Source organism: Podarcis melisellensis, assembly GCF_964234715.1.
Source record: "Podarcis melisellensis genome assembly, chromosome: 2".
Taxonomy (NCBI): Eukaryota; Metazoa; Chordata; class Lepidosauria; order Squamata; family Lacertidae; genus Podarcis; species Podarcis melisellensis.
The window spans coordinates 53,594,780-53,666,868 of record NC_138529.1 but is presented as its reverse complement, the minus strand read 5'-3'; the positions used below and the strand labels follow the sequence as shown (position 1 = coordinate 53,666,868).

The 72,089-nt window shown below is 42.4% G+C and overlaps 2 long non-coding RNA genes across 2 annotated transcripts; one reads left to right on the top strand and one right to left on the bottom strand.

Annotated features, from left to right (window-relative positions):
* Window positions 1-34,418: 34,418 nt before the first annotated feature.
* Window positions 34,419-59,084, bottom strand: LOC309364262. Its single transcript, XR_014165791.1, has 3 exons — window positions 58,880-59,084; window positions 35,999-36,154; window positions 34,419-34,990 (listed from the first exon to the last, which is right to left on the bottom strand). It is a non-coding gene; the product is annotated as an uncharacterized lncRNA (long non-coding RNA).
* A 103-nt stretch (window positions 59,085-59,187) lies between these two features.
* On the top strand, window positions 59,188-64,230 carry LOC309363165. The gene is made up of 3 exons (XR_014165290.1): window positions 59,188-59,238; window positions 62,618-62,808; window positions 64,130-64,230. It is a non-coding gene; the product is annotated as an uncharacterized lncRNA (long non-coding RNA).
* Window positions 64,231-72,089: the final 7,859 nt, after the last annotated feature.

Genomic DNA, 72,089 nt, shown 5'->3' with positions numbered 1-72,089 from the left:
GGTATGTCACTGACAGAGCCAGTGTGGTTTAGTGGTAAGAGCATCAGACTAGGAGCTGGGAGAATAGGGTCTGAATCCCCACTCAGCCATGAAGCTCAGCCTAACTTACCCCACAGGTAGATTAGGCTGAATGGGCTATGAACAAATTATTAGGTTAATTATTCAGTTCAAGTCTTCATTGGTCTAGTGCAGGCTTCCTCAACCTCGGCCCTCCAGATGTTTTGAGACTACAATTCACATCATCCTTGACCACTGGGCCTGCTAGCTAGGGATCATGCGAGTTGTAGGCCAAAAACATCTGAGGAAGCCTGATCTAGTGTCGCCAAGATGTGTCCCAGATATATGCAAGTCATGGGTATCTTAACATCCTTCATTCCTTTACTATGCCAAAACATATATGTGATTTACAAGATGTACTGAACTTACAAGTATTCCAGAGTGACCTGCTTCCTTTAATGTGAAGAGCAACCTAAGGTCTGTGGATCCTTCATACATCTGGCCTTCAGTGTAACTGTGAGATTTCCTGAACTTGTTTACACGGCTTTATTGTCCAAGCACATTACATTACCCAGTGGTGATTTATAACCAAAGCTGCAGATCAGAATACAAATTTGAAGGCGATAAAGATCTTGGCAAGGACATGCATCCTCAGTTCAGTGTATTCAAGACAGAGATCCTGCTGTTCGTCTGTTTGGGTATCATATATTGCTGGGCTTCTCTTTGATCTTGCCTCACCTTGACCAACTTACATTACTAGTGCAGATATCAGGAAAAGCCAAGGAATTCCTGTACTAATGACTTCCTGCCTAAGATCCAGCCACTGTAACGCTGCCTCACAAAGATGGAGAATAGAAATACAGGTCTGTGTGATAGCAGACATAGCCAAGACTAACATTGACAGGTTGTAAATAGAGCTGAATACGAAGGCTGAAAATGCTTTTGAAAAAGCGATCATCATGGTGTGTACAGTCATCTCACTTTCACCTCTTGAAAACAGGTTTTTGTACTTCTTTCAAAAGCCTACAAAGGCTATTTGATCAGAGGTGACAAAAGAACAAAAGCAGTCTGAGTGTACACCATGGGAAGCAGTTTCCAGAGGGGAAGTCATTGTATTGTTGCAGCAGAAACGCACAAGCTTTTGTGCACCAGAGTCTACTTCATCAGATGGATGGACTGTATCTCAGCCCGGTGATTCAGTTGGCAGGTATGTACAGGAGTGTAAAAGGAGAGGATATGTGTGAAAAAGTTGGAATTAAATGGCAATGAAATGCAAAAAGTACAATCTTTGACAATGTAATTATGGTTGATGCATGATGTAACTGAAAGTTTACATAAGACATTAAGAAAGGGAGAAAGGCACAGTTTCATTGTCCCTCACCCCAGAGTCAAACATAGTTTCCATTTAATATGCTCAGACTGCTGTTTCAATTTATAAATGGCTCAGTGTGCAGAATTATGGTAAAGGTGGCCTTGAAAGAGTAAAGCGAGGTGATTTAGAAGAGGTTTTTATGGGCTATGAGGGGCCAGTGTTGGGTACCCATGGCACAGCAATTCAGTCTGGAACGGTTTCTAAAAAACCCTCTCTGTTTCCAACATATGCTGTGATCCAGAGGCATATTATACTACATGCTCCAGCACTGCTCCAATGCCTCTTTGCCAAATCAAGGAAGGAGACATCTTCGACAGCCTCGCCTTCCTTCTGAATGCAATGTGCCCCCCACTGCATATATTCTATTGCTGTAACAATGTGGGATGGGGGTGGAAATTGATGCAGCATTTAAAGGTGAACCTACCTCATTTGCACGTTGCAGTTCAGTATGCAAACCAAAACACAGCCATCTTTCAAAAATTCTCCTTTTCTCAAACTTCACAATGCAGTACACAGGGAATGTGCAGAAAAATGCATATAAAGTATGTGTAAACATGCATTTATCTGGGAAAATAACATGCAACATGCATATTCCTAGGATTATTTGTCAAAAATGTTTATATTAGGTAAAAGTATATTCAAAACGTGCCTATTTAAAGAAATTCCTACAAAAATGCGGATGAATTATCATGGTGACTTTTTTTAAAGGCCAAACTGATGTGGTAAATGAACCTAAATGATTACCCGGGCCCTGCCAACTGTGTAGTTGTGTTGGCATTGTGTGTAATGAGAAGACCCTGTGAGAGAGATGTAGGGCATCATTACTCCTCGTGCCAGTACCACCAGCTCCCAGGGAGAGGATAGGTGACACGAGCCTGAGTAGAAGCCATGCCCAAGACCCCTCTAATGTGATTCTGTTGGGGAAATATTGGGGTCCAAGCCCAATATATATGTTGTGAACTCCCCTGAGATCTGCGGACGAAGGGCGGCATACAAATTTTACAACTAAATAAACAAAACACAACAAAACTGAGGAGGCAGAATGAGAAACTGAGAAACCAAAGTTGCCGGCTTTGCCAGTCCATGGTAGTAACACACATGGTAGCAACATATGCTTTGCAGAGTTCTATGGCTGCACTGGGCTAGGGTAGGTTGGCTGTCAAAAAGACCTTTCATAACACCATATGATTCATATGAATTGACATGAAAACATTTTATCAAGGCTCAGTATAGGCCAGTGAATAGGCTACATACAATGATGTATAACTAATCTTGAAGGGATGTTCTGTAGAAGGCAGATTCTTGGAACAATGCACTGAATAATACAGATGAAAATCTCCAGTGATATGCGGATGTCATATCTGTTAGGAAATACTTGTATGTATATAAGACCAATATTACCCTCCCCAATTATCCTTCTCTTCATGCTGAAATTCTCTCAGGAATATCATTCATTGGGCCACTAACAACCTATGATTTATTCTTCTCCTTTCAGAGGCAATTAACTTCTTCATTTTTTATGCAACCAAATTCATTCTAAGGCCGCTCAAACCAATACAATAGGAAAGAGAAGATAATAATTGTATGATGAAGGTTCCAGCACACTTCAGCGGTGAGGGTATTCCACAACCTAGGAGCTACCACAGAGAAGGCCCTCTCCTGGGCTACCTACTCTGCCACTCCACAGTGAGGGCACTCAGGAGCGATCATGTCAACAGCCCTACACATCTCATGAGAGCCTTGACAGAAGTGCTAGCCGTGTCAGCCAGAACATCCACCGAATCATTCGGGAATCTATCGGACTCCATAGTCTCCATCTTAATAGGTCCCCTACCACTGCAGCATGAAGTACAATGTTCAGCTTGAACCACCCTAGGGAATGATCTATCCATGACAATGGGCCAGGAAAGGAATGATTGAACCAGCGAAGCAACCAGAAAAGGGCAGTGTGGTGCAACAGACTGCTCTGTGAGAAGGAAAGGGAGGCAAGATGTGCCAACTAAACTATCCAACCCCATCTTTGGCTCTCACCACTAGCCCTAAGACAATTCCCTGCCTGCCTCCATGAAATATACTTGAAGTCTCATAGTGATTTCATGCTCTTTATTGCAGCTTGTAAAACAGTGAATGAATTTTCCCCAAAACCTCAGGCTTTACATACGTTATTTACACAATGAGTCCCATCTGATTGGCTCATTCTGCTTCCCTCCTGGAGCCTGATTGGGCTGCTCCTGCAGGCCAATCAGGTTGTTGCATTCTAGGATCCTACCTCCCTATTGTTCTAGGATCCAAGCTTAGTACATAACACCCCACTAAACAGCCTTTTAACCTACTTTCTGGTTGAGCTGACTCTTTGTGCTGACTAGGGTGGTAAGGCAATTGGGCGTGGGGCCTCAGATTGTTAAACCAAAACAAACTTAGCTTCCACAGTGTAAATATTTATTGAGAAAATACTATGCAGTGAGGTTACCCTAATTTTAAAACATTTCTAACAGTTTTATCATAGAATCATAAAATTGTAGAGTTGGAAGTGACCTTAAGGGTCATCTAGTATAGCCCCCTGGCATGCAAGAATCTTTTGCCCAATGTAGGGCTTGAACCCAGGACCTTGAGATTAAGAGTCTCATGCTCTACTTACTGAGCTATCCCATCATAAGAGCAAATGAAAATTACACAGGAGAATACACCCAGCTATGGTTTTCCTACCCATGCCAACACTTAACAATTTCTCTCAGTCACAGGATAGCAGCCTTAGTTTAATTCTGTACTATTCTTCAGCTGTGGCAGATGTTTTCTAGTACAGTTTACAGTTTCTAGAGTCAGTGTACTTTTAAAATTTACCATCATACTTCAAAACTGTGAATGAGAGTCAGAAGTAAGTAAGGAGGTCAAGAAATTAAAGCTTCCCACATATGTTGTATTTTTGGATATTTCTACTACCATACTAATGCACTAAAAAAGAAACAGTTCTAAGTAAACACAGTCAGTCTATCCCTGCTTGGGGAAGAACATACAGTACATGGCAACATCAGAATCCTATTTATCATCAGAATTTGTAAAACACACAGCACACAAAACACAGCCCTGGATGTACACCCCAAAAGAGATCATTGACTTAATTGTGTGTGATAACACTGTCTTAAAATAGTTTTCAGTTCTCACTGCCAGTTAAGTACAGAAGCAAACCTCAAACACGTTGTTGCACAGAATGAGTTGTTGTCATAGGCAGTGACATCTTAAAATAATAAAGCAACAGGAAAATGATATTGTTCATGCCCTTTTCTCCAAGTGAAGGGAGATTCCAGGGGTTCCTGAGCTTACCCAGGGTTCTGTGCCTCCTTTTAGCTTCCAGGATCAGCCAAAACTCACACACAAAACTTGCCCCACTAGCCCATTGCTTCCCTTCCTAGAGGAAGATGTGGCGTCCAGCCAAAGGAGGTGGGGAAAGGACCAGCCTCTCTTGCTGGAAGCATCTTCAGCTGTCACTATGGCAACACATCTCACTCTTTCTAATGCTGATGATGGCACTTTGCTGGGCTGCCTGAAGCCATTAGCCTAAAAGAGGAAGTGCTTTGACCAGCTTCTTCTGCTACATTCTAAGCCTTATGGATACAGAACCACAGCCCTGGAAGCAACCCACGGATATCATCCAGACCAGCCTTCCCATCCTATAAAAACAACATGCTTCAAGATCCCCGTGGGAGTGCACTCCACTTGAGTGCTTGGTTCTTCAAAAAACAATGCTCCCCCCCCTCCAGCAACAACCAGTCATTTCCAGAACATTTTCTTACTTTTTAAAGAGCTGTTTTTCATTCAACAGAATGGATATTCCTTTTCCAGTACCCCTTAAGGAATGAAATTGACTCACTAGATAATAAAGTAACTGCAAGTTAGCCTTGAGAGCATCACCTCTTCCATTTAACTTGTATAGGATTTGAGAAGGCAACTGGAATTAGGCAAATGGAGCCCCCATCAGCACCCCCCACAAGCTCAGGGCTAGTGTCTTGGTAATAATGGGTATGCTCTTCTTCCTACTGTACGCCTAAACAATTTATCTGTATGCAGCCTGAACTGCAGAATTGTTTTGGTGGTTCACTAAAGAGAGCGGGGGGAGTCTTTTCCTGGAAAGGAAAATTGTGTGCCATTGTTCATCCTGTTTTGTGTGAAGCAGATAGGTTGATTTGCGTGTAAGGCGAGGTTGCTCAATTGCACTTACAATACACTAAGTTGTAAGGAATGCTAGGGAATGATTTATGAGGCTCACAACAGCAGGGAAAAGGTCTAGATTTGTTATTGCAGAAAATGATTGCAAACAGCTTCTATACGCAAATTGCTGTTTTGACAAAGATCACAGGTGTCCATAGTGGGCCATATACGTTGGGAAGCAGGGGAGGGAGGTGGCACTGGGTTTCGCCACACCACAACACCCTGCCATGGTGGGAGAGTTTTGCTTCTTGACCTGCTACCGGAGCAGCGGCAAATATGAGGGAAGAGAGTCTCAGCAGCTCAGTGGCCTCCTGACTCTCTGATGGTTACCGCAGGTATAAAAGGAACCCAGCAATTGGGCTTCATGAAATGGAGGGTTGGAGGGAAGGTGGGTAGTAAGATGTGCTGGGACAATAACCAGCAGGCAATCTTTCTCTTGAACATGGAGTTTCTGCCTGAGATGTTGGCTGATCAAAATTAAAGGCAACCTGCAGCAGGGCAGTTACCCGAGTGAGGAAGCTATTGATCTGTACGCCACTCACCTGTCTTGCACTCTTGCACAGAGATGCATATGAAACTCTTTCCCCAGGCAGCCTTTAGATAGAGATTGCATGTGGGATCTTGTACAGTCATACCTCAGGATAAATACGCTTCAGGGTAAGTATTTTTGGGTTGTGCTCTGCGGTGACCTGGAAGTAATGGAGCGTGCTACTTCTGGGTTTCTCTGCTCGTGCATGCGCAGACGGTCAAAATGACGTCACGCGCATGCGCAGAAGCAGCGAAACGTGAACCGTGCAGAAGCATCATACGTTCTGTTCAGGCTCTGGTACCACTGTATATGCTAAGCCTGTATCTGCTGAGCCACAGAGATAATTTGACTATATGTCTGGAATCCCTGGGTATGTTGCATGGGGCAGGGAAGTGAGCATGCCACATGCCTCATCCATGTGAGACTACCAAGGCTCCACCATGAGCCTTTCTTCTTTCTCTCGTAGCTGTAGCGTTGCTCCACATAGCATGGAATAACTGTTGTATGCTGGCCTTTTATTGTGACTGAATTCAAGAGGCATCCATCTTGCTCAACCTTTTGCCAGCTTCCCCATCCCAAACTGCTGCTTTGGGGACCCTGAATGATACTTAAATGGTTAGCTTTGCTTGGTGGGCTTCAGAGCTATCTTTCCCATAGGGCTTAGTGGTGTGTTGAGCCAGGGCCCTGGCCTCTCAGCGGCACCCCAGTGAATGGGGGAGCTGCGCGGCTTTGCCAGCGGCAGTGGCGTAGCGTGGGTTGTCAGCACCCGGGGCAAGGCAAGTAATTTGCGCCCCCTAACCCGTGGATTTGCGCCCCCTAACCCTAATCCCCAGATGTTGCGCCCGGTGCGGACGGCCCCCCTGCACCCCCACGCTACACCACTGGCCAGCGGCCTCCCCTTTACCTGTACGCCCGCCAGCTGCGCCCCGTCAACCATATGGCTGGAGTGCGTGCAACTTGCCTCCTAAGCCTCCTTAGGAGGAGAGCGATCCCTGCAGAGGCTTAGGATGGAAGCTATGCCCCACCAACTATATGGCTGGCAGGCGCTCAGCTTCCCTCCCAAGCCTCTGTGGGGAGTGCTCTCCAGCAGTGGCATGGGGGAGAGTTGCACCCACCCCCATGGCTCGTAATGTGCAGCTTTGCCCCTCCTATCCATAGTAATTTGGGGGCGCTGGGCAGATATTTGCACCCTGGCGCTGCATCTGCTAAAGACGGCTCTGGTGGGCTTGATATTTTTCTCTCTCCCGCAGAGGAACCCAGACCAATATTCAGGAGCAAGTGCCACGGCAGGGTGCTGCTGCTGCAAGGTTGTCTTCCCAACACTCTCATTGCAACTGCTTACCAGGAGGGTGTGGTCAGGGCTGCATGGATGCACCAGCGAATCCAATCCAGTGCTCCTGCCGGTGTACCTGATGTCACTGCCATCCTGCCCTATCCCAGTAAGCAGGAGTGATGCCAGTGTGGCAGGGCATCACCCCACCTTGTTGGCTGCTCCTGCTTCTATCTTCTGCTTTCCTTTGTTTGCTCAGAGCCAGCTCACTGTATTCTTTCCTGTTGTAGTTTCCATTCTTCCTTACCCATGTGTCCCAAACATTTGTTCCCCTTCCATAGACACCAACACATACGTCTCGTGTGCAGGGTTCTTAAGCATTTCCTCTATGGAATCCTTTGCACCTGAGTAAGGTTGAAACCCTTCACTGTGGAAACATTTGGGTATTCCATGCATGCCCCAAATGAGAAAGGCACTATATATATATATATATATATATATATATATATATATATATATATGCAGGTTTTGGTGTCCTCGGGTGTCTTCCCGTGTAAAAGTTGGGGTGTCTAGGCGACGTTTCGACGAGGTCTCACTCGTCATCTTCAGGCTGGTGCTTTCGGCTTCTTGTTACTGGAACAGAGCAGGATCTCAGTGTTTGAGTTCCTATAAATACTGTTGAGGGGGTGTGGTGTATAGCCTCCAATGTTCTGGGCAGAGAGGAAGTTCCCAGGCTAGTGTGCCTTTTCTTCTTTTGTTCCTTAATTACTTGAGGGATATCTTGAGTGATTTCTTGAGTGATATCCTGAGTACCACTTAGGTGGGTCATTAGGTGTGGATTAGTTGCTAAAGTCTTTGTGTCTTGACCTCTTGAACTTTGTGAAGAGTTTTTCTGAGAAGATGGCTGTACTGCACTTAGTTGTGCTCTGGCTTGGCTTCGTGTATAGGGGCGAGCTGTGGTTTTGTGGCCTGTGTCAGCCAGATCTGTGTAGGGATTGCAGGGGGGTGCAGCATCCGGAGGTGCCACCATGGTTTGGCTACTGGATGGTGTCTGTAATTTATCTGTGGAGAGGGTCTGGGTTTGGGTCTGGTGTGGTTGATTGGTGATAGCGTTCTGTGTGCCTCTGGATCTGGTGTCAGTTTTTGTGGGGAGGGCTAATTTCCAGATGTCTGGCAAGCGGGATGTGTCGTCACGCTTGTTCATGTTGTGAGGGTGTTTCTCTATCTCGATGGCTTCCATGATTATTCTCTTGTGGTGATGTTCCATGTTAAAGAGCAATTTGGAATCTGCAAAATTAATTTCGTGTCCTGTTTCTTTCATGTGTTGGAAAAGAGAGGAAGTTTTTTCTTCTTTTTTGACGGCATTCTTGTGTTCTGCGATACGTGCATTTATTCGTCTGTTTGTTTGTCCAATGTACGTGGCTGGGCAGTAATTAAGGAACAAAAGAAGAAAAGGCACACTAGCCTGGGAACTTCCTCTCTGCCCAGAACATTGGAGGCTATACACCACACCCCCTCAACAGTATTTATAGGAACTCAAACACTGAGATCCTGCTCTGTTCCAGTAACAAGAAGCCGAAAGCACCAGCCTGAAGATGACGAGTGAGACCTCGTCGAAACGTCGCCTAGACACCCCAACTTTTACACGGGAAGACACCCGAGGACACCAAAACCTGCATTCCTGTACCCGTGAAAATCTACGAAAGCAAATATATATATATATATATATATATATATATATATATATATATATATATATATGCTGTTGTTTTATGGCTTGTTGATTATGTATTATTTTGTGACTGTATTTGTGTACACAAAATGACACACGTTAGCCCTGACACTAGGCACTATGGCAGCAGGTCCATAATGGTTAGCTGACTAGGGCTGTGATGGTTAGTTGATCTCTGATTTTAAATGATTCCATGGTTTTCACAGAACCATAGAAGTCTTCTTCTTTTTTCCATTTAGGAGAGTGTGTACCTGATGTCCTGTTTACTGGCCTGTCCAGCCCTATTGCCACCTGCCCCATAATCTGTTAGCAGCCCCCGTTGGCATTTATGCTGGTACTTTTCTGTTGCTGATCTTCTAGTTTTCACCCTCTGTGATGATTTTTAGATTGTGTTGTTGTGTTTTTAGGTTATACTATGATTTGTAACGTTATAGTTAGTTCTTTAACATGTTAGGAGCTGCCTTGAGAGGGGAAACTCTGTAAAGTAGCCTGTAAATACGTAATATAATACTAATAGCAATGATAACCATTGCTGTATTCAATACCTTACACAGCAAAAAAAAAAAAGGGGGGGAGAATAGCTACTTTTGCAGTATTTTGACTTGTCTCTATTAATTACGTTTCATTAACTGCTCTGCCGTCCATAGACATATGACAAACTTAATGATAATGAATAATGAATAAGGCAAAATTAAAAGCTTCCTGTGGAAATTTTCTTTGAATTGCCCCAAGATGAAGAAAGGAATAGCTAGGGGGGGGGGGAAAGTGGAACATTAATTCTAATTTTTATGCAGAGGCCTTAAGAAAACAGTGGTATTTCAGATTTGAGTATTTGGCCACAGATGGACATTTCATGCTTTCTTGACAAGTCAGAACACTCCTGCCTTGTAACCATGTAATGGGGCACAAGGTTTGAGCCAAGCTGCAAATGAAAACAGTCGGCCATTCACCAAAGAGTTTCTTACCAGAGCATCATTTTAAGACAGCCCTTTAATAGTATGGATGGATGAGAGGCAAGAAAATTAGAGACCCGGGGATGGCAAAATAGATTATCCCTCCTAGTTTCTAACTATAGCTTGCAAAGACTGTCTATTGCTCATTAAAGCCTTCAGCTCTAATAAGATAGACTCCCCTTCATCCTCTGTGCTAAACTGCAGTAATTAACACGTTCAAAAGAGGTCAAGTTTAGCTGTTGAAAGTAAGGAGTCTCTTGAAAGATACCTTTGCATTTTGAAGCTCAATTTACAAAGATACATTGATAGAAATTGGATTGGAGCACTGCAAAAACTACAGTGGTCACAGGGTTTATAGAATTCAGCTCTTGCTGAAAGCAGCAGCTTGAAATTAAAAGGAAACTGCTCTTTAGCATTGTATGTATATTTGTTGGTCAGCAACCATCTTTTGGGTCACAGTGAGGGTCTGGATCTAATCAAAACATGCCCAGTGGGGTGGTTGTGGTAGCTATGGGCCATGCTGGTGGCAGCATAATCAGATAACTTCATGCCATGCCAATTAAAATGCTGTCCTCAAAGAGGATAGCACCACCCCCAATCAAAATGCTGGACTGGGTAGGTCACAGGGCACCCAGTGTGTGAGAACTGCTTTAAAACCTGATCGGCTGAGGACAGCCTATTTAGCAGCATCAAGCATGGCAGGAGGGGGAAGCAGAGGGGAGCAAGAAGAAATAGAGGGTGCTGCAGGAGCACTGGCTTCAGAAATAGCTAGCCCTCCTTAAGAAAGTGAGTTCTGAAGCTACAGATTGCCTCAGTGATAACCACAGTTAAATAAATCAAGCAGACAACTAATAATTTTTTTTGCTGTCTGTATGAAACAAGGGGGTAAGACCCAAACCACCCCTATTATAGCAGAAAGAGCTTCAATTAAACACATTGAACTGGGAGGATTGTTTTAGAAGGCAAAATACTCAGGCCAGTGGGTGTCCCTGATCATTCTGAGTGTGATGACATGATTCGCTTCTTGGTGTCCTGGTGGAAGGGGATTCCCCGTGTTCTGAACATACAGACTTTGGACACTGTTAAGATGCATGGTGGGAGAGGGGACCTAAGGTTACCATGTTCCAAACCATGCAGGGCTTTATAGATTAAACTCATCACCTTGAATAGCTCTTAGGAACAAAGCAGAAACTAAGCAGATAACAATACGGACCACAGGACACAAGCAAGATTCTGCCACTGGTGAGGCCATAGGCTGCCCCTTCACTTTCAGGTTTGATAGAGTCTGTTTCAGGAATCCTTCTGCACTAACAACAGTAGTGTCTATCAAACAAAATTGGGCTGTGGATTTAAGATTAAGATAAGAAATATAAATTACGTCAACATCATGGGGCAAAAGAGGCTTAGGCTACATAGATAAGAATGCTTGCAAATCACATCATGTGGTGTGCATCATTCCACTACTGACAGCTTGCACGACAACACTATCCAAACATGGACTATATTGATTGTTGAAGGATATGATCTATCCCTAGGCAGACTGCTGAGTGGGGAAGATTAATAAGGCTGTAATTCAGTAGCTTCATAAACCAGTGGAAAGCATTCAGCTGCCATCTCTGGAGCTTTAAAAACCCCCACTTGGCATAGGATTTTGCCCACCCCTTGTGTGATACTAACAGCCTAAAACAATAATTGCTGCCCAGCAGTGCAGAAACATAATCAATGCACTTATTGAATTACAGAGGCAAAATAATATTATCATCCAAATTACTGAACTGGCCCCTAAATTTTCTGATCTTGATTTCAAATATAATTTAAGTGAAATCAAGAGGTATAATCAGATTTAAAGGCAGCTCTGTCTTTAAACATAGTAAGATGTATGAATAGAAAAGATAATGCTATCCATTCTAGATTGTGCCACCAAGGTTAAATATGGAAAGCTGGAGGTTAATGAAAACAGTTTGGCTAAGACAGGAAGACGAATGGCTTATGAAAAAGAATGTCTGTGTCTTACTTGGCAAAATAGTGAAAGAAGGATTTGCAATCAATGAAAAGGAATGCCGGAAAATTAGCACATTTACCGGTAACTTTATTCCTGTATATGGAGGTAGCAGTGTTGGCCAGGAGTGCCTTTCATTAGCTGCATGTTAACCAGACTCTGCCCTTTGTTAGAGTAGGGATCCCATGAGGCTGATCTATGCTTTCATAACCTCAGGAACTTGTTATGTGCTCAGATCTTTGGTCCACCAGTATTGTTGACTCTGACTTGTGAGAGCTCACCAGGTTTTCAGACAACAGCTGCTGCAAGCCCTACCTTGAAAGCCCATCACAGCCATAGGGCAGGACAATGTCTCCCTTGATGCACCTCTAGTTGCGTTCGTCAGATCAGACCCTGCTTCATATTTCCTTGTTGTGGGAAGTGAAAATATTTGCAGCTCAGAGCAAGCCAGTGATTGTCATTGTTTTGGGTTGGAGAACTCTCAGCTAATAAGCCAGAGTAGCCTGGCTAGATGTGTAAATTATTAAGAAACAAAGATTGGTGATGGCCACCAAGGAAAGCATCAAGAGAGAGTGAAGACTGCCATCCTCCAGCTGTGAGACCAAAGGAGTTTAAGATTTCAGGGTGGATGATGTAAGAAAACAGGAAAAAAGTGTCAGTTTTGAAAGCAGAGAAAGTAGGGCCAGAGCATGAGGGGGGCAGTCTGCTTTATGCTGCAGAGAGGGTCAGACATGATGTTTAGGGGGTTTCTTGGAAATGGAAGCTGCAGCAATGGAAGGAGCAGGGCCCTATTGGCATGTGAATGCTTTGCACTCTCTCCATCTAGTCGCAGATTATATATATGTATAAATAAACCGTATACTTTATCATAAAGACACCACAGACTCTGCTGTGCCTCATTGTCTCAAAAGGGAACACAGACTTTGGTAAGTGCTTGCAACCCCTGGAATTTCACACCTCTCCTAGAGATTGTGGTGGCGTGTAACAATATTCATGGATCCAAATGAGAAGGGACATGGGATGGGTGGGGGAGAAGGTGCAGTATGTGCTATAACATGCTGCATGTTAATTGGAAAAACACCAGAGGGAAAGAAAGCAGTATGAAATGGCAAAGAGATTTATTACACCCCACCCTCGCATTTGCAGCCGACCCTGAACAATGATTTTTATTTCTGCTTTTTCAACTCAGTGCACATCTGCTTAAAATATATGCACACATTTGGAGTGCATAGAACAGCAGCACATATAAAGCAGCTGTTTCAGAAGCTGTTTGGGTAGGTCTGTTGCTTCCCTTTACCTCCTTGGGAACATGAGATTTGCTGGTAAGCTGGTGGGCAGGTTACTAGGCCTGCAAAACAGGCATTCCTCTAACCCTGTCAGCAAAATGCAGAATAGGAATAATGACAGTAGCAGCAACAGGACCAGAGGAGAGGCAGGAGCCAGAAATATGAGAGTGAGTGAGGGAAAAACAGTGAGAGAGGGAACAGGAGGTTGAAGAAGAATAACCTCAAATGCTTTGTTGTATTTCCAGGAGTGACTGATCAGGATGATAGCCTTTCACAACTCAAGCAGGAAGCAAAAGCGGCTCTACTCACTGTGGTACTCTACTTCTACTAGGGATGTAAGAAACCATTGCTTTTCATTATGCCTTCTATTGGTTGCATGCCGCCCTGTTTCTGTTCTGCTGCAATTCATCTTTTGCTGAAATAACTGACTGCTGTGGCAAAATTACGTAATTTGCATAATTAATTACATAAATTATGTACATTATGTAGGCTACATTGTCATTATATTATTCCACTCCATTCATTTCAGTGCAAAGTAAACTCAATGCAAATAGTGGTGGTGGGAATGCAATCAATTGTGTATTGTTTGTGGACTGAAAGCAACAACAGCAGTGAATACTGATCATATTCACATAGTGGAATGGATTGATTTCCATTCTGGTCAGGGAAGGAACAAATGAAAATCAGCAATCCTGGCCTCCCACCCCATTTTTGTTTTTGTCAGTATTCTCCAACAACTCTTATCTCTACTCTGAGTACCATTAGCCAAGCTTAAGAAGTGCCTTAGATAAGGCATGCTTGGGTTGGGGAGAAGTGGGAGATTTTGGAAAACAGAATTGTGCATGCTTCTTAGGTGCCCTGTTCTTCCATTGCCCTGAGGTATTGTGGATGGCACTGTCCCATTGCCATTGCTGGAATAAGATACAGCTGCTGGTTGAATTGTCTTCTGTTTGTGAAATTGGAGTGGAGGGGCACCATCTTGGTTTTTTGCCTCGGGCAGTAAAATGTCTTGAGCCACAGCTCAGCCAGTCTACCTCAGCCACAGCTAACACCTCTACAGCCACCAAACCACTTGAAATTTCTCTGCTTGTGTACAAAAATGGATGCTTACATTCCAAAACTGCTTTTTGGAAGATTTGGCATGGGACTTTTTTTTCTTGTGCTCTCTGATGTTTCTGTATCAGCCTAACACACAGTTTAAGTCAGTCCAGTCCAGTCAGGTGACATGTATTTAAGAATAGAAACAACTTTCCAGACCAGCAGCACAAGGCAGTCGGCCAGCCCATCCTGGCAAAGAACACGCAAGCTCATTGGCATCAAACCAGAACTAGAACTGCTGACATGAGAGTCATATGTATTTGTCTTTATGTATGCAGCTCGGTGACAGAGCTTCTGCTTTCCATGCAGATGGTCCCAGGTTCAATCCCTGAGCTGGGTGTGCCCTTTGCCTGAAATGCTGGAGGGTCACTGCCAGTCAGTGCTGACAGTTCTGAACTAGATGGACCAACGGTTTGGCTCAGTTGAAGGCAACTTCTTATCTTGTGTACAAAACGCCAAATAAGATGTGGCCCTCCATTAATGACCAGTGTTCCCCAGGCATCATTTAGCTGAACGATAGGATAATTGTTTATTTCCCTTCTTAGCGGATTGCAGTATTTGCTAGGAAATCATGTTAAACAATGAAATTTAGTTTTATACCACACTTAGGCTGCAATCCGATATTCTGCCCCTTCCCAGCAAATCCTTCACAGTAGGCCACTTATTTTGTCAGTGACTGTGGCAAAAATATGTTAAAAATAGACACAACATTGAAATAAGTGGAGCCCAGTGCCCCAATGTCACACCTTCCTGGTAATCACATCAGTCATTTGATGAGTGGGAGCAGTAACCTTTCTCTTCCGCTGATTTGCATGGGTGAGCTAAGGAGGAGAGGCACGAAGACTATTTGTATGTCTCTCTGTGTGTGTGCACATATAAAATAGTGTGTGAGAGTGTGGGCTGGCCACCCCCAGACTGTAGCCCCTAGAGGGTTGGCCAAGAGTGAATGTGGGCCTTAGGCCAACAAACTTTAATCCCCACAGTATTCAGATTTTCCTGGTGGTAAGCCTCATTGAATTTAATGAGACTTACGAGTAGACATGTACTGTATAGTAGGACTGGGGAGCTGCTGTTGGGCTCTGACTCCCATTATCCCTGACTGTTGGCCATCCTAGCTGGGGCTGATGAGAGTTGGAGTCCCACAAAATTGGAGGGCTGCATAGTCCCCAGCTCTTGTATGCTATTTCTATTGCTATCTGTTTGTGGTAATCCTATTTATTCACCTCTATCAAAGGCTGAAGAAAAGAAGCTGGACAGGATCACTTCAAGACAACATATCTGACCCTCCATTAATGACCAAATCTGGTGAACCCACAACTTGTGTTGACATGGTTTGCACAACACACAAAGCCAAACTATGACTTAGCACAAATGTGTGAGCTTCATGTCCACTTTGCTCATCCTTCTGTTCTGCTGCTGCTGTGCCACTGTCAGCTAAGCTATTGTTTGGCTTAGCATGTCATCCAAACCCAGGCTTAGGGTTTATTGCCTGCAGACAAACCACAAGCAGTAAGCCATAGAGCAAACCTTAGCTACAGTTCATGGTTTGTCTGGAGTGAGACAAACCATGGGTCTGGGTTTGGATAATACAGTAAATCAAACCATGAAGCACATTAGCAGCAGGACTGAGGAACAAAGCATTAATGAGTCCACACATTAATGCTAAGTCATGGTTGGGATTCGCATTACATGTGAAGTGGGGCATTGTAGTGGAATTTGGTAAGGAATTGGAGGAAAATAATATTAGCAGAGAGCACTAGATATGGCATGTCTGTAGCTGGGTTTATTCCTTTTAACTCCAGCTGCTGGTAAGTCCCGAATCTTCCAGCTTTTGAAATGAGCTGTCAGTAATCCCAGACATTTTCCTACCTGAGGCAAAAGACCTCCCCATCTACACCCAGAAGTCACCCAGATTGCCTCTTGAATTGTATTTCAGTACTGGCAAAAGGACAGTGCCCTTCACTGCAGGCTAGCTAGCACATACAACTCTGCCCACATCCATCAGCATCTGAGGCAGTTGTCTCATTCTGCCTAACGGTAGGGCCAGGTCCCTAATGGTCATTGGAGCCTTTTACAGTACAGTCCTATCTGTGTATACTCAGAGCTCATTTCAGTTTACTTCTAAGGAAATGGCTGTAGGATTGTTGCTTTACTTCCACACACACAGAAATTTCAGATTGTGAGGGACAAACAACATAAAAAAGAACTATATTTATGCAAACAACTCACATCCTTTTCTTTTTTTTAAAAAAGAAGAAACATATTTGCTGTTGTTCTTAGCTTTCTCAGACCCCCCCTTTCTGCCACACACACACACACACACACACACACACACACACACACACATTTTTGAAACCAAACATAGCACTAAGTGAAGTTTGTTTCAATTTGTTTCAGGAAAACAAATTCTGTTATCACAGAAAATATGGTCAAAATTCTATTTATAATCTTTGCTGCTTATTATGGCCAGATCTCCCAGAATATTAACTGTACATAATAACTGTGAACAGATGGCAGCCTCAGCTCTTTCTTGTAAAAATTATTAATTCTTTTATCCCTACCATCCAGTGATCAACCACCTGGCTCTTTATTGCTCTGACTCCTTCCTTCGCCCCTCCCAATTCCCATCATCAGATGTGACGTGACCACCTGCCGCAATTCCAATTGTTTTGGCATAACTCTAAAAAATAAGGTCTAGAGCAGGAATAGTCAAAGTGGTACCCTTTAGATGCTCTGGACTGAAACTCCCATCAGTCCTAGCTAGCATAGCTAATGGTCATGGATGAAAGGAACAGTAGTTCAAAACATATGGTGGGTACCATGTTGGCTTTGCCGCTTCAAACTAAACAGTGCTTCCGGTTACGATTGAATTCTGCTTAGTTTAAACTGTCATTTGTTAAAACAAACCAGGAACAAGTGATCCTGACTTGTTCATTAACCACAGTTAAAATGAAATCGAGTTCCCCAAGTTTATACATAATAGAGAACTCTAGTTAGCTCATGGTTCAGCATTGTACATTTGAATCTTTCCTCATTCTCACAGATACGTGAACATATGAGTGTTGATGTAACCATTTACATACATCTCAAGAAAACTTTCTTCCTCTAGTTGACAATGTTGCTAACTTGTCTGAATGCCAAATCATTGCATATTTCCTGAACTGCTTATACACAATAAAATTTGTAATCACATAAAATCGCTCGTGTAAATCTTTTCCCATCTCTTTTAATAAAGAAGAACATTATTTTCTGCCTCTTCCCATTTTGTGAAGATATAGTGTATATTCTTGTCGGTCACAGCTGTGCTGTAGCTGACTGAGTTGTCAAAGAGGCTGCTCTGTGGACTTAAATGAAGCTGGAATATGTTTAATGTTCAAGAAAATATGTTCTATTATGAATCCAGATAAAACAACTCTGCTTCCCAACTGAAATACATAATTTCCATCTGCCACTTGCCTTAATCAGTGACAAGCGCAAATGGAAGAAAACACAGAACTGCATACATAAGCTGTGCTAGCTCTAAAAAGGGCATTTTTTAAAACCTAACTTATGGGCTATGTGATCTTCCCTGCTAGGGAATGCACAACTGAAACAAACTTTGTGGACGTGCGAGAAATGGAGAGAGAGAGAAACTAGTAGCTAGTTACTTTCCCTCCCTGGAAAGTAAGCAGCCCAGACTCTCTCTATTTAGCAAGGCATGCATTTCCAAAGAAGACATAAGGAAGTGAGGTATCCAGTCTTTCCTGAATGTCAGTGAAATTAGATTTCATGGAATGTCTGAAATCTAGCCATAGCACAATACTGTGACATGTGCCCCAGGTGAGCACTCCAGTGTTTACCCAGGTGCAGTTGCTTTTTAAATGAGGTCACTGGAGGCTTATGGCATTTTTGCGATTATATGGTTGAATTTAGGGATGGGTGAATCTGTTAATTTCACTGCCTCATTTTTTCTCCACATCGATCTGCATTTTTGTTTTGTTTTTTTAAAAAGCTCTCAAGAAAATTCATTAACAGTTTAGTATAAATTTATCCTCAAATGTACGTTTCCATATGCAATTTTGCATAATATACCCCCTATTTTGCAATGCAACTTCCCCTAATAGACTACACTTTTGTATGTTATTGTTGCTGACATATGCATTTATATTACCGCAGTGTATGCATTTCTCGACAAATTACTTGGCTGACAAGATTCAGAGAAGTGCGAATCTTGAAGGATAGCTGTGTTTTGCTAAGTGCAAATTAAATGTGAATTGAATTTCTCCTCCATCCCTAGTGAAGATACAGCTTAAATCTAACAGATGCCCCAAATTCACTATTACTCATCAGAGTCCAAGGGAAACCACCAGCAGATTCTTACAAAGAACAACTCTCTGCTTCTCTTTCTCCATTTCCTCCTTGACTAATTCAATCCAACCCCAAAAGTATCCCCCAGACACAGCTGGATGATGCTATCTGCCCTGGAGGATGGGAGTAGAAAGACATATCCCTTCTCCAAAGGCCAGGCACTGAAGCCCTTTGGTGCCAATCCCCTCAACACAACAATACCGGCCAAGTTACTCTTGTTCAACTGGTTTGACACACTCAGCTAGCCTCTTTTTACAACCAGTGTTACAGGGTCACGGCAGGAGGAAATCATTCAGACCAACCCCCATTGCATTTGCAGTACAATTCACTGGCACTCCAGATACAGGATTATTCTTTTAGAAATAGCCAATAAGGAGTCCCTGATCTGGATCAGACTCTGGCATGGGGAAAAGGAGGGTTGAGATCTTTGCTCCCATTGTGGTCCTGGTCTTGACTGGGCCTCCTGAGTATATTGCACTAACCCTTGCTCCACCAGTCTTTTCGGCTACACTTCTCTTCTGCTCACTGCAGGAAGCAGACAGCACCAGGATTCAAGATGTAGTTTGTTAAGGGTGCTGGGAATTGTACATCCATGAGGGGTAAACTACAGCTCCCAGGATTCTTTGGGGGAAATGAACACTCTCACCTCCCTTTGTGGGCTCCCTTTGCGGGACCACACACAGCACCCCCGAACCACATGGGACTCACCAGCTGGTTGGGCTGGCCCACCTCCCTGTTGTCACTGGGGGTTCCTGCCAAACCCCAGTTTAAACTATCCAATCAGCGGCTTACTCAGAGGCAGGGCCAGCCGAGCGGACCATGTATGGGCGGGCTTCCCTCTGGTCCACTTGAGATGTATATATGCGTGGCGGAGCCGGCAGCAAGCATGCAGTCGGCTTTGGAGCTTCACCGACCCAACCCTCCCTTTGTCTAATGCTTGATTGCAAGTTAACCATTTAACTATTTTCCTTTCAGGTCAGCAAACTTTGCTAAGGTCTTTTGCTGTTAAAGAGCCAGGAAGGAACTTCCCTGCTCTGCAGGTTCTGCCTTCCCCATAGTAATTGTCACAACTTGGGCGGTCCTTTAGTCTATATGGGGGGGGGGAGCGATTCCAGGGTTCCCCATTAAAGGGGTTTTGTGAAAAGGGAGACACTGGCCATACACTGAAAGGTTGTCAGTGAACTCCCCTGCGTTGCGTGGAAATGGGGTGGGCTGCCTGCATACACAGGTGTCTTGCAGTGCGCCTTCCTCTATCCCATTAACTCCAAGGAGCCCCAGTTGCCCGGCTGCGGGACTGGGAGGGATACACGCCCAATGCCTAAGCCAAGGTCTTCCTACATCTGAAAGGTATAATAAAGTTGTGGCCAATTTTAATTCCATGACATGTTGTCACAAGTTATTATGCCTTCTGGTGGTCTCTTCTCTCCGCCTGGGCATGCAATGATGTGCTTTAAATGTGCAGTGTATATGCGGCCGTGCGCGCGCACACACACTCAGTCAGTCAGTCAGTCACATTGCACTTGCATGCAGACACACAAACAGACACATATAGAGTTTCAAGCCATGCATCTGTTTAAACTGATTTGAGAGCATTTAAGTGATTGATTTACTACCAGTTCTGTTAACTCAGGGCTACAGTGCATAGTTTGAGGCTGTGATCCCAGGCATACAGAACGGAGTTCCACTGAACTGAACGAGGTTAATGTCTGAGCAAACACGCAAACAATTGCACTGCACTGCTTCTCTGCTGGCAGGAATGGCTTGGTTTTGCATTTCTAATCCAGCTTTCTGTGATCGGGGATGCATTCATGTTGGGAGAGGGAGGGAACAGAGAGACGCAAAGGGGCAGTCCAACGTGCAGCAAATGCCATCACGCCCACAATCCTTTCAAGTTGGCTCAATTGTTAATGATCAAGCCGCACGCTGGCTGAACCGCAATATGGTGGTGGGGGGTCAACCACTCCCATAGAAAACGGCACAATGATTTGCTCAAGAAACTGTGCATGAAGGGCTTGCCTCAGCTTAATGGGAGGATTTACAGCTCAGGTCAGCATTACAACAGAGAGAGGCAGTGGAAAATATCCTGTGGCTTAACCCTTCCGTTCAGAGGCTTGCTTGCTGGTAAGAATGGTTTTCAGAAGTGCCTATAGGAAATAACGTGGCAGAACCTCCAGATCCAGAAGTCCTAAACAAGGGTCCTTCCAGAAGCCTTTTCTGCAGCAGAGCAGAGCAAACTTTATGCCCTGCAAAGTATGTTCCTCCTGAGTCCTAACAGCCTCCTTAGCCCCTTGCTATATTTTAAGTCCTCTGTGCATAACTGGAGGGTCCCTGGCCACTCCAGCTTTCCCACTTCATCTTTCTTCCTGGCACTTATCTCCAGACAACCACATGCTTCTCCACTCAGGCCTGGGGTAACATGTCTAAAAATGCATATATTAGTGAAAATAACATATAAAGGGCATTATTTTGTGTGCAAAAATACACACAAAAATGTGTCTATTAGGATAACTTCATACTAAAATGCTGATGAATTTTCATCACAACTTTTTGAAATAAAGCTCACAAACTGATGTGGTAGTGTGGAAAACCAAACTTTAGATTGGAAAAATGAGAATCATGGAGAGATGGGAATTTATAGATTTGTACTGGATTGCAATCAAATATCACAGTTAGCTGGGAAATACAGTATAGCGCCATTTTAACGATTGTGTAATGATAAGAAGTTTCCTAAGATTTTTAAAAAAGAAAACTTCAGGTCCCCATATTAGAACATCACTTTGGCGAAGCTGAGTTCACTTGCATGCTTCGCTACAGAAAGCAAATCAATTATGTCTAATTTTGAACCAAATCTGTTACCCCCATTCCTTTATAGTTCAATCTTGTGCAGGCCAGTTCAGAAGTAAATCCATCTGAGTTCATTCTCCGGTATGTGTATTCTAGGATGGTAACCTGACTTCTTTACAACGGATGAATGATAATCAATTATTGGTTTGGAGCCTCTGAATGTTTGACATTTTTCCAAAATGATTTTGAAAATCTTCCCGGCTTTGGATGCCTACTGAGTGTATTAAAATCTGGGCATTTTAAATCAGTGTCCCCAAATACATTCTTATCAGACTGAGGGAAAGGAAAACAGGTTAACACTGAAAACAGAGCAATATCAAAACAACTGGCAGCTCCAGCTATAACTTAGATAAATCAACTCGTTTTCTTTGAGCACATTCATTCAGAAACAAAGGCAACCTATAATTTTCTTATAACAATAATTTTCTCATGCCATTTACTCATAACAAAAGATTCAGTCTGAGTACTTCTTTTTTTTAAAAAAAAGCCTGATTCCTTGAGCCTTATTTTCTTTTAAAATATTGATTGATTTGCCTACCTATTATACATACTGTTTTGTTGTTGTTGTTTTTTGAAAAACTCATTATAAACATCCCCCTTTATTTTATTTTATACTACAGTGGTACCTCAGGTTAAGAACTTAACTCATTTTGGAGGTCCGTTCTTAACCTGAAACTGTTCTTAACTTGAGGTACCACATTAGCTAATGGGGTCTTCCCTGCCACCGTGCCGTGAATTCTGTTCTCATCCTGAAGCAAAGTTCTTAACCCAAGGTACTATTTCTGGGTTAGAGGAGTCTATAACCTGAAGTGTCTGTAACCTGAGGCACCTGTAACCTGAGGTACCACTGTACTTTTATTTCCCATTTCCATACTCTGTCCATAGGCTCATTTTCTATTTACCTAAAGAAAACAGAGGCACCCTGCTTTGAAACTCCTTCTCACCCTGGGCACACATTTAACAAAAGCATCATCAAAATGTAATCATGAGCAAATGGTCCAATCATTTTTCCTTTTGGGTTTACACTGAATGCCTTCAATTTCACCAGAGTACTGTCATTCAGCACGATTCCTGGCCATCACAAGATTTTCCAGTAAATCTCTTGTGTAGCCAATGCAATTACAACAATCCAAGCATGAGCAAAAGCCATCTGTCAAATCCCCTGATAGAAATTTTTTATTGGGGGACAAGTTCACATTTGCCATTAGTCCCCCACCCAGTTGCAACAAGCTCTTAGCGCCTGGATTCAAACAGAGCACAACTTAGATTACAGCATGGAAATATTAAGATTTATTTTATTTTAATCCTAATACAGAGAATTTTCAAGGTGATTCCCTACCAAAATTTAAATGGCTTTCTAAAGTCAACGCTAAAACAATGAAAGCAGAAGCTAAGCAGTAAAAGCAACAACAATGAAAAGCATAGATAAGGTCACAAGACACAACCATATCAGATTAAATACCACAAACCTGGACAAATAAAAAAGCCTGGTGCCCTTAGAAGTATGGAACTGGGTATGACAACATATCCCACAGCAGACTGTGGATATAAATCATGAAGAAATAAATTGAATTCCTTTGATATTAATATTTCACTGCTATGTGACACCTGTAAAGCTTAACTGTATATAAAGTGGAGCAAACAATCTTGGCTTGAAGTGCAGTGTACGAAACACTTATATTATAATAATAATAATAATAATAAAATTATAATTAATAATAATAATAGTAATAATTTATTATTTATACCCAGCCCACTCTGGGCGGCTTTCAAAAGAATATTAAAATACTGTGATACATCAAACATTAAAAGCTTCCTTAAACAGGGCTGCCTTCAGATGTCTTCTAAAAGTCTGGTAGTTGTTTTTCTCTTTTACATCTGGTGGGAGGGCGCCACTACTGAGAAGGTCCTCTGCCTGGTTCCCTGTAACTTAGCTTCTCGCAGTGAGGGAACCGCCAGAAGGCCCTTGGAGCTGGACCTCAGTGTCTGGGCAGAACGATGGGGGAGGAGACGCTCCTTCAGATATACTGGACCGAGGCCGTTTAGGGCTTTAAAGGTCAACACCAACACTTTGAATTGTGCTTGGAAACATACTGGGAGCCAATGTAGGTCTTTCAAGACCAATGTTATATGATCTCGGCGGCCGCTCCCAGTCACCAGTCTGGCTGCCGCGTTCTGGATTAGTTGTAGTTTCCGGGTCACCTTCAAAGGTAGCCCCAAGTAGAGCGCATTACAGTAGTCCAAGCGGGAGATAACCAGAGTATGCACCACTCTGGCAAGACAGTCCACAGGCAGATAGGGTCTCAGCCTGCGTACCAGATGGAGCTGGTACACAGCTGCCCTGGACACGGATTTGACCTGTGCCTCCATGGACAGCTGTGAGTCCAAAATGACTCCCAGGCTGCGCACCTGGTCCTTCAGGGGCACAGTTACCCCATTCAGGACCAGGGAATCCTCCACATATGCGTAATTTCTGCTCATAATCATTTTCTGAAGGGCAATGATAAAGAAAATTAAACTCAAAGCAGGCCACGACCTACCAGCAGACCCATTATTAAAACTGTTTTCTCATTCATATATCTGTCAGATATGGAAATGATAAGACTTTTGTTAACTGCTGCTGTTACATTTGGTAATAATATTCTTCAACTGGGTAATCACAAACCTCCATGTTAGAAGACCGGAAGAGAGTGGATTGGTATATTAAGACATATTAAAATACTTACCTATGTATACTGTGGGAAACAACTTTAGGAATTATTAGAACACAGTAATCCAGTAGCAGCCACCTGCTTATTCTATCTTTCTACTCAATAGCCAAGTGTTTTGTTATTTTATTTTATTCTATTCTATTCCTGCTCTGTGCCCCCCCCCCATAGCCTAGTGCCATAGCTGAAATTCTATAACCAGCTGGCGGAAAGTCCCGTTGCTCTCAGTGGGATTTGATTCTGAGTAGACATACATTGGTTTGTGCTTCTCAGATCAAACTAAAGCAAGCCGTTCAGGGAATGTATTCTCAAAAAGTCCCCCTCTCTCCATTCACCTTCTGCCTCCCTTCTGGTGGTGGGGATACCTGGACATGGGCCTCTGAGATAGGTCTTAGGCCAACATGGAAGCAGGCAATCTTTTAGACAGTTGGTCCCCGATCCTTCATCCATGTATCCTACTCTTGCTACAAACAACAGCACTGTGTATGCAGCCAGTGACTCTGAAACATATATGGAACTTTGGGTGTACAATGATGGTGGGTTAGGAGGATTAGGAGCCAGATAGGAGTCCAAGAGTATACAGCGATATTTGAGGGCTCACTAGTTGAACTAATTTAAGATACTTGCTCCATCTGGAAGGATGGCAGGCATTCTTTGAGAGCCTACTTGACTGGATACATTAATATGTTTGCATGTGGCACTCAAAGGCTAGGTAAGTATTAGTAGCCCCAATTAGTGGTGTTACTTTCGATTTGCATATATAAAACTTGGCTTATTGTTTGTTAAATTCACACCTGCTTTATGTACATAGTACAGGGACCACTGAGGAAGACCAAGGTCAAAAAGCATTTGAGTTCTATTATACATTTATTTATTTATTCAAAAAGTATTTCTATACCACTATTTCATTTTAAAAAATCGAAGTAGTTTACAACAAGAATTCAAACCATACAAAAAAAGTTAAAAACAGACATCAGTTAACCATTGTTAATTGGGTGTACTCTTAATTGCCTGCATAGATCTGGCTGAATAGAAAAATTTTTCAACAGACATTTAAAAGTTGAAACAGAAGGCACCTAGTGCATCTCTATTGTCAGACTACAGTATTCCACAGGACTGGATGACCACAAGGGCTCAATTTCTTGTTAGCAAGTGAGCCTTACCAACTTTGTGAGTTATATCTGTTTATATTGCTGATATTTTGTCCATATACACTGTTGGTGTTTGGATCCTTTTGCTTTGGCAATAAATCCCAATTTATTTATTTATTCTCCCAAGTGCGCACGGGAGCTCCACAAAACTTTGTGCTGTGCTCTGCATCTCGGAACCAGCAGTGCTCTTTGTTCCCACAACAGTCAGGGAAACTTTTCCAAAATAAGGATTATACAACCTGAGCTGCAAAACTTTAGTGTTATTCCAAAGACAAATAAGATAAGTGGAATAGTTGAGCCAATATAATTCCTCTCAGTCATCCAATGTAATGCCATTGGTCTACAGCCAAAACCAACTAATTTGCTTTCTGGTGGTTTATGAATAGATGGCATTGTTTACAGAAAATGCCTAAATCCTTTTAGTAGCCATCGTGAGCTAAGGGAGATTTAAGACAAAATAATGATATACTGTCTGGGCACAGCCGCTCTGATGCGCACAGATCTGAAGAGAAATAATGTATACCATTTAAATTTATTGTAAGGTCCTTGCAACAAAAGCGAAGAATACAAGAAAACATACAGGCAACCTTGAGGGCCCCTTTTACAGTCAGGAATGTGGTGTTATTACTCAAAGGTAATCAACTATTCACAGTACTTTTGAATGCTTAGTAGTATCTGCAATGGTGCTTGAAACACCTGAGACAGATCAGTTCTTGTCCCACTCCAAACTCTGTTCATCTGCCACCATGTACCATGAATGAACTACTGGAATGTAGCTTTTTTTGCATCCCTTATTGTCTCCTTTTGTATGAGTCTGTGTTCCTTTTTGTTCTCATTTGGGCAAGACCTACAATTTCCAAAGTCTCTCTCTCCCCCCCCCCCCCGCTCCTTCAATAGCTTTCATGATACTGCTTCTTAACCAGACTGACAACTTCTTTTTACATGGTAGTATATTTCCTCACTGGAATGCATTCTAGCTGAGCTTCTAACCTTGTGGTTTTAAATCACCCTTGAGTGTTCTGAAGAGATTTGACCTGTTTTGGTTTTCTTTTTAAATTCTTTTTACCAATCCCCTCATTTTTGAGAGGTCTCCTCTTTTGAAATAACACGTGACAGTCTGCAGCTTCATTGGCCTCAGTAAAGACGCCCATTTGATGAATTGTAATATGACATAACATTTGTCTCTTCCATCATTTTGTGAAATTTCAAGTTAACAGTCATTGGGGTACAGCCATTTAAATGTTTTTCTTCCTTATTCCATACAACTGTAAGATAACAGAACCAATATAGCCTCAGAAATAAACAGTCTCAACACTCAGCCTGTACAGTGGTACCTCAGGTTAAGTACTTAATTTGTTCTGGAGGTCTGTACTTAACCTGAAACTGTTCTTAACCTGAAGCACCACTTTAGCTAATGGGGCCTCCAGCTGCTGCCGTGCCGCCGGAGCCCGATTTCTGTTCTCATCCTGAAGCACTATTTCTGTATTAGTGGAGTCTGTAACCTGAATCGTATGTAACCTGAGGTACCACTGTACTAACAAATGGAATGCCACAATGGCCAAGGAGATAAGACTCTTTGACAGAAAGGGTATCTTTAAGATGAATTTTTACATCAGTAAATTGGTAAATTGGAAAGCAAAGTAAATTGGAAAGCAAAGACAAGGACAAGTAATCTTTCTTCTAACAAATGAAAAACTGTGTGTGAAGAAGGCACCACGTGGAAGATATAGCTGCAATTTTTGGTTTTGTTTCGGTGACACTAATTGCTAAAAACTGGAAATGTGATATGCATATCACAGGACAGTGAAATAATTGAACAGTATTTTATTACGGAGATATGAGAACTTACAATGTGTTTCATTAACTGGGAAGTCATTTGTTCAGCTGAGCATAACTAAAACTTTATAAGCAGTTAGATAGAGGGTGTATAACTTTATAAGCACTGAAACAGAAACAAAAATGGCAGAATAAGCAATCTGATGGCTTAATATCTATGGAACGTAATTACTGAAAACATGCCCCACAAAAGAAGTCGATGCAGGTTTAGAACTGATGATGAAGCAGGAGAAATAAAGTTACCAAACCTTGCTAAGGAGAATGCTGTGTGCAACAAACTTCAGGTAAGCTAAAAATAGGTTATCTTGAATAAGCAATACAGCCAGTGACCTGCAGACATTGCTGGATCTATAAAAGGACAATGATGAAACATGCAGTAATTGCATGCAAAGCCCGTCACCATTTTTATATGCATAGAGAGCAGGAGCCAAATGTAAAGGCTTTTACTACAGGGGGTATTGGAAAAGTTGGTGTTCCATCTCTAAATTCTAGAGTGGGAAAAGGTTTGTGTTAATGGCCTTAAAGTTAATGGGCTCTTAAGGTGAAGGGTGGGAAATAAATAGATAAATAAATATTTAGATTCAATGGACATACAAACAAAATTCGCAGGGTAGAAGACACAATGTGCATCCTCTGATGTCTCCTGCAGTGTATTTTGTATAAGCCAAATTTGAAGTTGCATCTTATATTGAAACACACTATCTTCTGAACCTTGGCCACCCAGAGCACCCAATTATCTAAAATTCTTTTCAAGGCAGTGAAAGAACACTTCTCCATCATTTAAGATGCTACAGCAACAGCAGCGGAGGGGTTTTTCTTTTCCCTTTTTCTAAAAAAATACCTTGGGTTACAGACGCTTCAGGTTACAGACTCCGCTAACTCAGAAACAGTACCTCAGGTTAAGAACTTTGCTTCAGGAGGAGAACAGAAATTGCGCGGTGGCAGCGGGAGGCCCCATTAGCTAAACTGGTACCTCAGGTTAAGAACAGTTTCAGGTTAAGAACGGACCTCTAGAATGAATTAAGTTCTTAACCCGAGGTACCACTGTATACACATTTTTGCAAGATAGTTTCCACCAATATAATATTTTCTTAGCATGTTTTTTTCATGAACATATGCATTTTACGCACACTTTACCCTAGTACATGCATTTTCTTTTGTATTTTGAAGTTAAGGGACAGAGCAAGATTCGTGTCTTCCTGCCTGCCATTCATGGGAAATCCCATAGTCTGGATTCTTAAGAAACAGATTTTATTTTTTTTAATATGAGTGAGAAACACTAATGCCATATATGACAACCACATATACAGCTTCTCTTCTAGCCTATTGTATTTATTCCTCTGGTCCAAAAAGGGGGAACTAAAGCAACCACGGCTCAATGTTTGACTCAATGGGACTTGCTTCTGCATAGAAAGGCAATAGATGGAATTGAGGTGCTCTCAGTCTCCCACCCCCCACCCACGCCAACAGCTAACTGGTGGGTTCTGTGGCCTTCAGAAGGCTATACAAGTACAGCTCCACTTATCGGATCAAGCTGGGGGAATTGCACCCAATTGTGCTAGGTGAATTCCTATCCTTGCACAGGGTCCTCTAGTTGAATCTCATACTTCCACTGTAGTAACATTGAATTTAAAGCCATGCAAACTATGTGGCAAAGCTAGCAACAGTTATATAGCATGCAATAATATATAATATATCTATATATATTAAATCAAGTGAGCAGCTGGATGCACAAAGAAAGATTTTGGAGGGAGGTAGCAGATAGGGAGCACATATATGTAGGTGCATATATGAGAAAGAATGAATCTCCTTGTTTTGAAAGTACCGTGCTTTTCGCTCTATAGGATGCACCGGACGATAAGATGCACCTAGTTTGGGGGGGAGGAAACAAGAAGAAAAAAATTCTGAAACCCCAGAAGCCAGAACAGCAAGAGGGATCTGGCTTCGGGGCTAGCCTCTTGCTGTTCTGGCTTTGGGGATAGTCTTTGAAGCCTCCGCAGGGCAGCGGGGTGAAGGCACCCCACTGCCCTGCGGAGGCTTTGAGCAGCCATCCCCAAGCTAGGACAGAGAGACGCAGTGCTCCGTCTCCCTGTTCTGGCTTTGGGCTTAGCCGCGCAGCCTGCATTCGCTCCATAGGACGCACACACATTTCCCCTTGCTTTTTAGAAGGGGAAAAGTGTGTCCTATAGAGCGAAAAATACAGTATATACAGGGTGAGTCCTTTAAAATAGGCCCCGTGGATACAGAGTACACATGTTCCACAGGGCCTCTTTTAAAAGACTCACCCTATATATATCCATTCTGTTCACCATCCATATGATGTACTGAATTTTTATTAAAACACTGCAGGTAAAACCATAAATGGATATTTGAACTTATTACAGTGTTTATGGTCTGTCAAAATTTCAGCACAAATGTAGTTTGGAGGTAATATTTTTTGTCAGAAAGAAGTCCCATTGATTTCACTGGGGCTTACTCTCAAGTAGATGTTTTTAGGATCGTAACTGAAAGCAACCAGGGAGTTACATTTTTACGACTGCACTAAATTGAATATTTTGAAAGGTGCTCCTTTTGAAAACCCAGCTGCAAGGGAAGGTTGCAAAGGGTTAAGAAATTTTTTAATACTGCAAATCTGCAAGTAAGTCATGACAGCTTAGACCTCTGGCAAAACAATTCACTGCTGTTAGAGTAAAATTAGGTAAGCAGATTAAGGAGATTTATACAGAAGCACCAAATGGAAGAGGCTCATGAACTATAGTAGAAAAACAGTTGCACAGCTCTTTAAAATTGTCCACAGTTCATATAAGAGACTAACCCAAATAGTATCTGGGGGTAGTATGTAAATATATACCTTCCTTTGCTAGTAAGTGGAAAACATTTTGTTTTTAAAACAGCAATTAAAGAGAATCATTTCTAAAGAGCCATGTCTAGATTTAGTGCATAATCAAAAATGACTTTTCCACTTAAAGGAATGACAAAGTCTTATCTGCAAAGAGAAGAGGCCATTGTCTCTTGAAATAGCAATAAGTCATGAATTGGTGGCTTACATGCTTCTTTATGCACACGTTTCCTTTGAAATTACATATGTTTGTGCGCAAGTGTGTTTTGCCATGGCAACCTTACACCACAATGCATCATTCTGCTTTGAAAGGTCATTGGAAGGGGTTTTAATGGGGGGGGGTGCCAATTTGGTTTTTTTTTTTGAGAGGAGGTGGATTGAAAGAGTGAAAGCAAAAAAGAGCCAAAACAGAACACAGTACAGTGGTTCCTTGTTTCTCAAATGCCTTGGTTCCCAAATGCTAAAAACCCAGAAGTAAGTGTTCTGGTTTTCGAATGTTTTTCGAAACCCGAATGTCCCATGCAGCTGCCGGTTATTGTTTCTGGGGCGCCTGCACCAATCAGAATCTGCGCCTTGGTTTTCAAACATTTCAGAAGTCAAACGGACTTCCGGAACAGATTAAGTTTGGCGCTTTTGTTTTTGCTATTTATTTTGCGTTTTTGAGGCTTTTTCGTTCAATTTGTTTTTGTGACTGTGTGGAACCCAGTTCAGCTACTGATTGGTTGACTGTGTGACTGCGGAAATGGATAAAAGCCCCCCATCCAAACAATGACTATCATCAGTGCAGCTAAGAAAAAATATTTTTTTTTATTTTTATCATGTACAATACTATTTATTTTATAGTACAGTACATTGATTATTGCTTTAATTTTAAAGATCAATGGTCTAATTAGATAGTTAAATTCATGTTAAATTGCTGTTTTGGGTTGTTTTTAAAAGTCTGGAACAGATTAATCTGTTTTGCATTACTTTCTATGGGAAAGTGCACCTTAGTTTTAGAACGCTTTGGTTTTGGAATGGACTTCCAGGATTAAGTTTGAGAACCAAGGTACCACTGTATCCGTAGATGCAACCTAAATCACTAAGCAGACAGTGTTATTCTTGATTGGCTGAGAGAGCTAAGCAAATACTCTTGTTTCAGAAGTAAACAATTTTGGAAAGTACCTCCTTGACTCCTTCTTGAACATCTGCTGAGGCTAGCTTACACATGCGCTTACACATGATTCTACATGGGAAGCTGCCAAATATCATGTTAGACTGTTTGTCTGTTTAGCCTAATATTGCCTTCTCTGACTGGTAGTGGCTACCTGCTACCTCAGAACCTTTTATCACATTCAACTTGCCCTCACTTTTCATGAATCTATTTGTACAATGGACATTCGGGAAAGATCTTAATTTGGACATTTGCATCCAAAATTTGCAAAAGTCATTGTCCTGCCATTGTTATTTGTGATTCCGTTTACCATTCATAGTAGTAAGAAATGGGTTTACAGTACTTGAAATTGCTGAACGTATAACAGTACTTTAAGAAAAACCCCAATAGTCCAATCTAAATTCTCAATGCACAAAATAAACATATAAACCTCTCTCTTCATCACAGGAAATTAAAGCAACAACAACAATATCTTCGTAGTGCTAAATATTGGGCTGTGCAATCCCCCACCTGATCCAATTTGGAGCCCAATTCAACAGTGTGGATCAGGTCCCAACCTGACATATAAATCAGAATACTGTATCTGCATTCACTTGCAGTGGGAAACCAAAACAGGAATAACATTTTTTGTTTTTATTTTATTTTTAAATATAAGGATGGGGCTGGGATCAACTGGAATAGGATGGAATTTTGTTGTTGTTGTTTAGTCATTTAGTCGTGTCCGACTCTTCGTGACCCCATGAACCAGAGCACGCCAGGCACTCCTGTCTTCCACTGCCTCCCGTAGTTTGGTCAAACTCATGTTAGCAGCTTTGAGAACACTGTCCAACCATCTCATCCTCTGTCGTCCCCTTCTCCTTGTGCCCTCAATCTTTCCCAGCATCAGGGTCTTTTCCAGGGAGTCTTCTCTTCTCATGAGGTGGCCAAAGTATTGGAGCCTCAGCTTCAGGATCTGTCCTTCCAGTGAGCACTCATGGCTGTTTTCCTTCAGAATGGATAGGTTTAATCTTCTTGCAGTCCACGGGACTCTCAAGAGTCTCCTCCAGCACCATAATGATGGCAAATGAACAGGTATAAATCTGGGTAGGATACCGTGAAGGAAGCGGAATGCATACTGAACAAATGCCACAACCCCACCAAACAGTTTCTAAGAAACAGCACATATAGAATAGTGAAAGTGGTGGGAGCTTGCTGCATTTTAAGACCACCTCCCCACCCCCCACCCCAAACATAGTAGAGAATGTTGGGTGAGATTCTGGCTCTGGATTGGAAGGCAGAGCTCTCAATGAGCAAAATCTAGTTCCCCTGCCCCTCTTCTCCCCACCTGGCGTTCTCTTTCTGTGATGCAACACTTGGGAGACATTCTTTCCACCTGATAGCAATTTGTAGCTGCCTTGACCTCATCCAGATTTGGCACAAATCATCTCAATTGGGTTTGAGATTTGGACAGATCATTTGCACAGTCTACCAAATGTGTTACAGGCAATCACATCTATTTATTTAATAATAAGGATGGACAGGTGATTTTCACTGGGACCAGTGAGTGTGGGGAGGGAAGTTTTATGCCATCCCTCCACAGCCATGAATTCAATGAAAGTTGCTTCACTCCACCCTGCACTACAATTAGCAATGCCGAGTTATCTATCTATAATGAGTTGTTGGAACTGGAAATTACTATAGTTCATTCAGCGCTCTGCATTTAGAGTAATCTATGGTGTTGTTCAGCAGTTGCCTAAACACATGACAAGTAAAACTGAAGCTGAGGAAAGGGCACACACACACACACACACACACACACACACACACTAGCGGGCTGCTCTTCAAATCTATGTTATTAGTGCAAAGATTTGAAGAAGGCTTCATAGCACATTAACTGCATAAGCTTGGAAACCTCCCTAAGAGCAGGAGCCCTGGTTTACTGTGGCTTCTATTACCTGAACAGAGCTGTAAGAGACAAACAAGACAGCAGTGACAGCTGAAACCTCATAGAGCAGGGAAAGGGAACAGAGCTGATTCTGAAACTCTGCTGTCCTATTGCATTGTAGCTCCATCACAGTCCTTCAGAAGAGCTGTGATATCTAGCTGCCCTATCTGAAGTCTATTGTTTTCAACTGTTCAATGGACAGTCACCTCAGTATTACAGGACTTTTCAGGATAAAGCAACATTTTTTTTATTTCTTTGGGAACTTTCGTAGACATTCCATTCTCGTTCCACATGTTGAATATCCACCGAGGAGATTTTGTGCAAATATTATTGCTTCCCCTGTACACCGTGAACTTGAACATCTCTTTGCATTTGTACTCTGTGGATATCCAGTAGGCATTTGCTCGAAATGGTTCATTAGCAGATAAACTGTTCTGATGCCAGAACCAAGCTATTTTAAAACAATCAGGTTACATTGAGGGGGTGCTAGTGGTGTACAGCTTTGGTGCTCTACAGTTACTTATACTGAGATAGATGATAAATTGAGTGGAGATGCATTGTCCACAGGCCATAATAAAAAATACACTCTGTAAGAACTTATACTGAGTCAAAGTACTGTAACTCAGTCTACATCAACTGGCAGTAACTCGCTAGGGTTTAAGGCAGCATGCCAGGATTTATCACTGAGGTCCATACTGTGAAAGAAAAAGAAAAAAGTAGCAATACAGAAATGAAAACTTCATCATTAATAAAACTTGAACACAAATACATGTGTGAGTAGGATCAGGGCTGGTTGCAGCCTGCCTTGATCTTTCAAGCTGCTGCGCTTGAGGAAGAAGTTTACCTTGGGGCAAGTGAAGGCAGCAAGCTGAAGACGGGAGCAGTGACTCCTGGCCTCTGGTAGGGCACCAGTGGACCAGCATCTTTTACTGCTTTGGTCAGCTGTGCTTGCTGGCAACGTCATGTGATTCATGTGTTCTTGAAAAGGCTGCTAGCACCTTGTATAGCCATAAAGAAAGAAAACCTGCTGGTGCCACAGTAAATCTTTTGGTGTTTATGGTGTCCCAGAATACCTAGTGGGAAACTAATGCATTCTTGCTGAGAACCTCCTCTGCCCCACCCAGTATTGGCACAGCTGTCTGTACTCCAAGAACACATGGAACTTGATCCTCATCAATATTTTCAGCCGAAAAGACGGACAATGGAAGAATTAAATTATGGAACTGTAGACAAGGAGGTTCAGAAAAGAGAAGATAGGAAATGGTCCCAATACCTTTAAATCAGTTGAGGAAGCTTTCCTTTTCCAAGAGGATAACTACCACTGCTTCCAACACATATTTCCACCCAGCTCTGGTGGACTCTCTGCTAACATTCTGGATATGGGCAACCCATCTGCCTTACTCAGCACAAAGGAGATGTAGACTGGTAGACCAAATTCTACTTGAAACACATAACCAGTGCTAATTTTACAGAAAACAAGTGCTGGAACTCACCATGTACACCTCTCTTGTTCTCTTATCATGGCAATGGCACCCACCTGAGTTCTGGCTGAAAAAAAGCCTTGGGGATAACAGAGACCCTTAAGCATCATAAAACACGTGGATTCAGGGAGCATGACAGTGGCAAGAGAAAGGGGATTTTTTTCTTTCCCATGGTACCTGTCAGCCATGACTGCTTGGGTGAAGATTATGAAGCTCTGTGCTATGAAGATATGTCTTTCAGGTTATGTAAATTTGTAAGAGACAGCTGAAGAAAAACAACAACAACAAATCAATGAAAACAGCTCTGCGTGTAGTTTCTACCGAAATCAATGGCAGTTATGTGTAGGCACCCTTATGCAGGATTTCAGCCAATGCAAGCAAAAACAGTAGAATCGCATATGATCAGAATAACATTTGTGGTGAGTTTATACTCTCGACAGAAGCATACTGATCCTGTTAGCAACGCAGTAAACATACAGGCAGGGTTTTGTGTAGGTGTCAAGTGTGTCTCTTTGAAGTGCCACCCAAAACAGAAGCAGGGCCTTCAGTGTGTGTGTTGTTGTTTTTAAAGTCACCCTGCAGTTGTTTTTTCTCTGTACAGTGATACCATTTTAGTATTTTGTTTAGACATGTCAACCCAGCCGAAGATTCCTGGAAAATAAATATTGCTGCTAGAGCTTTTCTAATGACTTAAAGATGTATGAGTTTGTAGGTAAGTCAGTAGCAGGGAAAGGATAAATTTACGTAAAGGCCATAAATAAATACTGAGATTACTCAAATGGAGTGATGGACTTTGCTGTCCGTTTCTTGTAAATACTACATCCCCCCCATTGCTTTAAATTGGTTCTGGAATGTTGGGGGGGGGAGGAATCTGTTTTCTTACATGTCATTCACCAGTGTGTTCATGTACGTACATCTGCACATACACATATACACAGCCTTAAAAGACATGCTCACAAAGGTGTTAACGTCTGTACACATGAATATGCTATCGTAACATTTCTGAGGTACATTCTATTACTAATGGATAATTTAGGACACAATCTGCTGAAGCACTTTTAAGGCCCATTGATTCCAGCTAGAGAGATTTAAGTGCATGCTTAATAGGAAGATTTAGTTCTTCAGTAGCCTAACTTTATACATAATTTTGACTGGAAAGTCCTACAAGGACTGAGGTCCTTGTAGATGAATTCTTAGGGCAATGTGTGAAAAAAGAGAGCTAAGAATAAAGTGCCAAGATTCTTTGTACTATCCTAAAGCAGTCTTTTCCTACCTAGTACCATACAGATGTTTCGGACTACAACTCCCATCTTCCTTGACGAATGGCAATGTCGGTTGGGGCTGATGTGAGTTGATGTGAGGGCATCAGGTCCAGGAAGGTTTTTCTAGAGAGTTCAGATTGGAAAGACTCCATTTATTGGCCAAAAGGCTGACATGAAATGAAAAAAAAAAAAAAAGTGATATGGAATATTCAGATGAAAAATGGAACACATAAGCATTTAAGAAAAGGTAGTATACAAGAATGACAAGGGATAAAAGCAAAAATACTACCCCCATGACCACAGTGTAAAAAATGGGGGTGCACAAATGGGCATTTTGTGGGTCAAGCTTTGCTTAAGCAACAATATCTTCCTGAGATCTGGTGCATTTCTGTGGTTTGTCCCCTATTCTTCCTTCTTTGTCTGTTGGACTGCTGTTTGACACTGACCCCTACCTTTCCTTCAGCTCTGATGTCTAATTGCGACCTTGGCTATGAGTCCAGACTTGTTCCCTCGCCTGGAGCTCCTTGCTCAACTTCTAGTTCCTGTCTCTTGGTTCATCTTGAGCTGCTACCTGCAACTCATCTCTGACAGTAAGCCCCACACCCCTGGTGCCTGACAGTCACCAGGCTTAGAACAGTGATGGCCACCAATCTTGGTGGCTTTGAAGAAGGTAAAGGCTGTCAGCGGCTACTAGCCACAGTAGCTATACTCTGCCTTCAAGGTTGGAGGCAGCATGCTTCTGAACACCAGGTGCTGGAAGACACAGGAGGCAAGGGTGGTGTTGTACTAAAGTCCTTGCTTGTGTGCCTCCCATTGGCATATGGCTGGCTACTGTGAGAACAGCACGTCAGACTAGCTTGGCCATTGGCCTGATCCAACAAGTTCTTCTCATGCTCTTATGAGTACCAATACAGCATCAAGCAAGTACATCACTGTGGAATCTCTTATTTATTTAAGGTATTTCTTATCCCTCCTTTCCATTGAAAGGGTCACTAAGACCAATAAGCCAAATACAAAACAATATAAAACAAATAAAATCACATTAAATGCCCAAAGAAATACTTTCTTTTTAATCTATTAAATTGGCTAGGAAATGAAAGATGTCTTCTTATTGACCAGATCTTCCTATGTTACATGCATGCACAAATGTGCACACGCACACCTTAATCTTTAGCATATTTTCTGTTATCAGCATGCTAGCCTATTGGAGAGCATCCACCTTCTGCCTTACGGTGGTGGTGGCAGCAGCAGCAGCCGAAGCAGAGGAGAGCTATGAGAGGATCAACATAATGTAATATGCTCTTGGACAGTGCCAGCGTATTTAAACATTTGTTTATTGAGTAATTTATCTCTGGCACATTAGGAGGTCTTTAAAGAGATCTCTGCAAGAGGGGAATAATTGCTGTTCCTCTGATTAAGCTGAAATGCATACAGATGTATGATTAACAGGACAGGATATTTATATAATATTATCATATCATATAAATAGAGTGGCCGTGTACAAGACTAAGGACAGAACTTATGAATCATTCATACAGTTTATGTGGCTGAGTGAAATTTGGCTCCTTCTCCAGTGTTTTTATCATCCCTAACCAAATCAAGAAAAGAAAGGGAATAGTGCCGGACTTTTGCAATCACAAGCACATTGCGGGAAGATCTAATTAATATTTCCCACTGAGAAGCTAGGGCCATCTTTTTTTTTTAAAGTTATTCAAATTATGTCACAAGAGTGGCTGTTTATAATAGACACAAAACAATGACAAGTGGCTTTAATTTCACCTTGATGCATTTCACTCCAAATACCTACAATAGGACCAGCTCTCTGAGTTTGCTTTGCAAGAGTAACGAGTCCTTCTGATTTGTGTGGGAGTATCCTTTTACATTTTGAAATACCGCATTTTACATTCTGAAAGACCACACATCCCTTGATTTGTGCTGGTAAGTGGCAAGACTCAATGAGGAAAGCAGGATAAGTTCCAGAAGGATGTTGCTATGTTGCAAGACGCAAAGAACAACAGGGAATCCTTGGGCACCTTAAGAGGCTATGAATTGTTTTGTGTGACATGAGCTTCAGTAAGCAAGCACCTACGCCATCAGTTGCTGAAATATCTAGCTTACATCTGGCAGAACAGGTCCTTGCCTACCAAAGCTTATGCTGTGAGAAATATCACAGTCTCTAAACTTTCATGGGGAGTTTTGATATTATGTATTATTCCTAATGAGAAATCTGTCCCAAGGAGCTCACAAATTAAGTTTCACCAGTGTGTAATGTAATGAATATATATTACAGAATGAGCACCGAGAAATGAACACCTGCTCCTTCGTGGAAGATACAATCAGGACCATTTCCCTATCACAGACCTAATCTTTTATTTAGAAAATATATAAATGCAGATCGCCTTTATTGGATCCCAAGCCCCGTGCACTTGGTCCGGCCAGGATTCATACCCCACCACTGCCCAGGAGCTGGCCTAGGAGCTTCCCAACGGCCGACCACCTAAGCCAGGCATTGCTCCCAGGGGGTAGGTATTTGGAGCAATGGGCTACAACAGCTGCCTACCCTGTAATTGGTTAAGCATCCAGTTCCCAAACATAGACCTAGATGCCCCTCGGAATCCCATCCAGTTCTACAATTCTGTAATTCTGTGACATATATGCCAATAAAGATTTGAGGTTCAATTTGATTCTGTGACATCAGGTCACAGCTGCCTTCACTGTATGTACTCTTTTAAAGGTAATGGGACCCCTGACCATTAGGTCCAGTCGTGGATGATTCTGGGGTTGCGGCGCTCATCTTGCTTTATTGGCTGAGGGAGCCGGCATACAGCTTCTGGGTCATGTAGCCAGCATGACTAAGCTGCTTCTGGCGAAACCAGAGCAGCGCACGGAAACGCCATTTACCTTCCCACCGGAGCAGTACCTATTTATCTACTTGCACTTTGAAGTGCTTTCACACTGCTAGGTTGGCAGGAAGAGGGACCAAGCAACAGGAGCTCACCCCATCACAGGGATTCGAACCGCCAACCTTTTGATCAGCAAGCCCTAGGCTCTGTGGTTTAGACCACAACTTTTAGGCACCTGCTAAAAACATTTTTTTTCGTTTAGACAAGTGTACCCAGATATGTGTAGAACGCTGATGTCTGTTTTAATCTGCTTTTGATTCATTGCTGATTTAAATTCTTATCATTTTTAACTTTTACCATTTTTTTGTTTTTTGTCATTGTAAGCTGCTTTGAGATTCCCCCCCCTTTTTTACAATTAAGCAGTGTCTAAATTTTATGAAATAGATAAATTAGAAAAGGATCTGAATCTGTACCCTTTTTGCTCCTCCTCTGTGTGAAAAGCAGTCGCAGGTGGAATGATGACACCAGTCCATGATAAGGCCTTTGTTTCAGCAAAGCGTCATCTTCACTTCCTGGGCTCAATCTGTTTCCATCCCCTGCACAGTGGTGCATTATAGCCTGATTTCATACATACTCCAACTCAATACTTTCAACAGCTGCTTTTCTTCTGATTAACAGATCGTGTGTTGGTTCAACTGTAGATCAAAGTCCCTTCAGCAGCTGACATGGAGAATTATCCCAAAGCACCAGATTTATTATGCTGTCCGTGTACATTGAGACGGCTGTGTAGGAGAAAGGGCACACCATGTATTTTCATGCTGTTTCTCTGGCTAAAGACCTGCACCTTTCATTGCTGGACCTATTTATGCATTGTTTCTTTCCTGCTGGTGATTATGCAATTCTTCTTGTTTACAGAGTACAAACTGTTCTGACAAACAATTAAAATAGACTATAGCGCATGGTTAAAAATTGCTGAATATTCTTCTTCACGGAAAGATCTACCGTTATTGAAAAGGAGCACTGAGTCAATGGGGGTAAAGTATCTCAATGAAGCAAATACATCTAATAGAGTCCATGAACCCCAGTCTCTTTTACGCTGTTTGAGATGCATTGACCTAAACTATCAGTTAATTCAATTTTTCTCTGGAACTAGCGGTCTAAGGGTTGTACCCAAAGTGTTATTTCCACTCAGTTTGTATGGTGCTTTAGTACAGCATCATGTTGCAGAACTATGAGGCAAGGGGATGTTTGTGTATTCAGTCGAAAGTATATGGGAACGAAGGGTGAATCAAGGACATTAAAAACATGATTTTCTTAATAAACACAAATAACAAACAAAATATACAAACCCTGTGAAGTGACAAATCAAGGACATTTAACTGAGGTGCTCACTAGGTGGATCTGTTAAAATCCAGTACTATACAGGGAACTAAGTCTATCCCATTCCATTTCTGGGCAGATCTTTCATGGAAGATCCTATAAAATCCATTCAGACACATGCTTTTTATTTTTTAAAAAATAAGTACTTAAGAGATGGTCTGAGGGTTATGTGCTGCCTCAATTCCTTTTCAGAACAGGACACCCAATTGACCACATTCTGGAGCAGCTGGCGCATTTGCTCTGAATGCAAACACAGCAAGTTCCCCTGAGAGCAGTGGAGCTTGATGATGCTCCATTGTCCTCAGAGGGAATTGTATGGAAAAATAATTATGACTATAACCAGAAGGCTAGACATGTTCTTCCCCCCAGAGAACAATAGAACAGCGTCAAGTTCCAATGGTGCTCCAATGGTGAAGAGAGGGAGAAAAAGGGGTGTTCTGAGCTGATATCTGAACCCAAAACATACCCTTTCCTGCAACATGTCCCCAAAATAGGGGCAGTGAGGCAAAGGGAAACCACACCCCTGACCTCCCCACCTTCTGCTCTGCCCCCACGAGGCTGGCAGAGCTCTGGATATGGCAGTTCCTCAGCCTCAAGTTTCCCCTGCCTGTCGGATTGCCCTGCCCATTAGTTTGAAGAAATCTCACTGGGTAGATTCATAGTCATGTGCTGGGATGCTCATTGAGATATCGAGTTCATAAGTCTCACCAACGGGACCTTCTTCTTCCATATAAAGTCTGTGATATGGATCTCCATGTAAAGCAATGGAGGCAAGGCACATTCTGAATAATTCCATGAAAATTAGAAGAAATGCAGTTGCATATTTCAAAACCAGCCTCTCTTGACCAAAATATGAAACTACTGTGAAATACGTGATTTACTATACACAGGTTTGGATGGTTAGTCCTATACATGGGATGTATGAGTGAGTGATGCCACTGGCAATTTTTCAAGGTGATGTCTCTGATATCATAAAGGGGGCAGGGAGGAGAAAAAAGGACCTCTGTTTTGCTGTGTCTCCTTTTATTTGTTGTTTGTTTTTATTAATTTCTTCCAGTTTGTGGCCCTTTCTCTTTCCTCTTTTTTTTTAACATCCCTTCTGCTTTTGTTTAGCTTTACTGATGCTGGGAGAATCCTCATATTGTTTCACATAGCATTGACTTGACCTTTGCCTCAATTGTGCAGCTGTCTGTGAGGCTAAGGCTGAAACCTGCTTGCCTCTGGAAGCCCAGGCTGCTTCTGAAGGTCAAATCTTTATGAGAGTTTGTGGGAGAGATATGAGAATGAAAGTGTGTGGGAGCACATGCATGCACATCTGCATTTTGCTAAAAGATGATGTGAATTTGGGAGTAATTTTGTTTATTCAAGGCAACAAGGAAATAGTTACAGGTCAGAATAGAGGTTTGACTTCTCTGACCAAACAAAGGTGGAAGAAAGAGGCAGTGGGGGGGAAGAACTTGCATAAGACCCTGGTCTTGAACAACTTTGCAAACGTTTCTTCAGCAATTGCACACCCACTTAGCTTCTAATATGCTCTCTGAAATGACACAATTTGAGATAAAGCCTTCAAGCTAATGAGAAGCCTGGGAATGACACCTGCAGCTGGCATGTGCCCCTGATAGATGGGAAGTTCTTTATTTGTCTAAAGCAAACTCCAAAGATAATGTAGCTGATTCAGATGCCTGGGTATTTATTAATAGAAACTAGCCATTTTGAGCCAATTGGCTACTAGAGGAGTAAAAAATTTCAGGTGTGCAACAGGACCAGCCCAAGACATTTTGTTGCCTGAAGCAACTGATGCCACCCACCTTCCTTCTATAGGCAAAATTCAGCCAGGCTAGCAGCTAAATCTGGCTTTGACACTGGTGACAGGACAGCCTCCTCCACTGCAACCGAGCTATATAAACTAGTACTGGTGGGCAGACACAACTCGGTTCATTGTCCACTTCTCAGAATCAGCCACCTGAAGCAGCTGCCTCACACTCTCTCATGATAGGACTGGATCCCGTAGGCAAAAACATTAGTCTTAAATCTGGATGGGAGAATGTTGGTTTCTCTCAGTTTTTCAGATCTTAAATTTACTTCTTTAGATTCCCCCCCCAATAGATTTTATTGAATTTCATGTTGAGAAGTGAAAATGAAACAAAAGGAAAGAAAACGAAGAATTGAATATGTCAACCATAAAAGTCACAGTGCAACTCCACAGGAATAATATAGTACCAACTGATACAAGGATTCCCTTTAAAATAACAAAGGTATTTAAAAATAAAAGTATTCTCTGCCTGTGAGTTCCATCATTATTGAAAATAAAGGCTTATAAAATCTTAGATGAACCAGAGGTTTGCATACACTGGTGACACTGAGTGACTGTGTGCCTCAATATTTGTATAAGAAATAACATCATGTCATATAGCACAAAAGTGGTCATTTGAGCATTGGTGTTTAGATACTTTTAGTTTATGAGAGGTCTTTTCAAGGAGGGCAATTTGCCAAACCCTGGAGTACCAGCAATCCAGATTATTAAGACTGAATGTCTTCCAGGATTTGGCAATGGAGCCAAATATAGCAATGGAGTTCTCCACACTTCCACATCAGTTTTTTTTGTTTTTGTTTTTAAAAAGCCTCATGAAAATTCAGCATTTTTGTGTAAATTTCCCCCTAAAACACACTTTTATTGTGTGCAGTTTTGCCTAAAATACACATCCTTACAAAGCATATTTTCCCTAATGTGAAGCATTTCTGTATGCTATTTAAACCAATAATGCATTTATAGGCACACTCATTTTGTACATGCTACTTGGTTGGAGAACTGCACTGTGAAGTTTGGAGAAGTGCAGATTTTGAAGGACGGCTGTGTTTCAGTTCATTTATTATTCCAGAAAGTACAAACTAGGTAAATTTCCCCTTAAATGTGGGTTGAATTGAATTTTGCTTCCATCCCTAGTCCCAGATTAGGGAACTGCTACATTGTGAAGCGTATCAGTAAATGCACAGTAACTAGGCTGCTGAGCTAGAAAAGGAAGATCCATCAAGCACAGCAATCTATCTCCAGTGATGACCTTGGACATTCACAGGCAAGACATGCTCTAAGAACGATGCAGTGCTATCATTTATCCCAGGCAGCCAGCAATCGGAAGCATTCAATGGCCCCCAATGGAAATGAATGGTTCAGGGTCACTAGGGGACTTCCAGTTGTTGACCCCGCCGTTAGATTCACTACTTCCCATGTTGCGGTTATGTTTGACAGCACAAAGCTGGCTCTTCGAGTGACCCCTTTCAAGCAAACCTCCTCTAGTGAACGTTGGAATATTTCCCTGTTTAACCTCTGCACTCGAGAATGAATTGCAGTGGGATTCTTTTCTTTGGATGTGTGTTGTTTTCTTGGCTGAAGTGTGCTATTTAAACAACCTCACTCGTCCAGCTGCTCTATTCTTTAAAACGCACTAGAAGCTATGCATCTTCTGGAGGAATAAATTCATACTTGGTAGGCCTATGCAGATTTCGGTTCCAGTTATCCCACCAGCTCTGTATATTCCATACATTGCAGTTCTAGCAACATCCCATCTCCCCACATATTTCATTGTTTTCACTTATTTGTACAAGAAGCAGCCACCCATATTCAACAACCCCACCCTCTCCCAGGGTGACTGGTCATTTCGGTTTTGAAATGAAGGTCTCATCCTGCAAGTTGCCATGCGGTTCTCGGAGGCCTATTATAACCATGTTCCACTGATGTTGCTTATGTGATAAAACTATGCCAGGTTGATTGAAAAGTAGCGGTTTTCTTGTCTGTTTGACTCTCTTGGACATGGGTTGTCATGTTTCCTGTCCATTAAAATTAAATTCCAAAGTTGTGAGATCCAAATCTCAGAGAGGACTGCATTTAGAGTATCCCAATACAATAAGTTGTGTTGCTGGCCGATTTCAAGATAATGGTGTCCTCCCTGTCACCCACCATTGTTAGTTGCATGGTGTGCCTATGTCCTACCCTTGTAAATCTGGATGATCTCAACACCACTCTTGTGTTTTATCAATTACCTTGAGTACTGTATTGTGTTTCCATTAGACTGAAAGCTACTCAGGGCATGAACTCAGTCTTCTTACAAGTTGTGTAACGTGCTATGTATACTCAAGATGCTCCATAAATAATTATAACGAGCCAGCAGCAGAATGGTTTTATTAATCAAAAACTGTCTCCGTATAAATGTCTCTTGGAGCGCTACATTTCCTGCTTCTCCTTTATCTCTGCCTGATCTTTGGAGCCCTAAATACATTCATGCAAAGGGTCACCGACTTGAGCAACAGGCAAATCATCGTAGGGGAAAAACTCGCTGTGTATTATTCCCGTGGAACTGAAATTTAAAAGGATGAACTTTGGGATGAGCAGGCTAAGCTAACGCCACAACTGTTGTCACTTGATTAAATCAGTCTCAGAAGATTGGAATAGCAAGACAACTATGGTGCGAAATTAAAATCTTTTCATTTATAAGGGGAAAAAATGTTCCAGGCACACAGACAACTAGTTATGCAGGAGTGTAATACATACAAACCACGACGTTAGAAGGCCCTCTAGAGAGCCAACAATGCTGCAAATGTAACTTATTCAGTGTATTCAGGTGAAAATACACCACATTTAACCACAGTTCTCAGACATTCATTTACATATCTTTCTTTACAGGGACCTCCCCCCGCACCCCGCTAGCATCCTTCTGAGACTGCCTATTTTGGCACCTTGGTGTATCAAGGATCATATGGGGTAAGGTTGGCTGTCCGAGTGACTGTAAATAAATATAAGTTCAACTAAGGTATAATACTAAATCAGATGGCACACTGGAGTAGAAAACAATGAGAAATAGGTAGTACATTTACTACTAGCCTTTCCTCTGCCACCTCCTCTTCAATTGTGAAGTGCTTTTCCAAGTCAAAAAAGAAACAAAGGAAAAAGAGGGAGGGGTTTAGACTCTACTCACATTCAGATGGATGTAATGTGTAGTTTGGTTCTTACTTGAGAGTGCAAATACAGTCATACCTCGGGTTACAGATGCTTCAGGTTGCGCGTTTTCGGGTTGCACACCACGCCGAGCCCGGAAGTACTGGAACGGGTTACTTCTGGGTTTCGGCACTCGCGCATGCGCAGAAGCACTAAATTGTGCTTGGCGCATGCGCAGAAGTGCCAAATCGCGACCCGTGTGTGCGCAGACATGCCTCCCGCACTGTAATGGTTCTAGGGGTTGCTCATGCGTAAAACGGTGCAACACCTGGCTGGATTGCTTGAGTGAACCTTTTCTGTCCGGACAGCCACTCACCCGTGGCTGTCTCAATCGCTGGCAGTATCCGTCAGTGGGCATTTCTTGAACTTCTTCCAGCAAAGAAGCTCTTTGACGCCTAGTCTCCTCCTACTCTCCCTGCGCGGAAGCCTTCTGTGCAAGGAGGACCCTTACTCTCCCCGCTGGTCCCTGGCAAGGAGTCATGGGACTGCCTCGCCGATTCCCCCATCTGCCCCCCTTCTCCACTGGTGCCACGCTGATTCTCTTCCCCAGAAGATGGGCTGCCTCTCCCCATCCCGGGACGCTCTCTGAGACCCCTCCGGAGCCTGCTCTCTCCCTCCGGCCCTGATGGCAGTTCCCTGACACGCACGGATCACGTTCGCAACCCGAGTGTCCACTGTCATGGATTTCAGTACAGACGTGTACTCTGTCCTGAAACTAGGATATCCAGTCCTGCTAAAGTTAGCTGCCTTCGCAAATCGAACAACTTAACTTAAACCCCATTGTTGATTTCCTGGCAATTAAGTCCAATTAACTTTAGTTGGATCAAGGCTAGTACGTGAAAGTAGCTCTCATATAAATGTATTGTCTTTAGGGCCAATGTCCAAGCAGGTGTATGATTATTCCAAACAGATACCTGTATGAGGATCCACTTTTTGTTAGATCGCTGTAGCTAAACTTGTATGGCTGTTATCCTTATTTATCATTTGAAAATAGATGAATGGTTGCAAAATTCCCAGTGAAGACAAAAGTTATTTCATCTGGAATGTTGTGAATGGGTTGTGCTCTGTAAAATTAAAAATGGGGCCATTTCTTCTTTATCTAAAGGAATGTACCAGCTGGTAATATTCACAGAAATATTGACTGCATTGTGGAAGCAGTTGAAATCCTCCAATGAAATGCAGATTTTAGTAATGTAGCTTAAAGCAGACAGAAGACAGCCAGCTATATTGACAAATTTAATTCATGCTGCCAAACTCGGAAAGGAAAGTTTGTTTAAGGACTCTTTGAAGCGCTCCTAAAAGATAGCCAAGCGAGTCTGGGAAAAGCCAAGTTCCATGAATTGACTAATGTGCTGCTGCAATTCTAGAGCTCCTCTTAGAAACACATAATTAGAAGGGGAAATGCAAATACTGCATGTGCATATTGAGGTTGTCATTAACATATCTGGGAAGGGAACCAACATAAATTATTTGTGTAACAGGGAATCTTTATATAAAATTAAGCCCATTTTATGTACTCAGGATAAAAATTGCGGATACTATCAGATCGCTTGATGAAGGCAAAATGCAAGCCGATTCTCATGAATCATATTAGCCCTTACTATTGATGGCTCAGATGGAGGTCTTTGGAGACCATTTTAGAGAGATAGTCAACATTTCATCTGCCTTTTACTTTCTAAATACCTTCCAAATATTTAATAGCTTATTTCAATGCAGGACTAGCCAATCCATGAGGCCAGGTGAGGCGAGCACCTCCAGTGGAAGGATCCACAGGGACAGCAGATCCTGATGTCTGTCTGTCTTCACCCCTTGTTCCTGGTGTAGATCTTCACCTACTCTTTCTTTCCTGGCGAGGGCAGGCAGGTGGAGGAGGAGGCACTCTTATCTGGTTTGCTTCAAGTGCCAAAATGTCTTGGGCTGCCTGGAATTTAGGTGTCCATGACACAAGGCACAAGCCACTAAAGGCTGCAGGTTATAAAGTGTGTGTGGCTTGGCGGGGGGCAGTGGTTGATGTACTACAGCTCCCATAGTCCCCAACCACTGGTCCTGCTTGCAACTTCTAGGGCTACATAATCTTCACCATCCAACAGGTTTGAAAAATGGCATCTTTCATTCTTGATAACCAGCTGTCTGTGCCAAACAGTTGCTCAGCTCCAAATGCTAAAACTTTGGGAGAGCAATTTCGCATATGACAAATAATAACCGCCAATAGCGTTAAACTGTCATGAGATTTCCTGAAGTGTCTAGATTGGTGCTACCTGAATTCTGAGTTAATGGTCAGGCCTCAGTCTCACTGGCTGCAGGGACTGTGAACATCCCCTTCCCCTTGGCAATTGTAGTGGAATGCAATGTGCACAGGGACAGTTTGTTCTGCTGCAATGCATGCAGGATGTGATCCTGCATGGCAAAATCACTCCTGAGTGTTTGGTGAGCAGTGGCAATGGTTGGAGTGGAAGGTTTGGCATTTTCCAACATCAGGTAGAATTCAACTTGGCACTAAAAAGATTGTTCCTTCAATGCATTTATTAATAAAATAAGCTTTTTAGCACTAATCAGAAAAATCAAGTTTTATGATCAAAATGGATATTATTACTGTATTACAATTTATGAATCATCTTCTAAACCACTATCTTCTTGTATTCTTCATCTGACAAACATTGGATTGAAATGAAACAATTCAAATGTTTGTTGCTTAAAATGGAGTTTAGAGACAACAGGGGATGACAGTGACCAATATTAACCGTACACACATGAACTGTTTGCAGTCCTGTACGCAGGTGGTGCTGTGGTCTAAACCACTGAGCCTCTTGGGCTTGCCACTCAGAAGATTGGCAGTTCGTATTCCAGCAATGGGGTGAGCTCCCGTTGCTCGGTCCCAGCTCCTGCCAACCTAGCAGTTCGCAAGCACGTCAAAAAGTGCAAGTAGATAAATAGGAACCACTCCGCCGGGAAGGTAAACGGTGTTTCTGTGCGCTGCCCTGATTTCAGTGTTCTGTTGCACCAGAAGCGGCTTAGTCATGCTGGCCACATGACCCGGAAAAACTGTCTGTGGACAAACACCGGCTCCCTTGGCCTGTAAAGCGAGATGAGAGCCGCAACCCCAGAGTCGTCAGCGACTGGACTTAACTGTCAGGGGTCCTTTAACTTTAATTTAATCTTATGCGTGTCTTTCATACGTTCTGCCCTATTCTGGTGACTAATTTGTTTTAAACTGTTTTTAATATTGTATTTTTACATGTAAACTGCACTGGGACCTTAAGGTGAAGGCCAGGTAAGAAATCAAATTATGATTACTATAACTAACAATAACATGTACATATTATTGGATTTTATTCTTTATTTATAACCCACTCTCCTTGGTTCACACAACCCCAAAGTGAGAAACAACATTAAAACAATATTTCATTTAAATGCACCTTAAGAATGGATAATATATTAACAACAAAAGTGTATCAGTCAAGTGAGCGGGGCTGCTTTAGTAAAATGTTTAGGTGAATTGCCTACAGTTTTACTTGGCAACAAAACTCCATCAGTGTTGATACTGCTCACACCTACTTGAGAGGGGAGGGCATTTGAGAGTCAGGGCATCATTTATGAGAATGCCCTCTCAAGAGTCATCATGTACTGTATCCTACAAAACTGAGACAACATCAGAAGGGAATCTCCCAATGACCTCAAAGTCCAGGCACTAACTGCAACATCCAAACCCAACCCAAAGGCAGCAACATACTGACTGAATGGCACTAATCTAGCCATTAAAATACTACAGCTACCTGTCCAGTGAGTATGTATGTGTTGCCTCAGACAGCAAAATATATTGGGAGGTCCTGATAGTAATGTTGTTGTTGTTTAGTCATTTAGTCGTGTCCGACTCTTCGTGACCCCATGGACCAGAGCATGCCAGGCACTCCTGTCTTCCACTGCCTCCTGCAGGATATACCAGATTTCTACGGATCTCCTTAACGTTAAAAATTTTTTAGCGATAACAAACGGGCTGCTCCTGACCCTAGTGGATAATTTCAAACAACATGTGAGCGCTTCAGACCAGAATACAAATCCCCTAGCCAGCCCGGATCCACCACTCCCCAGCAAACCCCGGAGGAAAAAAGCTGAGCCTAAGATGAAGAAAAGCAAAAATATGAAAAACCTAAGGCGGCTTAAGACAACTCACCGTACCTGTAAAAAATATTGGCAGAAGCTCTTCAACCTTCTTCCATCCCCTTCTACAAGTGGAACAAACAAATCCAACTCGAGTGCCATCAAAGAGACACGTAAAGTAGATACACCCATAAAAGAATCTAAATCAAGTTTTGAAGAATCAACACCGAGCTGGGACAAAGGAACTAATCCATCTACAGTCATACCGCCCCAGAGTCCTCTTATGGCCAGCGCAGAATCTGTAGACAGAGGTGAGCAGGCGACCCAAACTATTGAGGGGAACCACTCCTCCCAAGCTCGACAGATGTTGTGTCCCAAAAGAGAATGGAGTCTAGTCCTAATCCCACAAAAGCTTGTCTTTGCCAATTACCCTAAACCGCCTAGATTTTATGCAGGGTTGGACCGTATAGACCACTTTTTGTCCATTATAAGTGGCATTTTACCGGGGGTAGTAAAAGCAACTGACATAGCCGCTATTGAGTATCTACATCAAGATGATTGCTCGGTACGAGCATTGATTACTTTTTTAGATCATAATCTGGCCAGTTTCATTTTTAGAGCTAAAAACCTATTCAAAAAAGAAAGAATAGTCCTATTAAGAATATTTGAAAATAGAGCACCTGCAACCTCTCTGATGGGGCCCAAGGGCATAGGAATGGAAGTTCACAAAAGCGAAAAAACCAACCACCAAAACCATCGAAATAGAAAGCATAAGTTCCAGCAGGATCATCTCCATCAAACAGTACCAAATGGAAAAAAAGAAGCCCCACATCCAACTGGCGTCTGGCCTCTCACGTGTGATAGTGAGGACTCCGCTTTGGAGGAAGAACTCTCGCTGATAAAGCGATTCTGGTCACTGCATTCTCCAGCTCAAACTGGGATCCTGAAAAGACTTGATTTACTTCGAAGCAGACTAGAAAAAAAGGATGATCAAGGTGAGACAATGAAGGACCCTTATGTGCAGCCCATATCTCCCAAATGTCTGGTGGATAAGAAGACAGTGGGAGGCACTTTTAAATGTGTAGACGTGGAATTACAATCTGAGCCCCCTGTGATGTACAATAAAGTAAGACCAAATCAAGGTGTGAAACCTCAAAGCTCCTGGCACAGCTATCTTAAATTGTCTCCGAATGAATTAGCTTCCCCCCCAACTCCAAAATCTAGCCCCAAATCACCAAGAAAAGAGGATCACTACACTCTCTCCAAGCAGTCATCCTCGAAAAGAGCCAACGGGTGTGTTTTTTTAGACACCAAAGAATCGCTGGACGTGGTGGTGACATAGATCCAGCTCCCCGAAGGGCCCGGGGCCTAAAAGTGCTGTCTTGGAATATCGCGGGTTGGCACGCCAAGAAAAATAATCAACAATTTTTGTGCTACCTTAAGCAATTTGACATCATCTTCTTTCAGGAGACATGGCAGAATGACCCTATATTTCTTAATGGGTATAACTGCCACTACCTGCCTGCCTCTCCATCTCTAAGGGGCGGCAGATCTAGTGGTGGCCTAGCTTGCTTCATTTCCACGGAGCTGGCGCATTCTCTAACAGCCCTACCCAGCTGCAATTCTTTAGCAACAGCCGCTCTACTTAGCTTCAAGAGAACTACTCTCTTGCTGGTCAATGTCTATATTCCCCCAGGCCAAAAAAACCCCGTTGTCAAGGCTACATGGGCTGAGCTAGAGGCGTTTTTAGAGCCTCTCGAATCTACTTACCCGTCTGCCCTGACTATTGTGTGTGGAGACTTCAACGCTCGTATAGGAACAGATGACAACAGTCTATACACTCATTTCAACCTATTTATGGACCCTGAAGAACAGACGGATATTGGTGCGACATGACTGTCCAAAGATAGTAGAAGTAATTTCCCAGGTCTCTGCTTAGTGCAGGCTGCCAGACGGAGGGAACTGCTGATATTAAACGGCAATATAGAGGGGGACCGCCCCGGGGAATATACTCATTTCTCCAAGGCTGGGGGAAGCGTTATAGATTATATCTTAATCTCAAGATTTGCTCACAGCTTTGTAAGGAAGTTCCAAGTGGGCCACAATACTCTGAGTGATCACCTACCTCTAATTTTAGAGCTTGCAGGTCGGCCTTTTGACTATTCTATTGCCGAGCCACAATATATACCTTCTGTAAATTTGGATATACCTGCCCCCAAAAGACTCAAATGGTCCCCAATACTGAATGAAAATCTAACCCTCCTTCTTCAGTCAGTGGAGTTAAAGCTTATTCGCTCCGCTATTGTATCAGGCAATTCAGTAGATGCGATTATGGAACGCTTTAAATTACTTTTGGAAAGATTGAAACCCCATTTAACAACAGTGATACATAGCTCCGCTACAAAGAGGGCAAAGGACGGAGCTAGCTGGTTTGACCTGGAGTGCAGGCAAACAAGGAGACAAACGAGAACAGCCTACCAGAGATACAGGAAATCAGGGACTGCCCTCCTACTTAATGCTTATATTTATCTGAGACGGTCTTACAAACAATTACTAAGGAGAAAGAAACTGGAAGCTGAAAGAGCCGCATGGCACAGTTTGGTTAAGGCATCGCACGAGAAAGATACTACTTGCTTTTGGCGAACCATATCTGGTCTACTGGACCAGGAGCGTACTAATTCCATCTGTACAGTGGAACCAATGGAGTGGTTGCGCCATTTTCAATCTTTGTTCTATGACCAGGAAGCCCAACATTACAAACTATGCATTCAATTGGAGGACCTACCTCATTGGCCACCAGTAACTGCAAAGGAAGTTGAGAATTTAATCGCACAATTAAAGAACAACAAGGCCCCAGGGAATGATTACATCCCTGCCGAACTTCTGAAGTCCAACATTGGCTGGTGGGCCCCCCTGCTGGCGTCTTTATTTTCTTGGATCGACTCAATGGGTTTACTCCCAGATGGTTGGACTGAGGCAATAATTATCCCAATCTATAAAAAAGGACCGATGACAGACCCGGCGAGTTATAGACCAATCAGCCTTCTGCCTATACCCAGCAAACTATATGCCAAACATCTTTATATCAAGCTAACTAGCTGGCTGGAAACTGAAGCTATTCTAGCGGAAGAGCAAGCGGGTTTCAGGCAAGGCAGATCCACCATAGACCATTGCTTCACCCTAGCCTATTTAATTGACAAATATGCCAAAAAATCCCGTGGGGTGTTATATGCAGCCTTTATCGATCTAAAGGCTGCTTTCGATTCAATTCCACGTGTAAGACTCTGGGATAAATTGAGCACATCAAGTATTGACAAAAGACTATTATTTCTGATCAGCTGTTTATATAAAGACACGGTGCTGCATGTAAGAACTTCGTTAAATGGCCATCTTATAGGACCAGTTCCTGTCAGTAAGGGGGTCAAGCAAGGTTGCATCCTGGCCCCAGTTCTATTCAACATCTACATCAATGATATGGTTAACTGTTTGTCATCTCCGGACTTCCACGCCCCCAAACTGGCTGACAAATCAATATCAGTGCTTTTGTATGCTGATGATGCGATACTCCTATCTCGAACAAGAATAGGCTTAAATAGGCTCATAGGTGAATTTTCAGCATACTGTAGGAGAGAGCAACTTGCAATAAACTATCAGAAAACCAAAATTATGGTTTTTGCAAGGAAACACAGACAGTACAGCTGGAGGATGGATAACCAGACAATTGAACAGGTTAAAGCCTTCAAATATCTGGGTATCGTTTTCCAGTCGACCGGGTCCTGGGATGTCCATCAAAAATGTGCCAAAGAAAAAGCAGCTCAAAGTATCAAGATGCTGTCCCGCTTCTTTTACACGAAGGGGGGCAGATACATCCCAGCAGCCCTTGAAGTTTTTCAAGCAAAACCTCTGGCGCAGTTACTGTACGGGGCACAAATCTGGACGGGGAACCACTGCTCCAGTCTTGAAACTGTTCAGTCTAAATTTCTAAGGCAGATATTCGGCGTCCCCTCCTGTGTTCCAAACGCAGCATTACGACTCGAGGCCTGCCTTCCATCTGTAGAAACTCAGACCTGGCAGAGAACATTCAACTATTGGCTTCGTCTTAATCTAAATCCACCTGGTCTACTGCCTCTAGTAATGCAAGACCCTCACAAAAGCAAGTGGTTCAAAACTGTGCATCAAAAACTCCTTACATGCGGTCTGCATTCACAGTCCCTACTATCAATGGGCCTCATTAAAGCAAAGAGTCTAATAGGCCAGCGCCTGAAAGACATTGAACGACAAAACAACCTGATTATCTTAAAGAAACTGTGCCCATGGTATACCTACTTTCCCCCTTCTCATTTTGACTCTCCAGCTTCATATTTGTTTAAACTAACCATCCCAAAATACAGACGTGCCTTTACATTGGCTAGATGGGATGTTCTTCCCTCTGCTGTACTCGAAGGTCGTTACCAAAAGACTCCATTTGAAAAACGACTTTGCCCATGTGGAGATGGTAACACGGAAACAGTGTCCCACGTCCTTCTATCTTGCCCCCTTTACAAAGACCTAAGGAACGAGATTATTACTCCACTCATTCTCTCCAACCCCGGCCGTTCACCAGACATTACACTGTATTTTCTATTATCTGATACGGATAGTCAGATAACAGAGAAGGTCGCGAGGTACATCGAGAGAGCTGCGAAATTGAGGGCCACCATCTGAGTGACAGACTTGTTCATCTGACGGACCTCCTTTTGCTTGTTCTTTTCTTCCTTTTATCCCTATTTTCACTTTTAACTCTTGTATAGCTGTGGCCTGTTGGCTTTGCTAATAAAGTTTTGTTTTGATTTGATTTGATTTGATTTGCCTCCTGCAGTTTGGTCAAACTCATGCTGGTAGCTTCGAGAACACTATCCAACCATCTCGTCCTCTGTCGTCCCCTTCTCCTTGTGCCCTCAATCTTTCCCAGCATCAGGTTCTTTTCCAGGGAGTCTTCTCTGCTCATGAGGTGGCCAAAGTATTGGAGTCTCAGCTTCAGGATCTGTCCTTCCAGTGAGCACTCAGGGCTGATTTCCTTAAGAATGGATACATTTGATCTTCTTGCAGTCCATTGGACTCTCAAAAGAGTCTCCTCCAGCACCATAATTCAAAAGCATCAAACTATACAGACCTTTGTCTGCAAGGTGATGTCTCTGCTTTTTAAGATGCTGTCTAGGTTTGTCATTGCTTTTCTCCCAAGAAGGAGGCATCTTTTAATTTTGTGACTGCTGTCACCATCTGCAGTGACCATGGAGCCCAAGAAAGTAAAATCTCTCACTGCCTGATAGTAATACACATCCACAAAAGACATCCACATCTAACAAGTTTATAACTCTTAGGCAGAAACAGCAATTTTCTCTTCAATAAGCTTTGAATGTGGATCTGGGTGGCGCACAGCAAAACGTGACTCAAAATAGTAACTAAGCAATCCTGTTGCTTTAGCGATGCACCCCATCACCCTCTGGAAGAAGCGGAACTTGTCAATAACCAAGGAGCAGCAGCCGACTGGTTGCTGTAAGCTTGTTTGTAGAGCTATACAGTCAATTCCCGTGTTCCTATTAAGTTCTTTGCCTATATTGTTAGTTTGCTTACGTCAGCCATGCATCTGCAGTCCCTAATTTTATACTACTTCTAGATCTCAGTAATTTATTTTTCAGCCAACTGCTTAAGTGACTCATCACGGTGGAAAGGGAACATATATATGTGTGTGTGTGTATATATGTGTGTTGCATTTGTATTGGGGAGTAGAAGGGATGTTTACCTACATTTTCTCCGCTGCTAAGGTAATTGAGATTACCTGCTGTTTTGTTTTTAATCAAACCTTTTAGCATTAATCCCAGCTTAGATATTGGCTTTCTTCTTCTTCATGAATATTAAGGACCGTGTGTATGTGAGACACCATCTTCTAGTCACTGCAGAACCCAGGAGTCCCTCTCCAGAAACCACCATGCTCTCTGTATGCACTAACTACGGCATGCTGTTAATTTTTCAGAAAAGGAAAGGACAAACTGACCCTGAGTACTCTACACTTTCCAATCACATAGGTCACAATCCAGCTGGGACCAAACAGAAAAGATGCAGGATATCTGTGGCCAGATCTCTCATTTCCCTTTTTCTTTTAAAGGAAGGAACTTGCAGCAGGGGTATGTGTATGGCTACTGTACAGGTCTTAATCATCCCAAGTGTTCCTGGCCAGATCCAAATTGTGTCTCTCCCCATGGTTTTTTTCATGGTTTTTTTTTTTTTTAAGGAAAATGTTAGGAGATCAATGGCTACAGTGGAAGGCTCTTACTTCCCTCTGAATACTAGTCATTGGGGGTCACAAGTGGGGAGAGTGGTCCACACTTGGGTTTTGATTGCTGCCTTCCCCAAGGATTCTGGTTGATCACTGTGAGAACAGGATGCTGGACTAAATGGAACACTAGTCTGATCCAGAATGGCTCTTATGTTCTCATGTTGCTATCTGATCACTAATCTCCAACTTGCTCCTACGTCACAACAAATAGGACCATGATCATTGCCTCAATCCTTGATGTTGCCGTGCCCCATGGGTCCTGTCCCTGACTTCTGAAAGTCTGACAACAGCACATACACTCAGAGGCACTCCACATCCTTGGGAACCTTGTGTAACCTGGGTCAGCACCAGATTTAGGGTGTTGCGGGTGGTTCAACTGCCCAGAGCACAGAGCTGAGGGTGCACAAAATCATCCTCATAATAAAACCTATATTTATATGGGTACTTACTGAGAAGTACCAAAAAAAGGGCAACTGTACCAAAATGATTTCTTGTGAAAATAAGAAATATTTGGATGGGGGTGCATGCCAAATGTTTTCCTTGCTCAGAACACCATATTACCAAAGTCCACCCCTGCCAAGGTTCTTGTACATGGCCCTGTGCATATTCATTCAATATTAAGAGCCACTGGGTTTCCCCATGCTGTTTCCCTGCCTAAGCCTCACATCATTGTTGGGGATAGGGTCAGAGAATCACACAAGAAGACGTCACATTATGCATTGTGTTATACAACTATGCATTACAGTATCAGGAAAAAGACACATGCAGTGGCAGCTTCAACTTTCTGGCAACATCCAAACAGAGATGAGGATAGACAGTTACTAATGTCGGGGCATTGGTAGAGATGAGAAGTTAGGAGGAGAAGAGCTTAGGGAAGAGCCAAAGTTCAATGGCAGAGCAGTTGCATTGCATGCAAAGGTTCAATCTCCAGCATCTCCTGGTTGGGCTGGGAGAGAACCCTGCCTCAAACCTGGACAGCTGCTGCTGTGCTAGAAGATACTGAACTTCATGGATACTGACTCAATATAAGGCAGCCTCCTATCTTCCCACACTTTAATTCTGCTGTTATCTTGCCCCAGTCCTTGGACCACCCTTGTCAGCCCCGGGAAACCTACACGTAGCATCCACTGTGATGTATGTTTCTTCCTGCTGGAACAAGGCTAATGTCAATGAACCAAAAAATGAAACAGAACCCATAATGATGATTTTAATTTGTAAAAATAAATAAATCACAGTTTAGAGATGGGGACAGGCTATTGGATTGGGAAGAAGATGAATGAGAGAATAGTGTTGGAGAAATCTCTAACTGTAAGAGAAATAAAGTAGCTCTAAAATGTTGTTTTCATGAGGAAAATCAAAATTTGAGGACCAGAATATGCTATTGGGGGTACCTGAGAACACTTGGAGGTAGAAATAAGCTGGGCTTTTGTGCAGGTGTTGTAACTTATTTATGCTTTTCAGGTCAACAAATGGCTAACAGAATAAATCATATGTATGAACTAAGGTGTCTGTTCCATGCATCAGGGGTATTCAAAAATAAGGAATGAAAGAACCACTTATAATAGGATTCCTGGCAACCTCAGACCAACCTTACATACAGCCGAGCCATGTTCCTTTTCCTTCTGATGCCTGAAGGCAGAATTCCTCTAAATCTCTAAATGGCTTGGAACCAGGGATCTGAAAGATCGCCTTGTCCTGCATGAACCTGCCTAGTTTTAAAAAATCATTTTCAGAGGTCCTGCCTTTGGAAATTAGGGGGGTAGCACCCCATTTCACAACACCTTTCCTAGAAATAGTCATTGGTGTCTTTTAGACTGTAATCCTTTCCCCACTTACTAGGGAGTGAGCTCCACAGGACACTCTGTGGCACTTACTTCTGAGTAGATGTGCACAGGATTGTGCTTCCAAGTCAAAGGTGTCCGCCCCCCCCGGTACTTAATGGATGATTGTTTTCTTATTACAGCCCTACTGAGACTGTTATTTCTTTTAAATTGGATAGCAAACATTGATTGGTTTTTAAATAGCTTTATCCGGATTTTATTGTTCATGTTTGTTATTTTATAAGCTACTTTTATAGTTTAAAACAGTTATACTCCCATTTTTATAATGACAAACAGGCAAAATGCTTGACTCAGGGAATAAATCTCCTTATGAGACTATATTGTTGCACACCAGCCCAATCGCTAAGTGGAGTGAGATTTTGGGGTTCTAGTTGCTCACCCAGGGTTTGTGTTTCCTTTTGGAATGATGCATAGCAGAGACTGTGGTGTCTTTAGGATATATGGTTTATTTACACACATATTTAACCTGAGCCTAGAATGGAGGGGCTCGCAGCATTAACACCCCCAAATGGTCTTGCTTTTCCCATAGCCACAGTCTCATATTCCAGTAGAAATCAAACATTGCTCTCTAACATTGCTCTCCCTCTCTTACTCCAGCTTTCCTTCCTAGGTCACATCACTGCCAACTCTCAATTCTCAAGACTTTTGTCCTTCTCATTATCTGCAAGTTGCCACCGATTTGCTATCTCCCACGGAGCCCCTTCCTTTGTTCTCCTTACAACCTCACTAGAAGGCTAGCCTGGCTATTCCAAAAATTAACACTTGCTGGATACAAGAGTTAGTCTGGCACACAGCCTAACACCCAAACTCATAACAATATTATGCCTTGAATACTAGACAGGTAGCAGCATAATTTGTGTCTATACAGAGCAGCCTTCCACAAGCGAGTGCTACAAATGTTTCCGACTGCAACTCTCATTATCTCCAACAAATAGACATGTTTGCTGGGGCTGATACTGTAGTCTGAAACATTTGGGGGAAAGCTAATACACCACAGTACAGATTCTATGCAGGTTATCAACAAAGTCGACTGAAGACCACCTAGATGCAGGTACACTTACTGTTACATTTGGAAAGAGAGCTCAGTGCTGTTGGAGTTTTATTCTCAGATAGCATCTAATATAGCCCTTGAAGAAGAATGCTGAGCTCTTAAATAAAGTGTGTCAATATTGTAGGGTTGTGTATAGATGCTAGGAAAGGATATATTTATTAGGTATTATCCTTCCTTCCTCACATTTGTGAGTTCAGCAGAGTGCATTCCTTTGCAGCTTAAAAGGCTGCTTAGATAGACTAGTTTCATCCTTTTACTTTAAGTAATTCAGGATGCTTTAACGCAGACTGGATTTTCCTAGTATTTCCCCTTTCTCTCCCCTTAAAACAACAATCACATGAAGTGTCTTGTAAAAGGTAAAAATAACATTTACTCAGTATTTCTTCTTGAAGAATAACAGATAACAGCAGCTTTGTTCAAGCAGGCTTAAAATGGTCATTCTGTTACACAAACATGCTTACATCTAGTTTGAGATGGTGTCTGAGCAAAGGAGCTCAGACATGCAGATGTTCTAAATTGCTAAAATGAGGTGAAAGGTAAAGGTCAAAGAGCAAAGAACAAAGAGGAAGTGCCTGACCAGGTGAGATTATATATAGATACGCCCTCCCCTGCCAGGGCACGGTGGGAGGGGCTCTCAGAGTTCTCTCTAGCAAACTTACAGAAAAACTCTCTGAGCTTCAGCTCCTATCCTGTGCCTATCTAGCAGACATGTGTCGTTGGTTTGACTGCATTGTAAATATCCCACAAATATGAGCCACACTGGATTTAATTGGATCTAGAGTGGTAGTCAGATCTTTTGATTGAAGTCTAAAGGTCTTTGGGCAGCCAGCTTATTTGAATTCACAACATTTATTAAATAATCCATAGTTATGATTTCCTGTACTGTTTACTCACTTAAGGATGGGGCACATGATAATAGAACTGCTCACCATCACTACCTCTCTAGAATATTCTTCTCCGTTCTTTTGGTCATTTTCACTTCTTAAACTTGGTGTGCTTTTCTGAGGGATGCCATGATGACATTTTGCCCTGTAGTAGCTTTATCATTGGATTGTAAGGGTTTCCCCATTCTAACTGCACTAAGTAACTCATCTGTGAAACACAGCTACATCTGTTGGAAACCACTTGTAAAACAATTAGACAAGATGCAGGAGGGCCACCCCCACCAAGCTCTCCTCCAGGGAAGCGGAGACTTTCCACAACACTGTGTCTTATGGGGGAGAGAGAATGGGAGAGCCCTGGGGCTGATGGATGCTTTGTGTTTGTTGGCTGATGACTGCATACCTGTAGACATTACTCCAAGCCAGCCTTCAGTCAGCCTTAAGCAAATTTGTTCTCTTTCATACTGAGGTGTGCTCTGGGAGCTGATGAGGGTCTTTTGCTGGAAAGCAAGTTGGGACAGGCCTGGCTTCCCCAGCTCCAAAACTCTCAAGTGACTTTCTCTCCTAACAAGTTGCTGCAAGGTTTCCACATGCACATTTCAGAGAGCTCTCAAACCACCCCACCTCCCCTTCCCTGAAGCAAAAATAGAGTATGACCATAACACAGCAACATGTTGTAAATTGTAAGATATTGCTTTGCTAAAGATGATTTCAGAGCCGTTTATGTATATATAGAGGTACGCCCTTAGCCAGATATTCTTAGCTAATATTTGTTGACTCTAGAGATTATAAAGACAGGGTCAGCCACCTGTTTATCACAGGCCCTTACGTTGAGATAGCTAAATATATGTATTGCATAAAGTACTGGGGGATTTGTGTTGCCTATAAATCAGTGAGTTGGAAGCTGTGATCCTCCAGATGTTGTTGAACTCACCAGTTTCAGCCAGCATGGCCAGTGGTCAGGGATGATGGCAACTGTAGGATAACAAATATGTAGATAGCCACAGGTTTCCCATTCCCACTATAAATTCGGCTGTAATCTTTTACTGGGGAGTAGGTCCCATTGACCTTCTGTGTTGACATGCGTAGAATTGCCCTGCTAATCATAGTTAAGCCATGTCAATATTTTTTAGGATGCTCTGTATAGTGAGGCTTAACATCATGTGCAATTGTGAGTAGAATTACAGAACTGAGATGCTCAGAAATATATCAAACTGTGGATATGATGCTGTTAGTGCTTCTTTTTTAAATAGCTCCTTCAGAAGTACATAGAGAGCAATCCTTTGGATCAGGGGTCAGCAAACTTTTTCAGCAGGGGGCCGGTCCACTGTACCTCAGACCTTGTGGAGGGCCGGACTATATTTTTTTGGGCGGGGGGGGGGAATGAATGAATTCCTATGCCCCACAAATAACCCAAAGATGCATTTTAAACAAAAGCACACATTCTACTCATGTAAAAACGCACTGATTCCTGGACCGTCCGTGGGCCGGATTGAGAAGGCGATTGGGCCGGATCCGGCCCCCAGGCCTTAGTTCGCCTAGCCATGCTTTGGTTGGTAAAACAGGCTATGACTTTGTGCACTTCCTTTCTAGGTTATGTTTCCTCTGTGGGCTGCTTCACAAGCTTTTTTGGGGTGCATACCACTCTATGTACACACATAAAAATATAAAGTTTGAATATGACAAAATCAGGAGTGCTGCATGCATATCATACAGATCCACAACTTTGAGAGCCAGGATTCTCACCAGGAGTCTGGTGATGGCATTGCTGGCTAGGACATTGTCATTCTCTGACTGCTGATCAGCTGTGTGGTGGCTGTAGCATTAGCAGCAGTGGCACCAATAGCCCAAAACCTGTCAAAGACAGTAACAGAAGTAGCATTCAGCATCATCCACTGATTCTGAGGTCTCAGGAATATTTGTTAAGAGCGCACTCAAAGAAAATCAGTGAACAGCAAAGGGAGCATCACCAGGGTCACCTGCATTAAGTCAAGATCGCAAAGCAATGCTCCCTCCATGTCTCCTGTAGTATACAGGGTCACCACTTGAGAAACTTAAAAGGCATAGCAGGCAACTTATAACTTTCTTTACTTACATCAGTGATAATGACTGGGTTATTTGTAAATTAGTGCCTCTCAATTCTTTTTCAAAAGCTTTCCTAGGAACTATTAGACACAGTTGTTACAGGCAAAATAAGTGTCAAACCATCAAGTTATCACAATAGTTCCAGAATTGAGAATCTGTTTTAGGAGGCCAAAAATACTTATTTTAGTATAATTTATTGACAACCTTAAAGGGTCAGCTGGTTACTGCACTGCTTTATTTTATTTTATTTTATTTCTGCTTTTGCTACTTGAACCATTTTGTTATTCGGCCATTATTGACACGCCGTGACTAAATGTGTTTGCCTTGATAAGTACACTTTACAGATAGATGGAAGCAAGCTTTCATTTGCTTGGGGTTGATTAGAAAACAGTACACACACAAAATGCTGCATTTCATAACTTCAGTATGTAAAGACTAGGTGCAGAAGGGACAGAGGAGCCTCCTCACCCCGGTAAAAGTTTATTTGCCTGTTTGGCAAGTGGAGAGATGCCATAGGAGACAACCTTTGTGAACCTTGCTTTGTCATCCCTGTACAGAAGAGGAAACATTTTCAGTTAGGCAACCAACTACAGTGTCAAGATCTGGCAAGGGAAAGCAGCTTTTCAGAATGCCAACACTTTTTAAAAAACTTTTTTTTAAAGTCTGATAATGATTCACTTCTTCCTTTTTTTCTTGGCGTAAGTTGCATGTGGACAAGTAGCAGATGGCAAAAAGATAAAAAGCCAAATAATATTGGTGGAAATTGCTTCTCCAGAACAGAAAAGTGATAAAGGCTGAGCAATGGGAAGAATAAGAAAATGTGTCAGGGGACATGAATCATTTGCTGCATTCAGTGCACTTCAGCCAGAGGTCGCCCATAAGAAACAGTGGGAGAAATTGGTGTGAAACTGAGTTACTAGCAAAGCTGGAGGTACAGCTGGTCAAACACAGAAATGGTTTTTGGTTTTTTTAGATATAAAATGTTTCCCTTTCTCAACACTTATGATTTAATTAAATGTCTAGTTGAACAATTGTCCATACACCATGCATTTTGTTTTTAGTGTGTGCATTTTCTAAAATCAGATAAGAATGTCTGTATTTTTATCTATGGATAAAATATTGTAGGTTTCTCTCTCTCTTTCCAGCCCACAGAAGATGGTGGCTCACAACTACATGACAGACAGTGGTTGCAGGAAAGGAAAAACAATGAGGAGGAGGAGAGGAAGGAAAAGAAGAGGAGGACACATGACAGCACAGGGGATGTGTGTTCATGGCCAAACACATCTCAGAATCAAAACCTACCTCAGAATTCACTGAAGCAGAGTCTTTGAGGTGAGTATTAGCATTAGGCTGCATTAATGAAAGGAAGAACTGTTCTGTGGGATTCCCAGTAAAAGTCCATTTTGTTTCCATCCATGGGAGGCCAACCTTAGGCCTCTGGAAGTCCACATCAGCCCTCTCCTATTATCTCTCAGGACTCAATGGAGATGTTGCTAGTGAATATAGGGTGTCCCATTTCGCGGCTAATAGCTATGTCTCTATTTTTTAAAAATTAAATGTGAAGGACATGATACCACACCACCACCTGTGGTGGTGATGTGGGCTGCAGATCCTCCCATGTTTGCAACAGTTTTGGGGTTTATTTCCAAAGAGTGCATCTCCCATAGCTTCTTGCTAAAATCGTGCAACTTCTCATACCACAGATTTTTCTTTGGTCCAACTTCATGGCACCGTTATGTAAATCTGCCTCTCCAGAGGCAAATAATATGGTATCATTCTATAAACATGGCAGAGCAACTAATAATGCAGAATGATATACCACCAATCCAGCGTTAACTCACCACAAGTGCACTATTATTGCATCTTTGACATGTTGCAGAAAGCACCACTGGAGGGGCCCTTAACATCTGTTTATTGTTATTTTTACACTGGGTAAAATCTTGCCCTCTCCTTCTACACTGGACCTGGCAGATTATCCAGTCTGTTGTCCCTTTCTCCACCAGTCCTTACTTTCACAACCCAATAAAAATTCACACAGCCAATTACAGAAAGAAGCTGCCTCTGTAAAATAAGACATTTTGCTGCCTCACTCTGATTCAGCCTTAAAGGCAAACATTGATTAGTACATTAATTTCATGAGATGGCATTTTAGAGGGTGTGAATGGCTAAAATGTTTTGAATGGTCTAGTAAACTTTTCAAGTTCGCCTCAAAGATAAGAAATAAATATTGCAAAAACTGTTTGTATGAGCCGCCTTCTCCCAGATCACCAGAACATGAAGCCCCTACCAGTAAGAGTTTTTAAAATTTACTTATTTTTATTCTAGATTTTTCTCAGCTTTCTCCCCAAACTGCAAAGGGTTGCCATACATCTAAATTTCCCGGACATATCCGGCAACCAGCCGTTGGAAGCTGTGTCTGGGTGGAAATTGCTGAAACGTCCGGGAAAATCCAAACATATGGCAATGGCAGTGTCATTTTTGGGTGATTTCCCTTAAAAATAGCTCAAAATCTTCATTTTTTGAGATTTTGCAAAACAACAACACCCAGACTCAACAACTTTGGGTAAAACAAAAAAAAAGTGTTTTCATTAGAAAAGTGTGCAATGAAATAAACATGCAGTTCAGATGACAATAAAACCGTCTATTTTTACAATCAGATTAAATGCACACAGAAGAAAACCTCAGTGGCAGCCTATACAACAAAAGTGGCAATCCTGTGGTCCTCCAATTGTAGTTTGTCTCCAGTTCCCATCAGCCCTAGCCAGCATGGCCAATGGTCAGGGGTGATGGGAGTTGTAGTCCGGCAGCACCTGGCATTTCACAGGTAAAAATAAAATAATAAGAAAAATAGAACTTCAGCCTGACTACCACAACCCATAACTGAAAGCACATTTCTCTCTCCCTCCTTCTTTGTTAGGGCACATCCCCCAGCAGCAGGGATACATCAATGCAATCTTGAAGGTAGTTGAGCAGTGTGTGTGATGCTTGGGATGTCATAACACCAGAACTCGCCCTCTTTAAAATGTGGGTTTCAAAAGTAGTACAGTGGTACCTCGGGTTAAGTACTTAATTTGTTCCGGAGGTCTGTACTTAACCTGAAACTGTTCTTAACCTGAAGCACCACTTTAGCTAATGGGGCCTCCTGCTGCTGCCGCGCCGCCGGAGCACGGTTTCTGTTCTCATCCTGAAGCAAAGTTCTTAACCTGAGGTAATATTCCTGGGTTAGCGGAGTCTGTAACCTGAAGCATATGTAACCTGAGGTACCACTGTACTAGCACAAACTTAGTATATTTTAACAGAATTCTGCAAGACTGCCCATTGAGTACAATGCCTTTAGATTCTTGTTTATCTTAAAAACAAGAATCAGGCTATTTTCTCAGGCTTCACCTCTCCTTTTTCCACCTGTTAGAAATCTACACAGATTTATCAGGTTTTAACACCTTTTTTGGGGGAGAAACTTGCATTTTAAAAATCATTTCAGGCTCACTAGGAGGTTGTGTGACCTCATCTCTTATTAAGGCTGTATACTTTTGGGCCCACCAACAGATAAACCTTACTTGTTTACAATTTCCTGGTTCCTTTTCCAGTTCTTTATTAAAGATACTTGGGTTAGATACTTGCTTTCCTAGTGTTCCACAACACTGTTACGAGCCACTCCAGTCTCTGCTGAGCAGTGTGAGTCTTGTGTTTCCTTTGGGAAAATGAGGCACGCGGGGATGGTAGTGTCTTTAATATATTTGGTTTTATTTACACACCTGTACACCTGAGTCTACTGTGGAGAGAGTTCAGAGCATTCACATCTCAAGAAGGGCTTGCTTCCTGCTGGTGTGCAGCAGGGTCAATGGGCAGGGATGTTAACTTGTGGTCCAGCACAGCTTCCCTACCCCTGCATGATACTTCAAGTGAAACTCAACATAATGCTAAGTGGGATATGCATGCATGGAAAGAGGTCTGCTTGTACAATGAGACTTTCCTCCCATGCCCACCCTAAACCTGTTTTTGGTGTTCCTTCAGCCCACCAGAGCAGATTTATGGGGCACAGACATCACAGAAGGGAGGAGAGTGGGGGATCTCCCTTGCATAGGCGGACTTTGTTCTGTGCAAGTAACAACTTAGAATGGGAAGGGTGGGATTCAACTAATGACCCATGCCATGTTAATATTACTGGATCTCATGCCCTCCTCTTCTCACAGTAATGGTACTGATAGCGTTGCTTTGTTTTTGCTATTACAAAAATAACAAAACAAATCCTTAGTACTTTCTTTTACCTGTGGCAAGCAGGATTTGCATTTCATTGACTTTCTGTTTTAATATCAATCAGCCAGCTGAAATCTCAGTAGTATGAATTGCTAAATAGTCCATCTCTAGTGATGCTCTAGCAACAGTTATGGCTAGCTGGTGGCTTGAATCAGTGTCATGTTTCATAACAAACCATATAGTAATGGGGGGACGGGACGGCTCTGAGCTAGCAGAACCATCACAACACGTTAAAGAACAAGATAGTGTTTAGCAGCTTTCTCTCCAACTGAATTATCAATGCTTACTTTAGTCAATCTCACTGAGAGACCATGATTCCAGAGAAATAGAGAACCGACTACACTCTGTTTTGTTTTGCTGTTGACTTGACTACAGTAAGCCTGCAACTTACACACATTTAACTTGTGCACATTCTGCTTTACATGCTTCGCAATTAAAAAATAAAAAATAAAGAAGGGTGTAGAAAGGGGGTGGGCATCTGGGAAAAAAGACTTTGGAAATCCCACCTGCCACCCCAACCAATGTTTTTTGACTATACAGTGGTGCCTCGGATTAAGTACTTAATTCGTTCCTGATGTCCGTTCTTAACCTGAAACTGTTCTTAACTTGAAGCACCACTTTAGCTAATGGGGCCTCCTGCTGCCACCGCGCCGCCGGAGCACGATTTTTGTTCTCATCCTGAAGCAAAGTTCTTAATCCGAGGTAATATTCCTGGGTTAGCGGAGTCTGTAACCTGAAGCATATGTAACCTGAAGCGTATGTAACCCGAGGTACCACTGTACACGATTTTGGCTTTAGGCACAATCCCCAGAATGCAACCCTCATGTAAGTTGTGGCCTTACTGGAAATATTTCTGTGCATTTCTGTCAGTGACTTGGAGCACAGGTCCACTTAATCAGATTGCAACAGCACGGCATTCTGTTGAATTTCAGATGTCTCATCACAGAGCTTTCCAAACTTTTCATGTTGGTGACACTCTTTTTAGACAAGCATCATTTCACGACTCGGTAATTCAGTTTTACTAGCAAACCGGAGGTTAAACCAACCCCCTTCCAGCCCTGGGAGGAGTGTGGGGAGCGTTCACACAACACCTACACACTGCAGCTGACACACTAACGTGTTGCGGCAGTTTGGAAAGCTCTGACTTATCAGAAGTTCCTTAAGGTTGATGCTTTGATCAATGGTGGAAGGGTTTGCGTCAAGGGTCAGCATGGTCAGGCACCTGTTAAAGGTCCACACCCTAACAGGGTACCATGGACAGCACCCACATCCTGACTTGCTCCTCCTATTCACCATTGTTGCCTTTTTATGCACCCATCTGTTATGCACCCGACCAAGACAGCAGCTGTGGTAAGAAGGAGCAGCAATAGATGCTACTGCTTCCTTGTTCATTGGCTCTCTGCCAAGTTGGTAGCAATGCTGAGTAAGAGGAAGACCAAAAGCTTTACATTGGCTCTAAGGAGGCAGACTCCTCGAGGGAGGGAAGTCCATGGAGGGGCCTTCTCAAGGGTCCTCCAAAAGCTGGAGCCAGCACTGAAGGGTAGAATAGCCAAGTCCAGAGCCATGGTCCTTCTTTATGCTTATCAGAAATGTATGTCCTTGTGCTGAGAGAAATTACTCTGTGGAAGATCCTGTGTTTGGTAAACCACCTTATAAGTATTTTTGAAGGGCATATAAGCTTCCTTTATATCAAATAATCAATCAAAGTAGGATTCCAAAGTGTGATATGGGGGAGGGCGGGAGAGAATCCAGAATTCATGTGAATTAGACACCTGCCTTCTTAATCCCACATTTGTGGGGGCTGGCTGCAATTACTCAGTCAGAAAACAACCATTCTACAGATACATCTTTAACAAATCAAACAAAAACAAAACAACTGGGTATGGACTAGAGAGAGAAACAGCCAATTACACTGTCAATGCACAAAGCTGACATAGCAACGCTGACAGTTCTCATGTACAATCCTTACTAAAATGAAGAAACGTTCTTTATTCTTTGATACAGTACAGCAGATTTTCTGTTTATTTGGGGAAATTTTTCAAGTGTGAATTGAAGCTGATCTAATTGAGTAGTTGCTACTCCAGCAGTTCCTACTGTCCTACAGGAGGTCTGACTTTAACACCGCTCTTTGCCCCTAAGAAAGGCCAAATGGTGTTTAAATTTGGGAGGTGCAGTACATCTAGATCAAATTGTATGAAAACCTCCTTACACCTTGGCTAGTTCCTCGGTTCAGATGAATTGGCTCATTCAGGCTAGTGGGAATATTTACAGGAACTCCGCTTCAGCCAAACACTTTCTTTTGGCACATGGAAGACTGAATGTCTCACTCTGTAGGTATTTTGGCAGGGCTTGTCCATGGCGTGTATTTGTACGCTGGCCTGTGCGTAATAAAAATACAGAGGAGATGGATGAATAACTGAGAGGAAAAACAAAACAGAACGATGGCCGCATTGCATCAGCTTTGTAGCAACGGGTCTGAAAATTGTGGTGGTGATTTATGGGGAGCCTTGTGTCTTAAAAAAGCAGCCCATCTCGGAAAAGAATGAAACAGGTCATTCCAACAGCAGATCAAAATGGATGATAAAAGAGTAATGTTTAACGGGAGCAAAGTGGCATTCTCTTAGGCTAATATTAGCATATTTCACACATTAATGTCACAAAATGATCCATTTATACAGCTCAGCCAGACATTAGCCCCTAATTTTAGCATACAAAACAACCAGGGAGGCAGCCTGAGTCAAGCAACTGGAAGCTCTCTTGCCTGTACTGAAATCACAAGGGTGATGCAGCTGACTCTATAAACCCTTGCTTGTTGACCAGACTAAGAAAGGAACAAGCCAAGAGCCCACAGAGGGTGTAGAGCACTCCAGCACTGGTGGAATTTCATTCATAGGGACTGGTGCAGCAGTCCTTAGGCTTCCGTGATGGGGTTCTCAACAGGGCATTATTTTGCATGTTTCCTCAGCAATATATGTCCCACTGACTTCTTGCTCCCTAGCAAGCTTATTTAGAACCAGATTTCTAAGCACCACAAATTAAATAAATATCTATGAATACCTGTTTCTCCTTTCCACCAGTGTGTTATGCGTAGTCCAGCAGCAGCCACCTTGTTCACCATCTCACTACTGCAGTTTTAAATGAGCTAACTCTTTAAGTTCTGTCCTTTCTCTTCAAATGCTGTGGCACAAATGGTCAGTGCATCTGGCTGGCTGGTGATTCAAGCCCACCCAGAGATGGCTGTGGCAGGATTCCTGCATTTCAGGGGCTTGGACTGGATGACTCTCAAGGGCCCCTTCCAATTCTACAATTCTCTCTTTCTCTTTAATCCTAGGCCATTTTTTATATTGACACCAGCTTTTCAGCCTCTGTGGTGTGGACTGCCTTTTCAAAAAATTGGTTGGTTCCTTAGCTACGGATATTTCAGGAGAGGGTAGGCTAACAATTGTTATCCACACTGGATTACTTTATGGATTATTTATTTGATTGAATTATTTAGGTCATGTCCTTTATGTGGGGTTGCCCTTGGAGATGGTTCAGAAGCTTTAGCTATTGCAAAATGCAGCAACTAGGTTCTTGACTGGTTCAGCTGCTATGGATCCTATTGCACCAATCCTGAGACAATTGCACTGCCTGCCAGTTTGCTGCCAAGCCAATTTGCTGCTTAAAAATCCCTGAACAACTTGGGACCTAGGCATCTGAAAGAGTCCTTCCTTCCATACCAGCCTGCCTGTGTATTATGATCAGTTGGTTGTTCTGTTATGTGACAATCAGGGAGAGATGGCATCCCACTTTTAGAATGCCCCTCCTGCTGTACCACTTGTGTTGGCTCTGATGAGGTTTTGGTGCCAGATGAAAACGCTCCTAGTCCATTGGGCTTTTAAGGGGGTTTAAATACCTTGGCCACATTTTTAACCATTACTGCTGCAAATTGATTATTTGTGGATTTCACCTTCCTACCTGTAATTGTGTTTTTGTTGATTATACAGTCTGGTTTAGCTTTCTTTTTCTATATACTGCCCCAAGATCACATTGTGATGGTGGTGGTGGTGGGATAAAATATTTTAAATAAATAAAATAAATACATCTCTGCTAATGTGTCTTTGGACTCTGGGCTAAATGCAGATCCAATCAACTCGCCTTGCTGAAGGCTGCTGCAAGCTGGTGTTCTCTAAAGAAAACATCTTACTCTTTCCACCTCACTCCCCCAAAAGCCTTACTATATCTTCTAATTTAGCAGTAGCCAAAATTAAATGATTTAATTAACAAGATTTATCCAGCTTTTATTGGAGAATAATAGTGTTGGCATGCAGCTTATTCAAGGGGACAATAAATGTGAAAAATTTGCATTCTTTAATTGCCTGTATGAAAGATCATTCAGGTTGAATTTCAATGGCCCCCTTTCCCACTTCCTCTGAGGAGGAGCTGCCTGCTTAACTGCTTTTATGTCTACTACTCAGCATCTAATACGTAATCTCTTAGTCTGGTCACACCACTGGAACTTTGCAAGGAAGCATCTTTAATGTGCTGTTCCCCTTTTTACTTTAAGATACTGGAAATTTACAATAACCTGTGAGAAAGGTGGTCTTGAGGACCGTTGAGTCAGTCAACCATTTTGTACTGAATTTTAAAATGGATATATCCAAATCACTGTGAGACCTTGTGAGAGTGTAATTGGGATCTTAAATTCAGAAAAGCAGAACTTAGGCAATAAGTAAAACAGCAGCTAACTAATGTAAGTGTTGAACATAAAGTAAATCGTCTTATCTTAAGTAGAATTTGAATAAACTGTCAGTGTAGGCAGTGTAGGCTTCAGAGAGAAGCGGATGAAAAGAGAGGCTCCATTTAGAGAATGCAAGGGATCTCGAGAACTGTAGTTTGTTAAGGGTGCTGGGAATTATAATTCTGTGAGGGGTAAACTACAGTTTTCAGGATTCTTTGGGTGAACCCATATCCTTTAAATGTATGGTGTGGCTATGGCTTGATTCTACAGATTGAGGGTATAATCTCCCCCCACTGTCCCTTAGCTGCTTCCTTCTTATATTCCCCTTCTGGCTTACTACTGGGGTTACAAAGCGCCAGACACCTTGTGAAACTTAGCTTCTCTTTCTGTGTCTTTCTCAGTCTCCACAAGATTCCTCCCTCCTGGGTTGGTAAATGCACTCACAAGAGAATGCAATGGTGTAAGGAAGCTCCCAGCCTCCCCTTCAAATTCACTTGTGATCAAAATTGACTGGTGTTGATGGCATTGCTATCAAGGCTTGGGGATGGATTCTTAAGAGAAAGTTGCACTTAAATGTTGAATAATTCTTATGAGTTTTGCTTCTTAAGTTGTAAATTGCTGCAGAAATGTGGATAAATGAATTTAAGACTGAGAAGCTGTGAAGACGAAACGTGACAGATCCTTCCATTCCTGTTTCTGGGCTTCCCATGGGCATCTGGTTGTCTTCAGTCAGAACAGGATGCTGACTGGACTTTGGGCCTGATCCAACAAGGCTTTTCTTATTTCTTATGCTGTTTCCCTCTATCATACATTTATTTGTTAGCAAAACATTTTTATACCATCCTTTGGTTCTTTAAAAAGGCACTTTACAACAATGAAATATCAACATTTTTTTTAAAAAAGCAGTCAAAGCAAAAAATAAGCAGGTGAGCAAAAGCATAGCTCGGTAAAAGTCTGGAGGAAGAGAAAACATTTCAACCCCTTGTATAAAGGACAACAGAAAAAGGGCCAGTCTAACCTCCCTTGAAAGCGAGTTCCTCAGTCACAAAAGGTCTGGTCCTTTGCCTCCCCCCAACCCCACTCCGCTTTCAGACATGTGTCTTAGTCACATTCCTAGCTGGTGATGGAATGCAGAGCAGGGCTTTGGAGATGAACACAACCGACAGGTAGATTCATGTGGGAAGAGGTGGTTTTTCAAATAGTCCTGCTCACCAGCCTTCTCTATATCTTTCTAGGTAATAACTAGCACTTTGAGATGGCCTGAAAACAAACTGGAAGTAAGTGCAATTCTCATGTGACTGGTGACATATGGTCTGAAAAATAAGCACCAAACATCATTCTGGTCACAGCCCTTTTTTTTTACCAGCTGCAGCTTTCAGACACATTTCAAGGGAATTTTCACACATGAGGCTATGCAACAGTCTAATATAGAGTGCGTGAATGAATCTGTAATTGTGGGCAGATCTGCTTTCTTTAGAATGGAGTGTAGCTGCCACACCAATTGAAACTGGTCAAAGGCACTCCTAGGCACAATGGTCACCTGGCCATCAAAGACCAGTCCTGGAACCTGGAGCTCCCACACACCAACAGCCTAGTTTTTCAGAGGCTGTGCAGTCCCGCCCAGAATAACATGTACTTTC